At 40.3% G+C, this 72,089-nt stretch overlaps 1 protein-coding gene across 1 annotated transcript; it reads right to left on the bottom strand.

The window, feature by feature from the left end:
• Positions 1–31,828: 31,828 nt before the first annotated feature.
• LOC137260761 (uncharacterized) lies at positions 31,829–71,876 on the bottom strand. Its single transcript, XM_067798337.1, has 4 exons — positions 71,699–71,876; positions 43,465–43,550; positions 35,840–35,969; positions 31,829–33,617 (listed from the first exon to the last, which is right to left on the bottom strand). Exons 1-4 carry the CDS (start codon positions 71,874–71,876, stop codon positions 33,412–33,414), a joined length of 600 nt encoding a protein of 199 aa, XP_067654438.1. The 3' UTR covers positions 31,829–33,411.
• Positions 71,877–72,089: the final 213 nt, after the last annotated feature.

Here is a 72,089-nt window from a genome sequence, read left to right as displayed (position 1 = left end):
ACGCTTATATTTATGATATTTTTTCTCGGAAATTGCCTTTCTTTTGCTGTTCAGTACTTTTCACATACTATTGCAAATCTATGCTAATGCATACGAGTATTGATAACAACTGCCTGTTGTATGCTTTATTACTGACACCAGAACTTCTAGAATGTCTATCCAACAATCATTATTAGCCTACCGGTTGAAAGAATTATGTTTATGTTTCACTCACACAACGTGATCGTGTTCCTCAATAATCGATGGCAGTCTGTTCTCTCCCATGACAAACGTTGATTTCTTGGAACTCCGTATTAAAATCGGCAGTGACTGATTATTAGGACAGACGAAGGCACTGGACTTCACTGCTCGACGTTGTAAAGGTTTACCATTTTGTATAGATAGAAAATGATAACAAAATTTTAAATACACCTAGTCAATTACCCGGAGTCACTTTCGATAATCTTTCACTTCTCTATGAGCGGCAAGTACTTTCTACATTTGAAAAAAATCATTAATAACCCAACACATTTCTTATATCAAGAGTATAGGCTTTACCATCTGGCCACCGCTACACAGTGCCAATGACCAAGACTAAACAAACTCGAACACCTTATGTACCTCAAAGCATTGCAAATTTAAATATATCTTGAATGTCCGGTTATATTTTATTCTTTTAATTATTTTAAACTCACATTTAGCTCTTATTATGTTTTTATTATTTCATGTTTACGTACGTACATACATACATACATACATGCATACATACATACATACATACATACATACATACATACATACATACATACATACATACATACGTACGTACGTACATATATACATACGTACATACATACGTACGTACATATATACATACGTACATACATACATAAACTCACATTTAGCCCCTTTTATGTTTTTATTATTTCATGTTTACATACATACATACATACATACATACACACACACACACATACACACACACATACACACACATACATACATACATACAAACAGACATACATACAGACATACATACATACATACACACACATACACACACAAACACACACACACACACACACATACACACATACATACATACATACATACATACATACATACATACATACATACATACATACATACATACATACATACATACATACATACATACATACATACATACATACATACATACATACATGTGTGTGTGTCTCTATCCATCTATGTATCTATTTACAACGATTGCCAAGCGTCAGACAGGGGCAGATCTAGAGCTTGAAAATGTGGGGTTCGGTCAACTGTATCCTTAACGTGGGGAACAGGGCGTGGGTTTTTGGAGACAAAGTCGACCCTAAAACCCACCCATAACATTCTCCAAACACCATGCAAACCGTTATAAACGTTACTTTTAAAACACAATCAACTTACCACCACGGTAGGCAATATAAGCAAAAAAATGTCATTAGATGTCAAAAAGGGGCATTCAGTAGCTCCCCCAAGCTCCCCCCGCCCCATCTAGGGTCCACCCGGCGCCTACTGTCAGTTATCTTTTTACGAACGCGTTCACCTATTTAGACAACAGTTACACATTCAGCGTGCGTTCGCTAGATGCATAATTCAAGATGTCTTATCAAAAAAAACGATGTGATTTACATGCTCTCTCCATCATTTTCTCAAATATGAATATCCAGAGACTGTCTGTGTACATGTCTCCATGGTAACGGGAAAAGATCAAAGTATTGCCATCCACCATGATGAAACGTGTGATTGACAGTTTTGTACAATGTTCGATTATCAAACATAATCAATTTCGCTTTCAAGTTGCGACAATGGTACAAACATGCTCATGTATCGATCATGTTTTTCCTTTTCAAGTGTACACACAGTACAAGGCCAGTCTGACTCGAAATACATTGGTGTAAATATTGTAAACTTTCTACGATGGTTGACCCGCATAGATTATTTATCCAAAATGTACATTACTCGTCCCGAGTGCCCCTGAGCTTCAATAACTCACTGTGAACTCCCCCAACGCTTTCACGAAAATTGGCGCTTTCCAATTTAGTGACCAAAACGCTTATAAGGCTGCTTTGAATAATAGATGAGATTGACAATTTCCAGGCGGTACGGCACAGCACTGGCTTGTTTAAATATGCCGAGGCATGAATAATTTACCCTCCCTCCTGGCATAGCGCTGAATAATTGAAGCTAGCATGAGCGGAGGGCTTATTGTTTCGCAATATTCGTTTAATTCTGAGAGAATTCTTGTTGGCAGAATCTAAACAAGCGACAAGGCTCAGTGTGGACTGAACGGTGTAGCGGGAGAGACAGAGTACTGAGGAAGAGGTGTTTGGAGGAATTGTCATCCCCGCGACTTTGGAACTTTGGGAGCACGGTGTTGTGCTGCTGGATATGTTTACCTGAAGAAGGAGAAGAGGTAGACACAACGTCTAGACATGATATGTTTTCATGTGAGTGTGTAAACTTCTTCAGAGAAGATAGTTCAATTCATTATGTGCAAGAACGTCATGCATTTTTAACCTGTGATATTTGTGAGGTGAGTTAGGCCTATCACACTACAGATAGCGATCGAGGAAATGTTCACAGCGATAGCCAGAAGCTACGAGATGGTTCGTCTACTACCCCGGTTTCACGCCAAAGGGACACCGACAACAGATTCTGACACAATGCAGTAATATTTCCCATCATACTGGAGATTCACGTTCACAAAAATCCTCGTAATGGACGTTTGCTGTGATCCCCCGTATTTAGGTACGCTTGGATGAACAGTGAGTTAACCAAAAGCATTGCTTGCCAAGGTTCAGTGATCGTAATGGATGGTTGCTGTAAATGAACTGGGATGAGTAGTAACCCCCCTGCTCAGGTGAGAAGGAACTTTTGCTGACTCCTCTGTCTCTAATGCTATCCTGAACGTTAGCTGTGACCAGTTGAAGAGAAACTTTGTTTTTAAAAAAGTTGCTATGACTACTATTCTGTGTTGGATATCAGTGAAGACTGAAGTTCTGAATTAGGAAAAAGGTTTACACGTTTAAACGGGTGAGCGAGATCACCACCAGCTATCACCAGTTAATGACCGCATGGGCATACTGACACGGATCTAAATATTGAATATGACCAAATACCTTACTGAAAGGGTATGTTTCATCACAGACAAATCCCAACCGTTGATTTTGTCTCTGGACAGATACTGCGACAGTGTCAGTATCTGAGTTCAATTAATAATACAACACAACGAAAAGTGTACAGGACGCTGCAAACATCAAACGACGGGGGTTGTTTCAGTAAGTCGTAAGGCCACAAGACGAGGAAGTATCAACAGCTATTTAATATATGATGAGAGACAGCCGTATTTAGGCAGGGGCTTGTTGTGACATAATATAAGCGGAATAGTTTTGTGTAGGTCAATATCATCACAAGTTATGAAGGAATCAGCTCTACCGGTGCCCGTTACTAACATTAAACAGGAACCATGTGACGACTTCCTCGTCACCCAGTCCAAGACCAAACTACAGCCCGGTCCGTTGGGACAGGAGTGCGGGGGGTCTCGTGACAACACGCCACCTAGCGGAGAGGTTGCTTGTCAACCAGGCGGGTTAGCAAGTACCTCGTCATTAGAGAGGGTGAACAATGATCGATCAGAACAGCTGTCGAACAGCTCCGATAGCGGGATTGTCATTATAAGAGAAGGGGAGACAGACGTGGGAGGTAAATCCGACCTAAAATATGAGTGCCCAATTTGTCAAGCGAGGTTCAAATCTGCACGTGCATTCCGCGGGCATGGTATAGTCCATCGGTTTGGGGCAGCGCCAGAATTGAGGACCCGTCTACCCCCTATGGACGTGGGACAGTGTACGCTTCAATATAGTCCTAAGAGGCTCGGGTTTGAGTCTTCTTCCTTCAAATGTGATGGGTGTCAAACCATATTTAATAGTCGGGACACTTATGCAATGCATATGTTGATGAGAGCTAAGGATGAGAACTGTGGTGCTTTGACAGCTGACACAAAGCCCCGCCATCTGTTGATGGGGGATGAGGGACTGGACAGAGATGATCTTGGCGATTCCCATTTGAAGAATCCAGACGCTCTCAGACAAGGTCTTTGGAATCTTCAGATGCTCCAGAAGAGTCGAGCCGAGGGCAAGGTGTTTGACTATCAACCTGTAATTCCAGATCTTATCCCGAGTCCAGGGGGATCACGTGACCTGATCGTATGCCGAATATGTGGGGAAATATTTCAAAGTAAAGACTCCCTTGCCATGCATATGATGTTTCATACGCGAACTGAAGCGGAAAACAGTCGCCGAGGTTGGACCGTTATATATGCTTCGGCAATGTCCGACCTGACGGAAAACCCCGAGGATCTCATCTCAAATCATGAGCTGATTCCAATTGAAGATACTCTGCCGGAATCTTTGGACGGTGTTGCGCATGTTTCAAATGACACGGAAATGCCTTATAGCGAGGGAGTGTCCGATGACCCTTGTTATAGCGACGAAGCTAACGAAGGCCTTGACCTTTCAATAAGTTCGAGAACCAAAGACGAAAAGGATGGAAATATGGTAGGGGAAGGGGAAAGGTCAATTTCAAAAACCCCGAACATATTTAGTGGGCAGGGTAACAAGGCTTCAACGACGCCCATGAGCATGAACTGTTCAGAGGACATCACAGATTTGACGACTGTCCCAACAGAAGTGAGAGACAGGCTTTTCTGTTTTAGATACGATCCTCCCAAAACCCCACCCACACTCCTGCGTTCACAATCTGCCGATGTCAACGCCTCACGTAAAACGAACAGCAACGTCAACGGTGAGGAGACCGACATCAACATTATCAAGTGTCTGACAGAAAACCCTGCACGTGTTCCACGCACACAGAACGAGACAGTTCAGTACAACACAATTCACAATCATGTCCGATCGAAATCCGCAGATGTTGTCATGCACAGACATGACCGCCAACTAACATCGTCCATTCTAGGGAAGATACGGAAACTGCGCAAAGCAAGAGTTCCCACGAGGAAGTATCCATTCCGGACGCCTCATCGATTCACGAGGCCACCGGAAGTCAGGAAACAACCGGAAGTGACCAAGAGCCCGGAAGTTACGGACACTTCGTGTATGGAAGGTGATAAGAGTATCGCAGAACTGTTATCAACTAAAGGCAAAGATTTATCGTATTGTAAGTATTGTGAAATCATTTATCTTGACCGCACGCTTTTCCAGCTGCACATGGGATTACATAACGTCAACAATCCCTGGCAATGTAACGCATGTGGCCGGATATGTTCTAACAGGCTCGAGTTCTCCTCGCATGTCCTGCACTACTGACTATAGACATCCTTCAGATTGAGGGCGAGTAACGGAACGTTGAGTACAATGTTACGTCATGTTACGGTGGAAGGACTTGTTTGTTACTTTGTTACCTGACAATTCGACGTATTTCATACTGAACCCCATGTGCGGCCGTGATACACTTATACACAGTGTCTACGAGTACATTGTCTATCAGCTACTGGCAATAGGGAGCACTGTTTCCTTTCTTTAGATTACTGTGATGTCCACGACAGTTCCAAATCGTATCTGAACATGTACTGCCACATTCTTTCTGAACTTCTCCATTTTGTATTCATATTGTGTAAGTAGTGTTCTTGGTACAGTCAGATGCCCAGATATGTTTCTGGTGTTTAATGTCTGATATCTGATGTCTATTACGAAGTACACGTTGTGAGACAGACACAAAGCTACCTGTGAACTATAGCAACAGCGCTGAATTATGTGATCGATACAACAACGGTTTCATACAATTACTTTGCCTGTTCAGCCTAACCAACCATGAAAGCAAAGATTATGTTCCATAAGTGTAAAACAACTTTGGACAAGTGAATTCATTGATCAGACAATGATTAGGCGCACAACAACTGTTTGTGAATACTTGCGAATAGTGAAACCTGACATAACGGACAAGTGCGATACCTCGGAATGGAAACCGGACTCTGCTTTAACCTTTGTTGGAACATACTTCCCACTAGATGCTGGTCCTACGTCCTGGTTTGTCTCATTTCCCAAATTAAGATCCACAGCGATCCAAACTCTAAACTGCTTTTGTGTTCACCCTGTTTCCACACCATTCAAAAAGATTCAACAAAAATGTATCTTTTCACGAAAGCTTCATACTCTGTGTAACCACACCAGAGTAAACGATCACCGTTGCCCCATAACTAGACATTTGTGTTCAATAGAAAGTTTACTGCTAAAGTGAAATGAACAGCACTTGGTATTATGTCTCTTATGGCTCATCAGCTAAAAGGGACAGTTTTGTATTACCCATCTCTATTACATAGGAATATATTTCATAATACTTTATGTACCGTGTTAGCACTATGGAACGTGACTCTCTTGTAAGGAGTGTGAATACTGATGGTTCAACAACGTTGCCTTAAGAAATGCCTTCAGTGATGGAAGGAGAGATGGGAGTTGGACAGGGTTCCATACATGATCAGATCTCTGTGATATTATATGCACTTGATAAAAAGCTAAGCATCTTTCGCTCTATTTATCCACAAAATCTTACCTTGAACAATTTTCCTAAGTAAATATGTTTTTTAGAACAAAGTATACAACAGTCATGTTTTGAACTCAGATATTGCGTGTACTTTTAGACGTAAAATAAAAATATTAAAATTACTTTCTCGACTTCAAAGGCGTTTCCGACGTTCCCAGCCATCATATTGCTGGAATGTTCCTAAAGCGACTTAAAACCATATTCGTTCTCCCTTAGCAATGTATATTCCTCCGAACATGTTTCTTGTTTTAAATTATTCTTGTGGTCAGACGTCAGTCTCCCGAAGGGAAGGGTAGTATCTTGGATGTTTTTTCAGATTTTATTCGATGTCTGATGCATGATGTATAATTCCAAAATACACTTACATGTTCTGGTTGAATGGAAAAATAGAGAGGAATGGTCCTTTACCTTTTACCAGTGTATGTATCAGCTTTTGTACTTTCTGATCTCACTGAATGTCCCCCAGCTTTAATATAACTTTTTCCTTACGGCTTGTGATATTGTACCTGCTTATTTATACTCGCAAAAGATGTGAAATGAACGAGATACTCTGAAACAAATTGACTTGTGTTTGTTTTTCCTCTTTCCTCTATGTTGGCAATATACCCTGACATTCTTTAATACACCTTTTTTAAACCATCTTGAATGAAATATTATCATGTAAGGGATAAGAGTGATGTTTCGGTTTTGGTACAGATGCATCAACCTTTATATCTTGGATAATAAAAGGACCTGTAGCTGTATCCAAACAATGCCACATGTGCTCATTCGGGCATACATTTTGTGCATTAAACTTTTTAAATGAAGAAGAACACTTTTTACTTTTAAAATCTGGTAAGTTTAAATTTCATTTGAGGATTTGGGACTTACGTATCCTCTCAGGGGGAGGACAATAATAAGAGATAATCGACGCACACGCACTATCTCCCAGGTACCATCATAATTTTATCCCATTTCACTTTACCCTAACAACCGATTTACGAAGCAGAGCTAAGCATGGAAGAAAAGCGTAATCAGTCGCTAGTTGTAGATGCTTAAACGGAAAATACATGCAGTGTTTAATCTGACATGAGAGTCCCACCGACGAATGACAAGTGATTTTCACCAATGAAGCAAATAGTACTACTATTGGACTATTCATACTCGCATCAATACAGCTAACGCGGACACTTCAAGGCGAGTGATATTTACACACGTCAGAAATGCGTGTTGCTTGTTTTGTCATGTATGTACCGCTCGTCGCTGCTATTACCTGTTAAGGGCGATGGGCTAGCCCAATAGTTAAAGCGTCTCCTCGCCACGCAGAAGACCCCGGTTCGATTCCCCACATGGCTACAAATTGTGAAGCCCATATTTTGTGTTCTCCGCCGTGATATTGCTGCAATATTGCAATAATGAGGCGTAAAACCACACTCACTCTTACCTCTTTAAGATCTGGCTAACCAGCATTACTGAGTTTGGTTTTACGCCGCTTTTAGCAATATTCCAGCAGCATCACGGTGGCTGACCAACATTAACATCTGACCAGGTGATAGAATAATGAGTAAATATTAAAACAGAAGCGACAAACCCCTTTCCACATCCATAATAAATCTCTGCTGAAAGTACCATCTGCTCGATTGTACAATTGTGAGCATATATTTGAGTATATATTTTGTTTCAGCAATGTTACAGCTATAAAGAAACATGATAGGTGTCCGTGTATGGTGCTGTTTTACATGTGCTTTATTTCAGAAGCAACATGCCACACAGTGCAGTCAATATTTTGTCCCTTTTAGCACGTGTTGGAGAGGTGAAGATGTGAATTATCTCCCCTGGTCGATGTTCGTAAAACATGGGTCTGCCCACCAAACACGAGCCTTGCTCGAATTCAAGAATCCCCACCAGCCTTAGAGTATTAATTTTAGGTTTGAAATAATTCGTGAGTAATTTTTGTTATCATCATGTTAAATATTAATGATTTTGTGTATTTTGTCGCGTCAGTGAGGGCCAAAAGATACAAGTCCCTGAAGTTTGCCAGTAAGTCAGTTAAATTTTATGCCGCATCGAGCAATATTCCAGCTATATGGCGGCGGTCTTTAAATAATGGAATCTGGACCAGACAATCCAGTGATCAACAGCATGAACATCTATCAATCCATCTGGGATACGATGATATGTGTCAATCAAGTCAGCGAGTCTGACCACTTGATCCCGTTAGTCGCCTCTTACGCGTAAACAAGCATGGGCTTCTGAAGATCGGTTCTTACCCGGACCTTCACGGGTTTAGGCTTTAGTGAGTTGCTCTGTTCAGCAAATAATATGCGTACTAAAAGTTTTTTCCGTTATCCTACTACCTCTTTACTGAAAGCTGAGCGAATTGTAAGATTCAAATTATTTCAAAAGCTCGTGTTTATATGTTTCTATCAAACAGCAATAACAGCAGGTGCGAATAGGTGATTCGGTGCCAACTATTGCAAACTTTTTATTTCAAAATATCTAATTTCTATAAAAACTTTTTATCTTGATAAACTGTATTGATATCACCTTTTTATGTACAAAACATTCTAGTATATGTTCACACGCACGCACTTTATCATAGTATATTCAAGTGCGTATCTCCTGATTAAAATAATTAATGTTCAGTTTAAAACTTGAAGGTTTATGTTCAATATTTATGAGGTGTGGATGAAAATCTATGTTAAAAGTGGTTAATTTCTCAGAATGTTAGTCCAAAACAATTCGAATAATTTCATCTTGATCAAAATTTTATGTGTATTTTATCCAAATGTTACACAAATGTAACAGAAAAGATATTGGTTTGATGATATCAAGCGTACAAAAAGCACTACAAAAACTTATATTTTATTAATGCATCATTTTACCATCTAAAAAGACATTTTGCGAGTGCTAGATAACGTCCATGAATAATGCATGTCTCCCCATTACTAAATATTTTCACAAAGTTCAAAATAGAAAGCTCTCTCAGATACGCATCATGGGATAAAAACATTTGAACTAGCTTCTCAGATGATACCGGTAAGTGAGTGGTAATGCTAACGGGGTCTGCAGACAAACGATGCCTCTGTTAAACCGTCACTACGACGATTCGGCAATATGAACAACTCATAAAAAAAATCAATAATGATGAATAAAAAATACATTCGTTGATAACATTTCGAGACACATGTCTTTAAACCACTGTCAGATGAATCCATGAAGATCTGTTCAACAATTGGTGATGTTCATCTTTAGTCAGGAAATGTTAAACCGCGTGTTAGGATGTTATAGATATCTTATAGGAACGCTGAATGATCTCACCAAAACAGTTTTTATCGGGTAGTGGAATTTGCAAATGTTGTGGTAAGCCATTATTATTGCAAGTCATTTTCTCTCTTTTTATTAAAAATCCAGTAAAACATCCAATAACTATGTCAAATGAGCCGTCTGTTGCTCCAGTGAACGTCCTACATCGTATCGTGAGTTTACAAGCAATTATAAGGAGCTTTCCAGTTTGAGACTTACTGTAAATAAGTAGGGATGCAAATTGTTTGGCACTAAATACAACCTGGGTCAATTTACTGTGCTTTTGTGTGAACTGCATTACTGAAAGAATTCTTAAACATGTAATGTAAGAACGAAGTAAATATCTAACCATGTTTGTTTCATGGCATCTTGAATAACATACCAAAGTTTTAATCCTACTATCCTTTTGTTAATCATGACATTGTACACATGCCATATACATGCTACATGCATGCCTACGAGTAGACAGGTGACGACCCAGGTTCATGTAAATTATTTAATTCTTTTTAGTTACAAACACAGGATTAGATTTTCGAAACTCTCTTAGCACAATGATTGTCCTAAGTTCATGTTAATATATGGAACTTACGACTATCTTACTGCTAAGAAACCTTCGAAAATCTGAGAACTGATCTTCGGCAACCATTGAATGTTGAATGGCAACTTGTCGAATGAGGCTACTAAGAGGAGAGGGTGGTCAGGCTCCCTGGCTTGGTTGACATGGGTGTCATTGTATCATAGTTGCATAGATCGATACTCCTCACTCGATGACATTCTGCTGGCAAACTACTGATTTCGACGTTATGCAACAAACAAACAAAACAAACATAGCCTGAGGTAATGACATCTGATACACGTGACACGTATATACCAGACACATGATACATGTGACACATACATCTGATACACATAACTCGTTCATAGCAGATACATGATACACTTGATACATGCATCTGATACACATGACACGTATATACCAGACACATGATACATGTGACACATACATCTGATACACATAACTCGTTCATAGCAGATACATGATACACTTGATACATGCATCTGATACACATGACACGTATATACCAGACACATGATACATGTGACACATACATCTGATACACATAACTCGTTCATAGCAGATACATGATACACTTGATACATGCATCTGATACACATGACACGTATATACCAGACACATGATACATGTGACACATACATCTGATACACATAACTCGTTCATAGCAGATACATGATACACTTGATACATGCATCTGATACACATGACACGTATATACCAGACACATGACACATGTGACACATACATCTGATACACATAACTCGTTCATAGCAGATACATGATACACTTGATACATGCATCTGATACACATGACACGTATACACCAGACACATGATACATGTGACACATACATCTGATACACATAACTCGTTCATAGCAGATACATGATACACTTGATACATGCATCTGATACACATGACACGTATATACCAGACACATGATACATGTGACACATACATCTGATACACATAACTCGTTCATAGCAGATACATGATACACTTGATACATGCATCTGATACACATGACACGTATGTACCACACACATGATACATGTGACACATACATCTGATACACATAACTCGTTCATAGCAGATACATGATACACTTGATACATGCATCTGATACACATGACACGTATGTACCACACACATGATACATGTGACACATACATCTGATACACATAACTCGTTCATAGCAGATACATGATACACTTGATACATGCATCTGATACACGTGACACGTATATACCAGACACATGATACATGTGACACATACATCTGATACACATAACTCGTTCATAGCAGATACATGATACACTTGATACATGCATCTGATACACATGACACGTACATACCAGACACATAATACATGTGACACATACATCTGATACACATAACTCGTTCATAGCAGATACATGATACACTTGATACATGCATCTGATACACATGACACGTATATACCAGACACATGATACATGTGACACATACATCTGATACACATAACTCGTTCATAGCAGATACATGATACACTTGATACATGCATCTGATACACATGACACGTACATACCAGACACATGATACATGTGACACATACATCTGATACACATAACTCGTTCATAGCAGATACATGCTACACTTGATACATGCATCTGATACACATGACACGTATATACCAGACACATGATACATGTGACACATACATCTGATACACATAACTCGTTCATAGCAGATACATGATACACTTGCTACATGCATCTGATACACGTGACACGTATATACCAGACACATGATACATGTGACACATACATCTGATACACATAACTCGTTCATAGCAGATACATGATACACTTGATACATGCATCTGATACACATGACACGTATATACCAGACACATGATACATGTGACACATACATCTGACACACATAACTCGTTCATAGCAGATACATGATACACTTGATACATGCATCTGATACACGTGACACGTATATACCAGACACATGATACATGTGACACATACATCTCACACACATAACTCGTTCATAGCAGATACATGATACACTTGATACATGCATCTGATACACGTGACACGTACATACCAGACACATGATACATGTGACACATACATCTGATACACATAACTCGTTCATAGCAGATACATGATACACTTGATACATGCATCTGATATACGTGACACGTATATTCCAGACACATGATACATGTGACACATACATCTGATACACATAACTCGTTCATAGCAGATACATGATACACTTGATACATGCATGTGATACACATGACACGTACATACCAGACACATGATACATGTGACACATACATCTGATACACATAACTCGTTCATAGCAGATACATGATACACTTGATACATGCATCTGATACACGTGACACGTATATACCAGACACATGATACATGTGACACATACATCTGATACACATAACTCGTTCATAGCAGATACATGATACACTTGATACATGCATCTGATACACATGACACGTATATACCAGACACATGATACATGTGACACATACATCTGATACACATAACTCGTTCATAGCAGATACATGATACACTTGATACATGCATCTGATACACATGACACGTACATACCAGACACATGATACATGTGACACATACATCTGATACACATAACTCGTTCATAGCAGATACATGATACACTTGATACATGCATCTGATACACATGACACGTATATACCAGACACATGATACATGTGACACATACATCTGATACACATAACTCGTTCATAGCAGATACATGATACACTTGCTACACGCATCTGATACACGTGACACGTATATACCAGACACATGATACATGTGACACATACATCTGATACACATAACTCGTTCATAGCAGATACATGATACACTTGATACATGCATCTGATACACATGACACGTATATACCAGACACATGATACATGTGACACATACATCTGACACACATAACTCGTTCATAGCAGATACATGATACACTTGATACATGCATCTGATACACGTGACACGTACATACCAGACACATGATACATGTGACACATACATCTGATACACATAACTCGTTCATAGCAGATACATGATACACTTGATACATGCATCAGATACACATGACACGTATATGCCAGACACATGATACATGTGACACATACATCTGATACACATAACTCGTTCATAGCAGATACATGATACACTTGATACATGCATCTGATACACATGACACGTACATACCAGACACATGATACATGTGACACATACATCTGATACACATAACTCGTTCATAGCAGATACATGATACACTTGATACATGCATCTGATACACGTGACACGTATATACCAGACACATGATACATGTGACACATACATCTGACACACATAACTCGTTCATAGCAGATACATGATACACTTGATACATGCATCTGATACACGTGACACGTACATACCAGACACATGATACATGTGACACATACATCTGATACACATAACTCGTTCATAGCAGATACATGATACACTTGATACATGCATCTGATACACGTGACACGTATATACCAGACACATGATACATGTGACACATACATCTGATACACATAACTCGTTCATAGCAGATACATGATACACTTGATACATGCATCTGATACACGTGACACGTATATACCAGACACATGATACATGTGACACATACATCTGATACACATAACTCGTTCATAGCAGATACATGATACACTTGATACATGCATCTGATACACATGACACGTATATACCAGACACATGATACATGTGACACATACATCTGATACACATAACTCGTTCATAGCAGATACATGATACACTTGATACATGCATCTGATACACGTGACACGTATATACCAGACACATGATACATGTGACACATACATCTGATACACATAACTCGTTCATAGCAGATACATGATACACTTGATACATGCATCTGATGCACATGACACGTATATACCAGACACATGATACATGTGACACATACATCTGATACACATAACTCGTTCATAGCAGATACATGATACACTTGATACATGCATGTGATACACATGACACGTATATACCAGACACATGATACATGTGACACATACATCTGATACACATAACTCGTTCATAGCAGATACATGATACACTTGATACATGCATCTGATACACATGACACGTATATACCAGACACATGATACATGTGACACATACATCTGATACACATAACTCGTTCATAGCAGATACATGATACACTTGATACATGCATCTGATACACATGACACGTATATACCAGACACATGATACATGTGACACATACATCTGAGAAACATGACTGGTCCATAGCAGATACATGATACACGTGATACATACACGTGACACAAGATACGTACACACCAGACACATGACACGCGTGACACATACATCTGATACACGTGACTCGTTCATAGCAGACAGGTTGTTGACTTCATGCGATCACAACACACGAGAAAGACCACAATACATCATAATACACACCATACCCAGCTAAGATATGTCAGTGGGTGATGGAGCTTGATCGTGAACATCTGAAAATGCGATGAACGATGACATCACGGACCGAGGAGTCTTTGTGTTTCTTCTTGCTGTGAAAGTTGAGTTAATATGACAGAAGGCAACCATAGACTCAAGAGTTTTTAACATAATACAATCATCAACCATATCTGAGGGCAATTATGCTTTATTGATAAGACAAACTGTTAAATGCTTCTTCCGTGTAGACATTTACTATTTCAGAGATATATTTCAGAGACTTTGGGTATATTCTGATAGCATAGTAATGTTTTATTTATTCTAATCTTTGACATTATATTATTACTGGTGCTTAAATTTATAGTATGGACTGTTAAATGCGACATTCAAGATTTAAGACTGTCATGAAGACTCTTCTGTCACGTCAGTTAAGAAGATGTATTTGCATTATATATATAAATATAGTATATATGCTTTGAAATAATTAATATTGAAAAACATTTGTGATGAAAATTTGATTGATCTGAATATGCACTACTTTCAGGACCAGAGTGATTTGGTGATTGAGTGACTTGAGTCATATAGTCAGTCAATCAGCCATAGAGTCAGTCAGTCAATCAGTCGGTCATACAGTCAGTCAATCAGTCAATCAGTCAATCAGTCAATCAGTCAATCAGTCAGTCAGTCAGTCAGTCAGTCAGTCCGTCATACAGTCAGTCGGTCGGTTAGTCAGTCAGTCAGTCAGTCATAGAGTCAATCAGTCAGTAGGTCAATCGGTCGGTTAGTCAGTCAGTCATACAGTCAATCAGTCAGTCATACAGTCAGTCTGTCAGCCAGTCAGTCAGTCAGTTATACAGTCAGACATACAGTCAGTGAATCGTACAGTCAATCGGTCAGTCCACAGGCAGTCCAATCATCCACTACACAGTTTGACAGTCACATCAACCGATAAAAAGATAGCCACACCCATCAGGACACAATGAAGCAATCACATTACCTATTACCCATACACATACCCATTACCCAAAGATGCACGGACAGTCACAATGCACAGAGACAGTCAAATACCCATTAAACAGAGAGTCACAAACAGTACACCACCGGTTACAGTCAGATTGTCACATCACCCATTCAGTCACCCATCACCACCAATTATCCCCTTACGTACACTATTTGATATATAAGGGGCGGTGGGGTAGCCTAGTGGTTAAAGCGTTCGCTCGTCACGCCGAAGACCTGGGTTCGATTCCCCACATGGGTTCAATGTGTGAGGCCCATTTTCTGGTGTCCCCCGCCGTGATATTGCTGGAATAGTGCTAAAAGCGGCGTAAAACCAAACTCACTCACTCACTATTTGATATAAACGTATGATACAGCACAGCTCAATGTTAAGAATCAAGTGAATGTTTTCGTCATGTTCTGAAACAGTAAGAAAACTCGAATCCACGCAGTAAGATAATTCTAATGACTAAAATTCACCTTTCGTTGAAACTTGTTCCGGGAAGGATAGAAAACAATAAGCCATAAGCATAAATACGAATCGACAAAAGAGAAAAATTCATCATGGCATGGAGCTTTGTTCTTTAATCAACGTGCAGTGTAACTCTTGCAAATGCGTTCATGCATATCTAATACAAGAACATGCCGCAACACAGGCGCTTTCGTCCATGAAGGCAACATACAATAGCGCCCAGTGTTAGCTGTTGTGATACATATTGGCAATTCTCAACGAACAGCTTTTTCCAATGATGCCAATGCTGTTTCCGTGGATGACATGTATATCGACTAAAAGCATCATTTATTCATGCCACAAGTGAGTGTTTTCACAATGCACACATTTGTAGTGAGAGAGTGCTGTTGAATATTGTATATGCTTATTCCCATAGATATATATCTGTCAATATGTAGTTTGGTGCACGTCGTGTTTGTGTTCAGTGAAATGCTTTCAAGTCCCATGAAACATCGAAGGTGGTTGTGGAAATGAATACAATTGTTTGATTAGAATACGCTCAACGATACAATGTGAGATATACGTGTCTTTCCATGTAAGGTGAAGAAATCTTATTTTTTTTAATATGGAGTTACCATATTGTTATATTGGTACTATAAGAAATGAGCCTGGTACCTAACACATTTTCCTGATATCTGATTGAATACACTTACCCATTATTTCATTATATTGGTCGAACACAGCACATATTTGCTAATTATTTGATTTTACTCTGTAAACACAGTGTTGCCTTCAACATATACTGATGACACTGAGCAAACACTTTAACCCAGTGACCAAATATTTGGTTCCATGCCTCTGGTGATGCATTGGTGATCCAGTGGTGTAAAATGTTTGTCCATCACTATAAGAACACAATCCGTTTACTCACGTACCATGTGTGACAAGTAACTTGCAAAAATAGGCACGAAAAAATATATTGACTCATTCTTTAAGGAGTGGCTCTGTCATCTGGGAGTGAGTGAAAGGATATTGCTAAACGCCGCATTGGTAATTCTGCAGCTATTTGCGATGGCCTGTGTCCACTGGGAGTGTGTAAGTCAAGGGCTGCTAGTTTCGTCATGGTCATAAATATGGTCTGTATTTCTTAACACGCATGTGAATGCCCATTGGTCTTTATAGACTGTCTCACAGTCCTCGAACAGCTTTATTTCCAGCCCTTTCTCCAATGCTAAATCCCTAAATGAAGCAAACCTAAATGTCCTCAGTTTCAGGTTCTCCTTTCTCACTGTGACTTTTTGGGAAAGTGATTGTTTTATTATTGCTTGACAACGACATAAGAATCAGTGTCGAAACGTCGCCTTTTACAGCATAAAAAAGTTGTGCAACTATAATAAGCATCATCATTCTATATACACACACAGCCATGGTGACTGTGAAATTATGAAAACGTTTAGTAAGTGCTTTCTAAGATTCATATAAAAGTGTCTTTCATCTTCCATAGTATTTAACGTCTTCGGCCTCCTCTTTGAAGTGCTCTCCGGTCTATGGGTACTCTGATATTGACACAGCATCATCTGGTACCAACACATCACCTGGCACTCACACAACATCACCTGGCACTCACACAACATCACCTGGCACTCAAACAACATCACCTGGCACTCACACAACATCACCTGGCACTCACACAACATCACCTGGCACTCACACAACATCACCTGGCACTCACACAACATCACCTGGCACTCACACAACATCATCTGGTACCAACACATCATCTGGCACTCACACATCACATGGCACTCAAACAACATCATATGGTACTGACACATCACTTGGCATTTGTACTGACACAACAATACTTGACACACATCAATTGGCACTCAAACAACATCAATTGGCACTCAAACAACATCACATGGCACTGACACATCATTCTACATTGGCACTGACACAACATCATCTCTCACTGATACAACATCACATGACATTGACACAGCATCTGGAACTGACAAAACATCACTCGATATTGGCACTGAGACAACATTACTTGAGACTGAGACAACATCACTCGACATTGACTCATCAACTGGATCTGAAACAAAATCACCTGGCACTGACTCATCATTTGACATTGACACAAGATCTGGCACTGACACAACACCATCTGGCACTGACACAAAATCACTTGACACTGGTACTGGCAAAACCCACTTGACACCGACACTGACACAACATCACTTGACACCGACACATTATTTGGAACTGACACATCGTAACCTGGCACTGACACAGCACCACCTGACACTGACACAATATCACCTTGTACCGACACAAAATCACTTGACATTGGCACAGCTTCACCTGGCACTGACACAATATCGCCTGGCACTAACACAACATTACATGGCACTATGAGATCATCTTGCATTCATACTACACAATATATCTGGACAATATCATCTTGCACTACAAGCCGGTAGAGAGGTATGAATCAGGGTGCCTTTGTTAAAAAACAATCTTTACCTTAAGTCTGTGTTAATGTATGGGAAATACGGCCACCTTTCCGCTAAGGTCGCTTTGTACAACGCAACCGGGACAAAATGCCTCACACAAATAGTGCGTCTCATGCACATAAAGCAGGTACAGCCAGACAGTGGAAAACAATACGTATGGTCCTACCGTGACCAGACCGTCCCCGTGATGTAGCAGTAGCAGGTAGAGCGTCTGACGGAACAACCGAAGGTTTGTGGCTCAGTCCTGTCATCTAAAACATAGATGTCAATGGTTGGATAAGGGCATCTTATATGACTACCTTTGATGTTACACTTGAAATTATCCATAAGCGCCTGGGACAACAGCCATGTTATCCACATTAATTCCATGCAAACGCCATCCAGTCCATTTCATGTGCAGTTATAATCAGCCCATAAACACAAACAAAGGTCAACCCATAAACACAGACAAAGGTTGGACGGAACGTGCTTTCTCTTGTGAGTGATTGAGTTTAGTGTCACGCCGCACTCAGCAATATTCCAGTAATATATCTGTACATAATCCCGACAATCACATGATCAACAGTATGAGCATCGACCTACGCAACTGGGATACTATGACATGTGTCAAATAAGTCTGCGAGCCTGGCCACCCCATCCCATTAGTCGCCTCTTTCGAAAAAGAGCATCAATTATCAATAACCCGGATCTTCACGGGTCACTTTCGGTTGTGACGACTGAGTCTAGTTTTACGTCGCTTTCAGAAACATTCTAACTAACCTCGACGCGTCACATCAGAAATTATCTCCACTCAATGTACTTACATCGAGAATCGAGCCCGGCTCTTCGGTGTGACGGGCGAATGCTATAACCACTATGCCCCTGGCTGTGCGTTCAAATGTGGCTAACGGACGTTTATATTGTGAGATACAGGTAAATGAGCTAAGTTTCACCGAAGATGGATGCTGCTGCACTAACCTCACACTTGGCCCATATAGTCTACCAAATTACTGTCTGTGATCGTCAACCTAATTATTGAAAGTAAGCTGCACCCTTTGAGACTAAGATATTTCCAGCTGTGCTCCAAATTCTTTCCCAAACACCAAAGTGGAATTAGAGCGAGCTGAAAATTGTTTAAATTTGCAATTACCAAATGGCAATTGATTTCAGCTTCTGCGTCGAAGTCAGAACGTACTTTGATGATGAAGATGATGAAGACGGAGGAATGTGTATGTTGAAAGTGCTTGAGGCGCATCTGGACGCGGGTCTACCCGAGCACAAGGAAGTCGGGTGTCGTCACTGATTTTCTGTGGTTAATTCATGAAACATTCACTAATATTTCGCTTTTTACACCCACTGGAAACTGTTCTTTATGATAATCTAGACCGTTTATTCCCAATCGTTGTTGGATAATTGTTTGTTTACGGCTACCCAAGGCGGCTCAGCTCTCTGTTGCTGCCAAATGTCCTCCTATACTCTCTACCCATACACGTGACAATCCGGGGTAGAACTGATCTTCAGTAACCCGCCATACAGCTGGAATATTGCTGACTGAGGTACACAACAAACAAACAAATCAAATCAATATAACTCGCTATATACCGGACACAGTTTGTTGATCTTGTCCTGAAATGACGAGGGTTGTATTGACCAGCACAGTAAGATAAACACCTCCTGAGGTAAATGTACTGTAGCTTTCAAAACAATCAAAACTCCATTACACGGTACATTACGACCCAAAACAAAATATATTCCACACATCCTGTGTAAAAGGTATGTTCTTCCCCACATCCCTTGCTAAGATATGCTGTTCCACACAACCCGTACTAAGATATGCTCTTTCACACAGCCCGTACTAAGATATGCTCTTCCACATAACCCATGCTAAGATATGCTCTTTCAGACAGCCCGTACTAAGATATGCAGTTCCACACAACCCGTACTAAGATATGGTCTTTCACTCAACCCGTAGGAAGATATGCACTTCCACACAACCAGTACTAAGATATGCTCTTCCACATAACTCATGCTACGATATACTCTTCCAAACAACCCTTACTAAGATGTGCTCTACCACACAACCCGTACTAAGATATGCTCTGTCACTCAACCCGTCCTAAGATATGCTCTTCCACACAACCCGTACTAATTATAAGATATGCTCTACCACATAACTCATGCTAAGATATACTCTTCCAAACAACCCTTACTAAGATGTGCTCTACCACACAACCCATGCTAAGATATGCTCCTCCACATGACCCATGCTAAGATATGCTCCACCACTGTGATAGGATATGCTCTTCCACACACCCAACATAACATGCTAAGGTAATGTCATCATGTTTTATCAGGGGTAATATTATCCATTATGTTGTATGCGCTTACAGCGGTGTTGAGTTAGAGCTATACAAGCGACCTTATTGCCATATTATTCAACCAACAACCCCAAATCCAAACCTCATAAACAACGCAAACTCCCAAAACCCAAAACCCAACACCCAACACCCAACACCAAACACCAAACACCAAACACCAAACACCAAACACCAAACACCAAACGCCAAATACCCAACACCTGACATCAAACGACCAACGCCAAACACCCAGCATTAAACACCCAACACCCGACACTAAACATCTAAACACCAAACACCAAACACCAAACAACCAACGCCACACGCCCAACACCAAACACCCGACACCAAACACTCAACACCCGTAACCAAACACTCAACAGTAAACACCCAACGCCAAACACCCAATACCCCAAAACCAACGCCAAATACCCATCACCTTCCTCTTCACCGCCCCTTCTTCATCTCTTGTCATGTCTGCATCTCAGTTCTTTTCATCAATTTAATTCAAAACACGGGTTCAACTGTAACAATCTCCCGTCATTGCGTGAATAATTAAACTAATATTAACGATATCCTTTCGCATGTTTCTTTACAGAGGTTGTATGCACTAACAGTCATGTGGAAACAATTTGCATATATAATTAACAAGAGGTTGTGATTTAATTGCTAATTTAGGTCTAATTTATAATTACCGAGACCTCGTAGCCATTGTGAACTTATATTTAAACTGATCCATTAAATACGATGGTGTATAGAAACGAGATCTGCCCTAGAGGGGAAGAATTATTTAAATTGCATATCTCATTTTGCATATAGGTTCTTTATGTTTTATTAAGGCAGTTTAGTCTGCCAGCCACTGACATATATTTGTTGTTTATATCATACACGGAAAGAGCTGCGTCTCTGGATTCACTGACCTTTACATACATTATGCACGAGAGTGAATGAGTGAGTTTAGTTTTACGCCACATACAGCAATATTCCAGCTTTATGGCGGCGGTCTGTAAATAATCGAGGCTGAACCAGACAATCCAGTGATCAACAACATGAGCATCCATCTTCGCAATTTCGAACCAAAGACATGTGCCACCCGATCCCGTTAGTCGCCTCTTGCGACAAGCATAGGAGCCTTTTATGGCAAGCGTAGGTTCCTGAAGGCCTATTCTACCCAGGACCTTCACGGGTCGTATGCATGAGAACTTCACTTTGAGTGAGTGGGCGATTTTAGTTTTACCTCGCTATTAGAAATAATCCAACAATATCACGGCGGGGACACCGGAAATGGCCCTTAAATATTAGACCCATGTGGGGATTCGAACCCGAGTTTCTAGTGTGACGAGTCAAGGCTTTTAACCACTAGGTTACCACACCGCCCCTTAAGGATAGGAAGCTGACTGCCAGAAGATGTTGCAATCAGTCTTTTAGTAATCATTACCTTTGCCACCAAGTGAACCTTTGTCAGGTCAGTGGTACAAATGCATGGGCACGTGTTCTTATATTTGATACAGGTGTTCTAGCACACCTGTACATTTATCTTTCTTAAGTTGGTTGTTGCTTTTGTCACATGTACCAGGTGTACTGACATAACAGTTCATCTACCCGATAAAGGTGTGACTACACAGAGGTATATAACCTCTATACAGGTGTGCTGGGATAGTTCTACACCTACCCGATGCAGATGTGCTGACACAACTGTTCATCTACCCGTGTGGACATAACTGTTTATATACCCGATACAGAAATACTGACATAACTGCTTATTTACCTGATACAGGTGTGCTGTCATAGCTAATCAACTACATGGTTTGTGCTGACATAACGTTTAATCTACCAGATACAGGTATTCATACCTACAGGTCTACTGACATGGTTGTAAATCTACCCGATGCAGGTGTGCTGGCATATCTGTTCATCTACCCAACACATGCAAACTCAAATAGCTGCCTATCTGCACCGATACAGGTATGTTTACATAACTCTTTATTCAACCCGACACAGTGATATCACAGTTGCTAATAAGGGTAATACATATTTTATGCATGATACCGATGTATTACACATACAGAATAGATCCGTATGTGTCTGTTGCAATACAAGCACACTAGATGTATTAAAGCGCAGAGTCCCATTGTTAGGACATGGTCGCTTTTGCAATGTCAACATGCCTGTCACTGATGCAAGCATGGGGTTTTTCGTTGTCACGGATGTCCCGTGGTAGAATCCTTCTCGCTAATGCATATTATAAATAATTAATCCATGTCAGGCCACTTGAGAATGCATGTTGTTCAACGTGTCTTGCAGTAAATTTATATTGAACATCTTCAATGGGTTTATCTATATTTGTCTAATCGATAGTTGCTATCGATATCGATTTTATTCACACTTTTCCTCTTGCCTTCAGCTACGTCGCTTCTTTTAAAAGCGAAAAGGAAAATGTCGTTACAGAAAATAAACACAATATAAATATTTTAACCATTTTCTAAACATTTATGGTATTTTGTTACAATGTCAGACCACTCTTTTTTATTGCTTCATTGCGTCCTGGTTCCATCAGCATGCATTTCGAAGATCAAGAGCGTATCAAATTCCATCTTTGGAATATGTTACAAGAACGGTGTATGTTTAGAAGGATATGATGAATATCACATTTGGATTTGCTCATAAATGAAACATCCGGATTTGTTCACATGGTGGGAAAATGAGCATGCAACAAAACGTTGTCCTAAATTTACGTTCATGCATGGGTAAAAGTTCAAGCATTGACCTTACATATGTATATTGTAACGTCTATTCAGTGTGGGATAATATAGTTTCATATAGTTTAATACGTATCTTGGATTATTCATTATTAAACATCTCCGGTAATCTTTGTTCAAAATAGAGTAGACTTTGTGTTTTACTCGGTTTTTCGGTTGTTTTCTGTTTGTTTGGTGGTTGATTTTTTATGCTGGTCTTTTTGAGTGTTGTTTTGTTTTTGGATTGTTGGGGTTTCTTTCGGCTATTAATGATGGTTGATGTGGTGGTGATGGCGGTGGGTTTGGGGGGATTTTTTTATTTGGGGAAAATGTTTTGTTGATGAAAACTGTTATTGTCCTGTCATTTTGTAATTGAACCTCTATACCAAATAACCACGCACCCCTCAAGTACCCTATTTCTCACCGTCCATAGACACAAATCCTCCAGGACATGAACAAACGTACACCACAACCATGTTTATTCCAGTTCACACAGCTACAAAGGTTTCTGCGTTGCCTTCATGTACATGTACTGTTTCTTGTTTGCTGTGAGTGATTGAGTAGAGCTTTACGCATCCTTTAGCAATATTCCAGATATGGACTCCACACAATGTACCGAAAGGGAGACTCGAACCAAGGTCTTCGCCTTGACGGGCGAACGCTTTAACCACTGGGCTACTCCATCGCCCTTGTTTGTTGTGAGTTAGGTAAAGTGGCTTGTAATTCACGCATAGTGTTATCCGATGGTCATTCTATCAACAACTAGTTTGTCCATGTTCATGTCGGACTGTTGATATGTGTTAATGTCAGCTACATAGACCGACATATTCCTGTAAAGCGAATGTTGTGACAGAAAAAAAAAATTTTCTTGCTAATAACTGATCAGGTTTGAATCAGGATATTAGTCTAAGATCCATTGAGCCTTCGGCTCCATATTACTTGTAAGGGTAACTGTATTGAGTGTGAGTTTAGTTTTACGCCGCTTTTTAAGCAATATTCCAGCAATATGACGGCGGGGGTCACCACAAATGGGCTTCACACAATGTACCCATGTTGGGAATCGAACCCGGGTCTTCGGCGTGACAAGCGAACGCTTTAACCACTAGGCTACCCGACCGCCCCGGTAACTATATTGGATTGTGTGTCATGTGTTGTTGATCACTCTAGATCAACGTAGGGGATTTACTTGGCATAGCGAGTACTTACTCACTCATACATTCACGCAATAAAACTCATACTTTCGTAACCCTTGATGATCCGTGTTAGAAAAGGCTAGCTATTCTCGAAACGTTCGTAGCCCTACGAACTTCTTAAGCCCACCTTTAACACATTGGCTACGATCAAAGTTAAGACTTCTTAGGGCTACGAACGTTTCGAGAATAAGAGCGGGTGACTTGGTTGATGGCAAAACCTACTCACGCACGCACTCACGCACTCGCGCACTCACGCACTCGCGGCATTAACACAAGCCCATTATACAAAACACCATTTAATATCTCCATCAAACACGTTTGTCTTTGTTTCTTCAAGAGGAAAAAAGAAAGAGTAAATGATTTTACGCCACATTGCTAATATTTTAGGAATAACTCAGGGCAACACCCGAAATGGCTCCACACAACTTCGACCCCAGAAAACAAACTGCGTCTATCTGGAGACGTAATGACTGAATAACAGATGTCAAAGATCAACTCACAAATAATGAAAGGGCCGTAATACCAAACTCATGCTTCCGTAACCCTTGAAGATCAGGTTAGAACTGATCTACAACAACCCATACTTGTCATAAGAGGCGACTTGCTAGAGCGGGGGACTTGGTTCGTAAATGCGATGCTCAGTGTGTTAATCACTGGATCGTCTGGTAAAGCAGGCTCGATTTTTAACAGACCGCCGCTATGCGGTTGGAATACTGCGTGAAGCAACAAAACATCCAACCAGGCATTCGTTAGATTTCAGTGCCAAAACAAATGTGAAATCCTTGCTTGATACTGCGCGATGGCCAGTGCTGGTAAGCAAGGCACCAGCGGACAATTTGGCGGTAACACTAAGCACGACTGTTGTACTATAAATCTAAGAGAAGCACATATACATATCAAGTCAAAGCCAAAGTCTTTCTTTTTAGTATCCACACACCACTGGATATTTTAGCTTACATGAAAAATGGATGGTTTTAAGAGAGAGTTTTGTAGTACAATATTCATGAAACATTTTCAACAAATGTCAAGTGTAACTTTTCTACTTGCTGGTGACACAAATACACCTAGATTACGCCGAGCGATTGATTCAAATCAGTCCAACGATACATCTGATCTGGTCTGAGACCTCTTCCGACTTGTCTACATTGTTTCAAGATAAGTAATCATGAAATATTCATAGTGCATAAGTTATTAAAATCGTATCGTGTTCATGAATTATTTGAAACGAAAATGATCGCTTTGCCATTTCATGACGGTTCATTTTTACGAGTTATGAAAATGAAATATACTATCTGCGTAACGACTGAACTTAATATTGATTCTTTGTAAAAAAAAAGTATTGACACGTTTTGCAGTCCATTTATTGCTTTATAAGAACACTTTTTCAACCAGATGTCTGATAAACAAAATACTTACCTACGACGAAAGTTATTATTTGCTATGTAACATAAAGCAGATAAGCATATCTGATGCAATGGATAGACAGTCACCTCGGTTCTGCATTTCTATATCTCGTTACAAACCTTTTCTCACATTTTGTTTTTAAATCATTGAAACAATCATTGAAACAATATTCTATTGGACGAAAACGTCTTATCACTTCATCACTCAAATTCTATAGGGTACCATAGTGGTTTGTTTGTTTGTTTGTTCGTCACGCCGAAGACCCGGGTTCAATTCCAAACATTGGTACAATACGTGAAGCCCATCTCTGTGATATTACTGAAATCGATCTGAATACGGCATAAAACTATACTCACTCACATCCCATATTAAACATGTAAATTCAAAGATTACACTTCCAATGTATTAATAAACTGGAATCACGTGACTTTCACATTTCACAACTAAACCATATCGTAAATTTTGGAGGTGAAATAACTAGGGCTGAAACGATGCATCGAAATATCGATGCAATTATTGAGTCTGGAAGCAATTAATCGATGGAAGAAACGATAGAATGTGTGACTATCTATAACTGACTTTTCTTGATAAATGCGCAGCGCAAAATAAGGATGCATGGGTGCAGGCTTTCAGCTTCATTGTGTTCATGCATTAAATGTTTACTAGATCTGTATTTCACGTTTTTCGTCAGTTGTTACTGACGAATCAAAATACTTCGGTTTGCTTGGGTTATTTTTTTATACACATTCAACTGGGAAATGACTTCAAATGAGACAATTCAAGGAGAGAGAAAAACTAATGCAGTAGCTTTGCAATAGATGGTCTCAATAGCTTGTTGCAAAAGACTATCCCTATCGCAATAGCTTGTTGCAAAAGACTATCCCTATCGCAATAGCTGTTCCCCCTCAATTGCCACCTATAGAAATAGCGTATTTTATTCAGGAATCATTCAAACCATTTACTCAAAATCAGCTGCAATGTGCAAGAAACAACAAATTCATGTTTTTGAGAGTGACTGACTGGCACTGAAAGTTGACAGCGATGAAAGTTGTCCGAATTGTTGTAACGATTTAAAGCAATTCCATATGAATGAGTAGAAATATTTATTGAGATTAATAAAATAAAGAGCTTACATACTTTTGCTAAACACATTTGAACTGTACACACCAGAAACAAACATGAACAAAATGTGTTTGTGACATTTATGCTTTACTTGTTGCATAAATTAATAGAACAAGAACCACAAGACAATGACCTTCGGAAAAAGATACAGTTTTCAAACGATGAATAATACATTGTAGCTTCCTTATAGGAAGATGTATCAATATGTCAGTCGTGCTATACTTGTTGGGTATAATTTGATCAGTTTTCCTGCAATCAAAGAATCCCTACAACTATAACTAAAAAAGAGTTTTTCAAAATGCTCGAACACATACGCAGCTGTCTGAAGTAATATTTACAGTGATACCTTCGACTTTCTGCAACCTATTCATTTTCTTCAACATTCAGAGGATTCCACGACTGTCTGCAACTATGCATAAAACATATGCGGTTTTCAAAACTTGCAAACACATAAACTGCTGTCTGCAGCAATATTTACAGAGATACCTGCAACCGTCTGCAACAATTTGTTCACTTTCTTCGACCATTCATAAGAATTCCGTAACTGTCAGCACCTTTACACCAATTTACCATTTCTTATAAACCCCAGGTTTCACAACACTCTCGTAAGCCGAAGATGTCGTAACTTTTCTCGTAACATTCGTACCTGCTATACTGTAATATTGGAAGTAGGAATGCTACGAGAAAAGTTACGAGACCTTAGGCTTACGAGAGTTTTGTGAAAGGGGATCTCGTAACTTTTCTCATAGCATTCGTATTTCCAGTGTTATAACAATCACTTACCCAAGTCGTAGCGCTACGAGAGTTTTTGTAAAACGGGGTCCTGCCTGGTATTTTAAAGATATGTGTGTCTGGCTGTTTACAACAATGCTTACAGGCTTAACCGTCACTTTGTACGGCAATATTTACAGATATGCCCTCGACACTGTACCACAATGTTTACAGAACTATCCGCGACACTGTATAACGATATGTAAAGAACTATCCGCGACAGTGAATGGCAATATTTACGCGAAAGTGTAACACAATATTTACAGAAACATCAGCGAGGGTATATGACAATATATACAGAAATACCCGTGAGAGTGCACGGCAATATTTACATACACACCTGCGGTTGCCTTAAATAGATATACATCGACGTATGTATCGATCAATATCTCATCACTTGGCTACGTTCACATATATTAGTAAAGGACCTCATATATATTTGTAAAGGGCCTTATGATATAAACATATATGTTCGCGACTGTCTTCTATATTTATATAAGTAAATCAGTGAATACGCGACCTCGGATAGAACAGGCCTTCAGTAACCCACGGTTGCCATAAAAGGCGACTATGCTTGTCGTAAGAAGCGACTTAGGGGATCAAGTGGTCAGGATCGCTGACTTGGTTGACACATGTCATCGGTTCCCAATTGCGTAGATGGATCTTCATGCTTTTGATCACTGGATTGTCTTGTTCAATCTCGATTATTTACAGACCGCCGCCATATAGTTGGTATGTTGCTGAGTGCGGCGGAAAACTACACTAAACTCACTCACTCACTATTAATATTCATAGATATCCACGACTGCCTGTTCTTGAATGAGCTATATTTAGACCCCGCCACAGACTAATAAAGATACGCAACCAATATCCGACCCCGACTGCTGTGGTGAATGAGAAAATGAAGACCAACGGCTATTGAAAATCGGCGCACCCCCGATCTTTGATGCGGTACGTAGGTATTACGCATTTCGCAACGTAAGATTAATTGACAGTGATACAATACATACACACATACACACACACACACACACTCACACACACACTCACACACACACACACACACACACACAGAGACATACACACACACACACATACATACATACATACATACATACATACATACATACATACATACATACATACATACATACATACATACATACATACATACATACATACATACATACATACATACATACATACATACATACATACGTGTGTGTGTCATTTTGTGCGTGATTTTTAAGTGTGTGATATTGTATGCGTGTGTGTGGTGTGTGTAAGAGAGAGAGAGAGAAAGAAATGGAGAGGGGGAGAGGGAGAGGGGGTAGGGAGAGAGAGAATAGTACTTGCAACATGTTAAACTTTGATCGGTTTCCACACTTCCGCTGCCGCAGACTCCCGCCGTAAATTCGTTATTTATTCTATTTCCTCCCAATGTAAATTATTCAAAACGAACCCGACGTATAATTGGAGTACCACGTAAATTATTCATAGCACACGTAAATTATTAATACGTTCAGTGGAAGGAATTGTTTTCTTTAATTACAACTGATATATTATTTATTCAGTTATTAATATTTGATATCGCAGTCGGGTGTCAGTAGAAAACAGACGAAATATAGTTTAGCGGTCGTGCTTCGAACGATTCGCTATTGGTAGCCTGTTCATAAGTAAACATGTTCATGTTTGTTTGTGTGTTGTTGGCTTCGGTCAATCTGATCAATTTCCGGTATGTGACAAGTTTACCATGGTTCAAGTCGATCTCTCAACTCAAAGTATTACCGTCGACACTACTAATCGATAAATGTCACGAGTTTTAATGTTAGGCCTAATTGCTATGGTCCCAATCGTGAGTTTGTAGCCATTAGTCAAAAGCTATCAAAGATTGGTATCTATCGTGCCTTTGAAAATACTTTTTAATAATGTACTCCGCAATCGTTAAACGGGGGATATTAATATATGATATAAACTATTCATTATAATGGCCGATACAAATAGCATGTACACAATCATTTCAAGTGCATGTTTCAACTGGGGTGATGTGCAGCTTGGCCTGTGATTAAGTTAAAATCCCCACCATCTTGGGGGCCTATCGTTGAATAAGTTCCACGCTACAGGTAGACGAATAAATCACAAGACAAACGCCAAAAGCTGGCGGCGGTATAGTGATCAAAGGGTGTGGGGTATTGTCATGATGTCAGAAGTCTTTAAGGGTTCTTTTTTCGTTTTTTAAGCCGCAGGCAACAATATTAGAATTCCCAGTTTATCACAGCAGGATAAAAACAAATGTGTCTGGATGAGAGAAAGTAATGTCTCGCATTTACGAACAGCGTTACACACTATCAAACACGGCACCATGCCCGACCATTAAATTTCGTTTAGTAGGATTATGTAACAAAGTTCTGGAGTGTATTCAAAGTAGAGACCGACTCACAAGCTGTGCAGAGAGTCCCCAAGCGGATACACGCAATAAGATCTATCTCTACCTCATTACAACGTTTATCGACAAACCACACATTAACAAACAACAAAGAAAGGCTCACGCAGTCACAAACCACATCGAGAATCCAGGCCACACAACTGTCACTCACAACAGAGACTGCCACATCATTGACAGATCTTCCCAGTGTCACATCACTGACAGATCTTCCCTCTGTCACACTGTCACAATATGGGGAGGCCTTCCCTTGTCAAAATCATCCACTGTCACACAGAACGAAGACAAAACCAACCAACTGTCACACATATCATTGACAGAACTATCCCGCTGTCGCACACATCATAGACAGACCACCCCACTGTCACACAGAACACAGACAAAACAACTTCCCAGTCACACAGAACATAGACAAAAAACACTCCACAGTCTCTCTCTCTCTCTCTCACACACACACACACACACACACACACACACACACACACACACACAACACAGACAAAACCACCCCTCTGTCACATACAACAAAAACAAAACCACCCCTCTCTCACACACAACATAGAAAAAACACCTCAACCCCATAGACAAAACTACCTTCCTGTCACACACAACATTGACAAAACCACCCCACTGTCACACAACATAGACAAATCCACCTTCCTGTCACACATAACATAGACAAATCCTGCACACTGTCACACATAACATAGACAAACCCACCACACTGCCACACACAACAGACAAACCATGCCACACTGCCACACACAACAGACAAACCATGCCACACTGCCACACACAACAGACAAACCATGCCACACTGCCACACACAACAGACAAACCATGCCACACTGCCACACACAACAGACAAACCATGCCACCCGACTGTCATTGGCAATGTACTTTATTTATGTTTATTTCAAGCGGATAAGATTCGAGGATTATTTGTATACGTGTGGATGAGACCTTAGTGTCAGTTTCATCACACAAGCATAGTTAAACAACACTGGACAAATTCACACGGTTACAATCGCATCTAAAAACGTTATTTTGTCTGTGAAGACAGATCTATTAAAATAGATCTTCATACAAAGAAAAACCTGTATCACATATATCTGCAATAGCAAAATAAACTGTCTTGTATATTATGAAGTATGGACAGTGTCTTGGGTCTTATCACTATTATAAAGAATATATCAATATCACAAATACGAGTTCCAGTCAAAAGTAAACAATAATTATGCACCATAGGAGATATGCTTAACATAATACTGAAACGGTTTTCATATGCATGTGCTGATGGTAAAAAGAAATATCCCACTCATTTTGAATTTTGAACACCAGTGAAAGAAAGACATAGACAAACATATTTAGCAAAACCAGTGTATCCAAGTGTTTTAATGTATTGCAACCTAACAAACAAAACCAAACAAACAATGAACCACTAAGAGAAAGGGTTGAACACCGCTAGGCCCCAAAAAGATATTTTCGACCTTTCCCAATGCCTAAAATCATTTCATGGACCTTCATCGTACTAATGACGTCATGTGATTTTCTAGCTGATTTGTGTTTTCTAGTAGGCACTGATGGTTTGTACTCTTGGTTCTTAGATGGATTATTTCGAAAACTCATTCGTGGAATTTTACCAGTTTTTCGCCAAACCAACATGTAGTCAGCAAGAATCTACAATTCGAACCCACGATCCTCAAATCCTGTTATAACTACGGGACGCAACTCGTCACGTATGAGCCACGACTTGACACACCTACAGTCTTTCCGCACGGTAATTTACAAATTCTTTGTTAACGTCACTCGTTTAGTACAAGACATCCCTTTGTATTTCTTTAATGTGAATTTCACCATCGTTTCAAATTTCGTGAATCATATATTAAAAGGAATGTGTGTGTGTGTGAGAGAGAGAGAGTGAGAGAGAGAGAGAGAATTTGGGATCAGCTTTAACAGTAAACAATAAATGTATATTGAATGTGTTTTCATTGTCTACCAATAATATTGTTACAAAACGTACAAACAATTTGTACCATGACGAAGAGAATTTTATGGATGTCAACCTCTTTATCGGGAGAGTACCTACATCCTTCTCCTAATAATGGAGTAAGTACATACTCCGAAACGTTGTGATAAAGAACATAACATCCACATAACGCTCTTACATGCGTGTATCGATTCTAAATGCCGTTCAAAGACCTGGTACATATACAACTGCCATTTTCATGAATACATGTTATTAAGCATATTATCGTTCTGACATGGACAGGGGGTCATAAACATATTCATATACATCTTGCAACTTATCTTGCCAACACACAATGTTTAGTAATGTCACACTGGAGTTATATAAACCATTGTTCTAAATCTGTACATAGGGACCCCTTGAGATTTCGACTGGAAAAAGTGGGGGTGGGGGGGATGGGGGTGGGGAGGGGCAAATGAGTGGGTGTCTCCCAGTTGTTAAATCCCCTTCACAAGACCGAATGTCTCGAATTCCCATCCGATCTCCCCTATCTGTCCATGCTTTGCTCTGGGGAACTGGCTCCCGGGCGGGCTCCGGTTCAGGTACGACACATTGTTCGTCATCTCCATCGACCGGGCGCCAATGCCAACAGACTGGAAGTTGTTATGAACTTTGACCCGCTGATCTCGTAGTCCGCTGGGTCCTGGAAAAGAGTGAGTGAGTGGAGTTTTACGTCACCTTTAGCAATATTTAAGCAATATCACCAGAAATGGGTTTCACATATTGTGCCTATGTGTGGAATGGAACCCGGGTCCTAATAGTGATGAGCGAACGCTTTCACCACTGGACCCCACTAGATTATATGGTTGTAATTTGAAATAATTAAGACTGCACAAGACTGCAAAGGACAAAAGTTCAGGTTTAGAAAAAACTAGTGCAGCTGCCATTTGTGCAGGGTCCCGTAGAAAGGGGATTGGTGAGTATCACCTGAAGTCGCTGCAGATATTCCTCATAATTCATATATAGAGGTTGAGTTTGGGGCAGCCATCCATATCCACGAGTCTTACAACTTTTCCTCTCTTCATTTGGATTGTTTCTTAAATTTACCATCCTCCATCCCGAAACCCACAACCCACAAGCATATCTTCTATCATTTATGCATATTAGATGCTTTAGTCATTTGTATCACTCACTCACTCTCACTCACTCACCAACCCACTCACTAACTTTCTCATTTACCCACTCACTCTCCAACCCACTCATTAACGTGCTCACTCACTCACTCACTCACTCACTCACCAACCCAGTCACTAACTTGCTCACTGCATCACACTCATCCACTCCCTCACTTATTCAATCATTTACTTAGTCAACCACATACCAACTAAATCCCTCCCCCAACACCAACACCCACCCACACCCACCCACCCACACCCACACCCACCCACCACTAATCTTCACAGCATCAGCACCATCAGAACTTTTCAGAACTAACAACCGTATCGACTGATGTAGATCAATCAACAAGGTAAGTGTTATCCTTCCTTGGGGTTATTTCACATAGAAGGCCTTCGACTACTGACGTTTACGATCTAACCAAGGTCAAGAAACATTCGCAAACTCTTAAATTCTTAAACTTTCTTATTCCTCCCTTTACACTTGTGAATCTTGCAGAATACACGGATCAAAGACTAGACGTCTACAAGACATAACACACAACAGTTCACTGAGAGTGAATGTATCGACCGAGGTGCATTAACTATTTAATCTACATCTGCAATAAGCACTGAAATGTTGAACAAAGGCTTCTTGGATGATTGCAGCTCAATATTTACTGCAGTATGCTTACACTAATGACCCATTCAACTTGTCAGAAAGCGTGTATCCTGTTATTGTTAATAATTAAATTCCCCACAGTCGGTGAGATCTAAATAGCATTACTTGCCGCAAATCGTCTCTATTGATATGGGCTTGTCGCTTGTAATTCAGTCAAGTATGGTATTTGAAAAGTACATGGGAGACTATAAAGTCGTCCTTGACAGAACTGTAAATATATATATGACTACGTTTGTTTAATAGAGAAACGAGGCACATGGTGTAAACGAGAAGTTGATTTAACTTCAAACAAATGAAAATCGTGCGAAGATGCAGATGACTCAACCGACGTCCAGACTATCCGATATTCTCGAGCGATTTAAAAAATGATTATTCTTCAACACATAGACATTAATAGGCAAATCCAATGTATTCAATGTATTTGCACCATCGAGGTTTACGGGTGAGTTACATGATTTTGATTGCATGCTGCTAATTTGAGGGGAGTAATCGTCAAGCGATCTACCTGCCGTCATGTTGTGAGGCTGGTAACGCAATAGGTATAAATAGTAATCCTACGTTGTGTGTTTCACATTCTACATCTTGCATTCTTCCTTGCCTGTCTAATCCGTCTCCCATATCTGACGTTCCACCCTGCCCTCCACACCTCACACCCAACGTTCCACGCGACATGGTCTACTCTCTACGCTCCACACCCCACATCCCACTCACCACACCCAACTCTCCGCTCTCCGCTCTCCGCTCTCCACTGTCCACACCCAACGCTCCGCTCTAAAATTTCCACGCTCGACGCCCTACGGTCCGCTCTCCTCATTCCTGTCTCCACACCCCACCCTCCACTCTCAACTCTTCTCTCTCCAAACCTCACACTGTCACTCTTTTCACTCTCCTCTTGCCGAGCTCCAAGGTCCACACACCCCACTCCGCTCTCCACTCTCTTCTCTCCACGCTCCACACGCCACACGCCACGCTCCCCACGACCCACGGAACACGCCACACACTTCACCAAAACAAAAGCTGTGTTTGATCCCACCACCCCATGGACTGGTCACATTTGTAAATTGTTGGTTGTACTGCCAACATACGTACCTGTAAACATGACAGGCCCACTGAATGGGGCCCACGACTGATGAGCAGGGAGGGGCGCTGACGAGTCGCTTGCCGTGCTCTGTGTGCTGACGCTAGACATACGTCGCCCGGACATCTCACGAAGTTCTTTCTGCAGAGCAAAAATATCAATCAGACTGTGTCAAATTGATTCTTTGTTCCTTGTAATTTCTCATTGGCGAAATCCAATTAAGTCCACGTGACTGGTATCTAGTTATTGCTGTTTGAACCACTAAATATGGCTGATCATGTTTAACCGCTCGTAACATTCAATGGCGTTTGTTACGGAAGAAAACGCAAACATACAAGTATATTAACATCGTACTGGCTGCAGAATTGGTTGTTGTTTAATGCTTCACTCAACAACACTCAGCGGTCTATAAACCCAGTGATCATCAGCATGAGCATCGATCAACGCTGCTGGGATACGATGACATGTGACAACCAAGTCAGCGAGCCTGACCCGTTAGTCGCCTTTTGCAACATGCACGGGTTACTGTGGACAAATTCTAACCCGGATTTTCACGGGTTGCCCGTTAGAAATGACTTCCATGTTGTGTACAAGTGTCATACTCCTGTCGGTGTGTTCTAGCAATCAAGGTGGCAGTGGGGTAGGCTAGTGGTTAATGTGTTAGCCTTGACAGAACCCGGGTTCGATTCTCCACAAGGACACAGTATGTGAAGGCCATTCCACCATCGTGATATTGATGGGATATTGTTAGAAGTCAACTCTCTCACTCTCCAGGTATATAGATTTCCTGGTCTGGTAGCAGATTTCTACTTGTCAATAAGTTATTTCTTTTCCGAGCATTGACCGATGCTCCCAAACCGGATCCGGAGTAGTCGTCCAACTGGACCCAAAACGTCCTCACTCACTTGATACTCTATAGGTCAAGACGTGTAGTTAACACAGATTTGTTGTTTGACTAGGTATTGTTTGACACATGTTGGTCGTGTGTGTGTGTGTGCGTACGTGCGTGAGCGTGTTGATCCCACTTTACCCTACACGTTGTCATACAAGTTACTTGTACACACTACATATTGCACGAACTCAATCTCTTTGATAATGTGCCAAAGTAGACCATTTAATAATTGTTATTTATAAAACGATTTTATTCACGCACCTGTGCATGCTCAAGGCGCTAACACACAATATCCTCGATCAAACCAAGCGGCCTGCAAGGCGATAAAAGGTCAACAGTGATGCAATTTATCCCATCGGGTACCCATTCACCGCTAGATGGAAAGAAGCACTTCTGTAAGTCTCACGTTACTAGAGTGAGACCATGGGTCATGTGTTCTTTGTTGTGGAGAATGAGAGAAGTCCTAGAAACCCATGAGTCAAGCTGCCAAACATGGTCACCCATCCGAAGACTCTCCATGACCAGCGTCAAGTGATGTATGGGCTGAGCCCTGTGGACAAGACCGATGCAAGCAACCACGCTTTTATGAACGCTTAAGGTAAAACCGATTTCGCACTTCACAAGTAACTGTATATTCCATGAACTCAGGTAACTCCAATAATAGTACTCCCGAGATATATCTCTGAATATTTTATAACCATTAATTTCCATCATAGCTTCTGCTATAGATAAAAGACTAATGCAGCATAATACATACGATCACTTAAGATATATGTATGACATTCCTCATCGTATGCTAATATATAAAGCTATTATATTCCATTAAAGGTTAGCAGTAATGGAGAAAGGATGTCGTTTAGTATATAAAACATACCAGGTTGTACAATTTCTAAGTAACCCAAGTTTATGTATTTCATTTTCGATTAAGGAAGGCTAGTGCCATATAATTATATTATTAAGATATTACATGACATGGCATGATATGATCACATCTACATACAACATTTACACTGACATTTGATTTTTTTTAAGTTGGAAAATGGGGTTGGACATAAGTATTGGATTTATAAAGGCATTGAATAGTTTGTGGCGCTCGGTTGTCACACCTATTAACAGAAACATACTCGTAGGCATATACTCAATCATTAGAGAACAGAATGTTTATCCTTTATACAGGATAATTTTCATCGAAATGAAATATGAATGAGGTCTAAAACTTCAACAGACAACATAAATATAAAAAATAAACATATGCATTTGAAAAATATGCTGAACAGAAAAGAAACGCAATTTTCGGGAAGATTAAACATCATAAAATTAAGCGGTCATGTTTATGTCTTCTATTTAAACACTTGACAAAAACAGTCGTGTTTCTTTTGCTTTTAGGTATACTATATGTAGCACATTAGATCGTAATGACATAACACACGAATGGTTGTTGCCAACAGCAGTGGCTAACGTAGACAGGAGCAGTCATGTTCGTATGATACATGAACGCGATCGAATTAACAGTCGAGCTGTATCAAGTCTTTGAAGGGCATTTAGAAGTGAAATACATAAGAATGAAGATTTTATGGATATCAACGTCTTTATTATGAGTACACAACGTTTATTATGAGTACACAACGTCTATTATGAGTACACAACGTCTATTATGAGTACACAACGTTTATTATGAGTACACAACGTCTATTATGAGTACACAACGTCTATTATGAGTACACAACGTCTATTATGAGTACACAACGTTTATTATGGGCACACGTTTATTATGAGTACACAACGTCCATTATGAGTACACAACGTTTATTATGAGTACACAACGTCTACTATGAGTACACAACGTCTATTATGAGTACACAACGTCTATTACACAACGTTTATTATGAGTACACAACGTTTATTATGAGTACACAACGTCTATTATGAGTACACAACGTTTAGTATGAGTACACAACGTTTAGTATGAGTACACAACGTTTATTATGAGTACACAACGTCTATTATGAGTACACAACGTTTATTATGAGTACACAACGTCTATTATGAGCACACAACGTCTATTATGAGTACACAACGTCTATTATGAGTACACAACGTTTATTATGGGCACACGTTTATTATGAGTACACAACGTTTATTATGAGTACACAACGTCCATTATGAGTACACAACGTTTATTATGAGTACACAACGTCTACTATGAGTACACAACGTCTATTATGAGTACACAACGTCTATTACACAACGTTTATTATGAGTACACAACGTTTATTATGAGTACACAACGTCTATTATGAGTACACAACGTTTAGTATGAGTACACAACGTTTAGTATGAGTACACAACGTTTAGTATGAGTACACAACGTTTAGTATGAGTACACAACGTTTATTATGAGTACACAACGTCTATTATGAGCACACAACGTCTATTATGAGTACACAACGTCTATTATGAGTACACAACGTTTATTATGAGTACACAACGTCTATTATGAGTACACAACGTTTATTATGAGTACACAACGTCTATTATGAGTACACAACGTCTATTATGAGTACACAACGTGTATTATGAGTACACAACGTCTATTATGAGTACACAACGTCTATTATGAGTACACAACGTCTATTATGAGTACACAACGTCTGTTATGAGTACACAACGTCTGTTATGAGTACACAACGTCTATTATGAGTACACAACGTTTATTATGAGTACACAACGTCTATTATGAGTACACAACGTCTATTATGAGTACACAACGTTTATTATGAGTACACAACGTTTATTATGAGTACACAACGTCTATTATGAGTACACAACGTTTATTATGAGTACACAACGTCTATTATGAGTACACAACGTCTATTATGAGTACACAACGTGTATTATGAGTACACAACGTTTATTATGAGTACACAACGTCTATTATGAGTACACAACGTTTATTATGAGTACACAACGTCTATTATGAGTACACAACGTTTATTATGAGTACACAACGTCTATTATGAGTACACAACGTCTATTATGAGTACACAACGTTTATTTTGAGTACACAACGTCTATTATGAATACACAACGTCTATTATGAGTACACAACGTTTATTATGAGTACACAACGTTTATTATGAGTACACAACGTCTATTATGAGTACACAACGTCTATTATGAGTACACAACGTCTACTATGAGTACACAACGTTTATTATGAGTACACAACGTCTATTATGAGTACACAACGCTTATTATGAGTACACAACGTCTATTATGAGTACACAACGTTTATTTTGAGTACACAACGTTTATTATGAGTACACAACGTCTATTATGAGTACACAACGTTTATTATGAGTACACAACGTTTATTATGAGTACACAACGTTTATTATGAGTACACAACGTTGCGGAGTTAATGCTTACTCCTTCATCAGGTGACCTTCATCAGGTGACCTTCATCAGGTGATGAAGGAGTAAGCATTGACTCCGAACGTTGTGTACTCATATTGAAGAAGTTATATCCATAAAATCTTCAGTCTAGCTGTATGTTGAGATCAGAGTACAGATTCTTACAAGCACCCATAAATACGAAAATGAAGCTATTTCTCAACAATACCTCATCAAAGGTAGCGTAATGGGTTAGCGTAGAGGCAGAGAATGACCTTGTGTTAAATGGCAGCTTTGAAAACGTTGTCTCCAGTTTAGTTTGTGTTTGATGTACTTGTTAATGAAGACACATTTGTGCGGAAGCCGCGATAGCTGAGCGGGTTAGGCGGCTGATGTTGTGTGCTCAGGACTCATCTGTGTGCTGGCGACAAGGGCTCACTTGCACAAAGCGATTTAGTGCTACAGCAGTTGTAACTCTCACTCTCCAACACAGGCTTAAGATCGCTTAGTGCAAGTGGGCCCAGGGACCTCACTTTGAGGGCGTCCGTTCGAATCCCGTATCGGTGTCAACCCCCAAAAGTACCGGAATCTTACTTTTATGAGAAAGCGTAACCCCAAACATAGCATATGTAACACAAAGACACATTTCATTAAAAATCTACTCCACGTGACAAAAATACATAATTATATACAAAAACGTTTCACGCTTGCTGCTTCTTCACCACTTAATGCTGTGTATCTAATGACAGCACTTCAGTTTAATATTGAATCACGTCCCATGAATTGTGTGGCGAGTAAATACTAACAACTAGATTATTGGACACAGAGATCGTTATTCTTTCTTTACAAAATGTTAGTCTAAAACTGTACACGACACTAACATTTTGATGAACAAACACAATTAACGTTATGGCGAAGCGACAAACAGAGGCTGCTACAGCTATTGTTTGATCGCGATGGTGGATGCTGTCTGCTCCCATAAATAATGTTAAATATACCCCCGGGTATATCAGGACGTGGGTGTTTGTAAGGGGGAGGCGGAGATCAAAGCAGGGAACCTAGAGAAAAAACGCATCACCAGCAACAGACGAACTCATCCCCCATGATTGCACGGTTAGCATTCAAGGGGAGGCATCTTAAACAGATCCTGTGTTGATCATCGACTCACTCCACTCCACTCCACTCCACTCCACTCCACTCCACTCCACTCCTCTGTCCCCTCTACTGTGTATGCATAGGTTAAATATAAATATCCAAAGTATTGATCATCGACTCAGTCACTCACTGTCTCAATCCACTCCACTCCACTCCGCTCCGCTCCGCTCCACTCCACTCCACTCCGCTCCGCTCCACTCCACTCCACTCCACTCCTCTGTCCCCTCTACTGTGTATGCATAGGTTAAATATAAATATCCAAAGTATTGATCATCGACTCAAGTCACTCACTGTCTCACTCCACTTCACTCCACTTCACTCCACCGCCCCTCTCTTTTGTATCTATAGTTAAATGTACAGTAAATATCCAAAGTATTGATCATCGACTCACTCTTCTAATTCTTCACCCCGCTCCGCTCCCCTCCGCTCCACCCCACTCCTCTCCGCTCTTCTCCACTCTCTCCCCTACCCTCCACTCCACTCCACCCCACCCCACTCCTCTCCGCTCCTCTCCACAGCCCCTCTCTTTTGTATGTATAGCTTAAATGTAAATATTCAAAGTATTGATCATCGACTCACTCCTCTCCGCTCCACTCCTTTCCTCTCCGCTCCACTTCACTACGCTCCGCTCCTCTCGTCTCCACTCCACTCCACTCCACTCCACCACCCCTCTCTTTTGTATGTATAGCTTAAATGTAAATATCTAAAGTATTGATCATCGACTCACTCCGCTCCACCCCTCTCAGCTCCTCTCCATTCCACGCCACTCAACTCTACTCCGCTCCTCTCCGCTCCACTCCACTCCGCTCCACTCCACTCCACTCCACCGCCCCTTTCCTGTGCGTGGTATAGGTTAAATTACATTGTAAATGTCCAAAGCAAGATCAGTTAACATAACACCATTAACCAAAACATGCATCACATAAATTTCAATTTACACATCTGGGCATGAAATAAATGTTAGCGTGTTATGATATACGTACGGTATGTCAAAAGGGTTTAAGTGACGACGATTCGCCAAGGACGATTCGGTTCAATGACAGATGCCTAAGCTGGTCTCGAGTCGAATCCCCTTGCCATTATCTATATTCTCTATCAATAACCCATACCTCCCGGGTAGTGGGACACATATATTTTTAACAGGCAGACGTATGTACAGTTTCCTGTCAAGTGCGTACAGCCACGGCATACACACTGAGAGGAGATTCCCGTTTACACGGCTGCCATTTTCGTCTTTTGATCAACCGGTGCTGCAAGGGATGTGCTCTATTAAAGGACTGGGCGTCCATGACTTCTTTCGTGTACATGTATATATACAACCTAGTATTGACATACCTGGAAATGAATTATTATAGATTTTTTTATTATTGTTCTCAGTCACGATAGTGGGAGGACAAGTTCGCACGCAGGCTGCAAGTGTTTTAATATCTGAATATTAATAGACCGATATTGGATGAAAACTTAGCATTTAATGTGCTAGCGTTTAATACCTGCAGATGAAGTACTATTGCTGTTCTAATATTGAATGAGAATGAGTATGTAGGATACAAGCGTTTTAATACCTCGAGGCTGAGCCAGGTCTGCATATTTGCCATGTGTCTCCTGAATTTTAGCAATCACCGAAAGGACAGAAAAACGTAATGATATAATTAATAGGCTGTATGCGGGCCTTTTATATTTAGTGTTATATAGGAAGGACGACAGTATATATATGGATGAACAACCTTTTCATTTTTATGAGAGCGACGTTTCGGTATAGGTTCTAACATCGTTATCAAGCAAGTGATGAACAGTAAAATTATGGGGAATATATATACAAGTTAGAGAATATGTTTGTACAGTTTGATTCTCTAACTAGCATATACGCTCCCCTTCCTCATACTGTTCATCACTTGCATGATAACGTGTTAGAACCTACACCGAAACGTCTCTCTCAACGCAATAAAAAAGTTGTTCATCCATAATTCTATATTGTCATCCTTCCTTACGATTCCAGTTTCTATATGGCTCCCAAAGAAGTTACTGACATTAAGCTCCTTCCCTCTCTCTCTGTTTCTCTCTCTCTCTCTCTCTCTCTCTGTCTGTCTTTCACTCTCTCCCTCACGCTCTGATGAAATCCCCAAAGAACAATAACAAAGTTCCCATTAAACCCTCATTTAAATTTACGACCCTCATTTAATTAAACTATCCACTCACCTGCGCAAAGACGCCAAACACGGTCTTAAGGATACAGGTATTCTTTGCAACGCTGTCTTTACCCGTTTGTTGGCCATACAGTCTACCTGCTTTATACATATGAAAGATCTCGATAAGGGTTATTGAATTACAAACACGTTTAACAACTATTGTCACGTATGGACCAATATGTACCCTCTGCACTGTGTATATCGATACATGCTTGTACTAGGGTATGACTATTGGCGTGTGATATTTTGTTTCACAGTAGCACTGATTGAGACCAATGCCCTTCAATCTCCCGCTCAGAGTTACTGATAATAACGGATATCTACCGTACATACCTCAATATAGGCCGCTACCAACGTGTTGCGCTGGTCTTTGAGTGAGTGCGTGAGTCCTACGATCATGAGTGAGTAATGCGATCGTGAGTGACTGTTGAGTCTTACGATCACGAGTGAGTAATACGATCATGAGTGAGTAATACGATCATGAGTGGAGTGAGTAATACGATCATGAGTGAGGAATGCGACCATGAGTGAGTCCTACGATTATGAGTGAGTGAGTGAGTTCTGCGATCATGAGTGAGTAATACGATCATGAGTAATACGATCATGAGTGGGTAAGTCCTACGATCATGAGTGAGTAATACGATAATGAGAGAGTGAGTGAGTGAGTCCCTACGATTATGAGTGAGGAAGGGAGTTGTACGACTATGAGTGAGTGAGTAATGCGATCGTGAGTGACTAATACGATCATAAGTGAGTTCTACGGTCATGAAGGAGTGAATAATACGATCATGGGTGACTAATACGATCATGAGTGAGTCCTACGATTATGAGTGAGTAATACGATCATGAGTAATACGATCATGAATGAGTGAGTAATACGATCATGAGTGAGTAACACGATCATGAGTGGGGGAGTGCTGGTGAGTCTTACGATCATGGATTCGAACATAATACAGAAAAACATAACCCAGGGTCCGGCGTTAAACTAAGAAAGCGTGAGCGTTTATGGTTTTGTGCCACTTGTAGCAATATCAAAGTGGAGAAAACAGGAAATGGACTTGCTCTCATGTGGGGAATCAAACATGGGTCTTTGACGTGACAAGCGAATGCTTCAATCTCGTTCCTACCGCACCGTCCATGTTAAACCACGAACAAGTCTCAAACGTTACCGCTATCTATATACCGACTACAGTATGCCGTTTGAGTTCGCCAGCAGCACGACTAACGTAAAGATGATAGAAGGGCTTAGCTCCCTTAGCGTGAATTAAACCCTGTCCTGCCTTGTTACCGTCAGACAAAGCATACTTACAATTGGTTTCAAGCAGTGTTTGTACAATGTCTTAAGGATTGAAAAAGCTGTTGAAATATTCAACGTGTGTGTACACAATGTGACTTGGTCATTCCCGTTGCAGTGACTATTATACAAGTTCATTAAACCTGCAGTGAATGATGTTGATATGCACTAAAGAGAGTTAAACAGGGCAACAGATCGATACAGGATAGTGTACATGTATAGAAGACACAATGGTGTCGCATTCTGCTCTTTTGTTTGTAAGCATGGAAGCAATCACCCTGAATGTCTTCTTTCACTCGTTACCGATTCCACAGTCTCCTGAAACCAAAAAGACATGATCATATCAGCGGTGTGTTCTGGATGGTTCCTGTGTCCAAAGCTGGAGCTGCTTGGCATCAGTAGTGAGGGTCGCAAGATCTGGGCTGGAACCAGTCTTAACCGTCGCTAACAACAATTACTTGTCTCTGAAATGAACATATTTCACAGAAAACAGTTCATAGCGAAAAAATAAAATGTAATGAAAATGAGCCTTGAGACTTTCTTCAAGCTGTGGAAATCTACACTTGCCATATTTTCAAGACAATCGTGGGCTTCTTGGATATATTTACTTCAGGGTCTGTATGACAGACTAGTATCGTATATTGGTCGTAAGAGACGAGTAACGGAGTCGGGTTGCCAGGCTTGATAACTCGCTTTACACATGTCGCAATGTCCTAATCGCCTAAATCTATGTTCATGATATCAGTCACTGGATGTTCTCACCCAGAATGGATTATTTGCATACCGCGGTCATAGATATGAATATTGATGGGTGGGAAGTTAAGCAACTTACAAAAATTGGGATCACATATATGTTTTTTGTTTGGTTTGGTCGCCCGACAACGTGGATCTGTGAAATGATCCCCTTTACCCAGTGCTTTTATTTGTTAAACGCTACACATGCATTAATCCACCTATACAGCTGCGGTCGGCAAATAAACGAATGTGGACCAGACAATCAGGTGATGGATATTACCCACAACGATCTCAGTCGGGGTGTTTTAACACCGTAAGGTTTACTCTTCTGATTCGCTGCTTCCAATAACCAGCTTCTCAACAAATACTGGTAAGAGTTCCCCCATCCCAGATATTACTAATAAAATACACTAAAATTATTAACAAAACCTAATATAACAGCTATCAGAGAATTCGTGAGAAATAACTAAAACGCCCAAAATTAATTGGAATATCTAGGCTCGAACAACATTGTGTTGCCTCTGTTAATCTGCGGAAGAAAGAAGTGGGGCGCGGAAGAAAGAAGTGGAGCTCGGAAGGCACTTTTTCCGAAATAGTGTAACCCAGATTGTCCACTAGGTCTACTTGATACCCGAGTCGACACGAGTTGACAGTCAGGCAAAAAACAATAAAAATATATAAACAAATCGACTGTTTTTTGTTTCATCTGAAACGTCAATGGCACCAACAATCGATTTATATACATATATATATTGTTTTTAATATTTAAGTTTCACATACGTTTCATTCAAAATTGCACCACACAGCTTCCCCGCAAGGCAGTACATTTCCAAACAAACACATAAAAAAATCATTAAGAGATACTCCAATATTTCATTATGAAAACAGGATCTCCGAGGGTTATAAATAAAATATGACACCATTTATGGACTTAATAATATTGGCTTAATGGTGTTATCACGTCATTACTTATTAATGGACGACCTGAAACATTTTATGATGAAGAGACACATTATGAATAATGCAGGCTAATTACTCCAGTAATCACGAAGCTTGGCAATAAACCAAGAGCCTAACTTCAAAACAAACATCTAAAAGACCTCAGTTAAAAGCAAATAAAACATTTGTAAAACTGTATCGAGTTTTTTTCCGGGTTATTAAAATATAATATCTTCAATTTGCTCCATACAATGAAAGCAATTGCTTTCTCAAAATTTAATATGCGGTAGTATATCACAACGGATGCTGACAACTATACATTTTTCGAAGTAGGGTGTGGTCTTTGTACATTTCGAGTTCCAAATGCATTATGGGAAATATAATGATAACTGATGATTTTTTTCTCTCTGTCAGTAAATATTTCACAGCCCAAACTGAAATGACAATATATAAATCACACCTCATGTAACATATACCATCTTTGGGATTACACGTTCTTAGGAAAGTACCGATTGTAGAAATTGTCGAACCCACACTCTTAGAGCCGTGCACCTAATCGTCGGACGCCTAACCCGCTAAGCCACCGCGACTTCCATCCCAAAAGTACTGGAATCTTCACTTTACTAAGAAAGTGTAATACCCAAATAACATGTCACATTTGCCCACTTTCAAAATGACATTGTGTAATCAAAACTAGACCTCTTTCTACAGGACTGTTGTCTTGAACTGTTTGATTCTGATTAAAGACACTAGTTTGATATTAGTCATTAAAATATATACATAAACGTATTTTAAAAGTTAACTGGGGTTGACTTGACAGAATCTATGGGGAAGATACAATGTCTTTAAAATACACTTTATTATCTCTGTGGCAGAAGATAGACCTAATGTGTAGCAATGTTATTACCGGTATTAATGATCATATTATGTTACATGCATGGGGTTATTTTCTTAATTCAAATATAATTGTTGATGTAACTATCTCTGTCGTCAGAATAGTAGAGACGACATACACTAGTTGTTGACATTTTACAAGGAACTTTAACATTATATATTTCCCTCAGTACGAATACTAAGGGAGTTAATAGGTGTAACCTTATCCCGAGCTTGTCTATTATTCCCCATTAAAAATTGTAAGAATAATGTAGTCAGTTCCCTCTCGCAAACGCCAATATGTGATTCTTAAAGAAAATATCAATATGTAATGTCGAGTTGACAATGAAGTTACAGATTCTGTCCAACATCTTGACGGTGGATGCCCTCCCTTAGCACAAACAGCATACCTAAACCACACTATGACGTGACTCGTTGCTTCCCTATGCCAATGACTCCGGAGTCCATCCATGGCACAACCCTGAACATGTTCAGGGCGTCATAAAGAATATTAACATCTTTAAACTACTCTAGAATTCCAGTCAACAAACCTGATCGTGTCCTTTTTGATAAAGCCAGTGAGTTTATGGACAGTATCAAACGTATTCTTCACTTGACATCATTGCCATTGATTTACGTGTTACTTTAGTCTAGCCTAAACATTTTTCTTACGTTTGAATTTCGTAAGATCCGAGTCATATTTTGCACACTTGTGTGGAATCAACTTAACTACAATGATATGATTTCTGTTTAATTTTTCGCTGCTTATTTATCGAGTAGCAACCATTTATCAACATGAACGCCCTTAACATGGCTGGCTATGGGTGTCGTGCATTGTGGAAAACATTGTAAGATGATAAATGTGATATCATGAGTTAAATATTGGTCTGAGCATTGCGCTGAAGTTGTGTCCTGTCCCTTTTTTTGGCAGCAAACGTTATTGGTAAGATTCAAGAGACGCTTTCTAAATATGCGGACCTCGTTTTTGAAATGTCTGGCTTGTATCCCAAGTACACGTCATCAGTCTCCCCGTTGTTGTCGGTGCCCCTTGGTTTGGTACCTCCTGATCTCTTGGCAGTGTTCAGGAGAGTGTGGGGAGCACTCCACGGAGAGCACAGCCCTTCTGACACGCTGGGTAATGCAGAAGGCTGTAATGTTGAGTCCAAATATTGTAGATGGGGCCATTGGCTGGTGATGAGCCTTGCCGGCCTGACTGTGCCAGAATCAGAATTCTCTCTGATGAATTTTCATGACGATTATTACCCCGGATAACCCAAACTGTCTGTGATGGTTATCCCACCGCGATGAGATAATATGTCAAGCCTTTTTCTTATGTCCCCCGCCGGGAAATTGCCGGAATATTGCTAAAGCGGTGTGAAATCATGCTGGTTCACTGCATCACTACATAAAGTTATAGCTACACTATACTTTACAACCCTTCTGTTACATTGTCACACCCGACGCCGATACTATCACACCCGACACCGTTTCATGTCTTATCCGTAACCGTGACTGTCACAGGTAAAACCGTAGCTGCTTGGTTTTGTTAACGCTGCACTCACCAATATTCCACGTATATGTTGGCGGTCTGTAAATAATCGAATGTAAATCACACAATCCAGTGATCAACAGCATGAGCACTGATCTACGCAAGTTGGATACGATGACACGTGTCAACCAAGTCAACGAACCTGACCACCCGATCCTGTTAGTTGCCTTTAACGACAAGCGTGGGATACTGAAGACCAACTCTAACTTGGATCTTCACATGTCTACCATCGATCAAAATAAAGAGACAAGAAAAAGTCGAAGCATCGTTAATAATTAAAATCAAGTCAGTTTATTATGATCACTAACGATGACGTTGTCTGTTTGCCTCCCAAGTTTAATTATTTTCATTTCTGTTGTCCGCGTTTAGTGCAGTTTGTAGCAATGTTTTCTGACGAACATTCCACTGTAATCACGATCGATTTCGATCACTAAAGGAGACGTGTGTGAATTCGGCGGCTCACGAGTATTTTATGTAAGCTTCATTTAGTCTCAGCCCTCGACACCAGTAAAATGCCTTGACGCTGTTACTGTCACACCCGTTTACAAGATGACGTGAGTCGGTATGGTTTCACGACGCTTCTAGCAATATCACCCCGGGAGACATCCGAAATTGTCTTCACACATTGTATCCATGTAGGGAATCGAACCCAGGATGAAGTGAATACACAAGGCCATGCAGGAAGTGGTCAGATGCAACACGTTTTATTTGGGATTATTCTGTCTCAATTAAATACAGATTCTTGTACATTTGTTTGGATACGAATCCACATTGTCAGAGTCAACACAAAGTCGACCGTCGAACCCACTCAGCCACCGTGTTTTTCAAAAGTGTTGAGGGCTTACTTTGTATGACTGAGAATGTAGTTGTGTCTGTTATTATGTCATATAACTAAAAATGAATTATGTGTCTTTGACGTTAGAATATTTTGTTATGGCATGTTTAGCCATAAAGACGTATTTTTAAAATTTTGAATGAGGTCACACAAAATTTAAGATTTGTAAACTTAGCTACGTTAATGGTGCTGATATTGGCCAACGTTTAAGCTCGAATTGTATTATGAGTGTTTTCGAAGACGATAGTCAGTTTGTATTATAGTCCGTTTGGCTCAAAAGATGACCGATGAATTGCAGTCTAGCTCGAAAACTAATAAACATAACATACTCCATAAAATGCTGATCATAATCAGAACATCACACCAACTCTGTGAGGTTTTTGCAGAATATTTTTCCTTAAAATAAAAATAATTGTTTAACAAACTATCATTAAAATATTGACACAGTTCACTAATTGTTACGAGGGAAGGGTGCGGAGAAAGGGACAACCAGGTGTGAGAGAGCATGGAGACGGCACAGCACAGGTTAATGAATAAATAACTTTCTCGGCACTTGTGCACGTGCTTCGCGAACACCTGGCTGTGCCTTTCTCTGCACTCCTCCCTTGTAATCAACAGTTAGCCGTGTCAGTATTAAAAACCTTCAGAGTTGGTATGATGGTTTTATTATGATCAGCGTCTTATTGAGTATGTTATGTTTATTAGCTCACGAGTTACATTGCAATTCGTCGGTCCGCGTTTGAGCCATACGGACTACAGTTTTCCCCCAGAAGCGTGAGTTGTGAACAGCTTGCACACCTGGCTCTTCTACCAGCAAGCAGTACCCCCTCGGAAAAACAGCGATATCTGACAACAAATTACTAATGATCGTTTACTAAACAACTTTTATGTTCAGGTGTCCAAAATAATTAAACATCAGGGTTGATCTGTCAGTTTTCATATCACTGTGCAATATTTGGTTTTGTTGCAGTTATTAGAGTTGATGTCAGTAATCCATCGGTCTCAAATGAAGTCAAATGGACTGATGATAAGACTCAGGTTATGAATGGGTTAGGGAGACAACTCTAACATAGTATTGAGAAGAGCTCAGCAATCGAGTGAGTGAGTGAATTACGTTTTACGCCGCTTTTAGCAATATTCCAGCAATATCACGGCGGGGGACACCAGAAAATGGGCTTCACACATTGTACCCATGTGGGGAATCGAACCCGGGTCTTCGGCGTGACGAGCGAACGCCTTAACCACTACGTTACCCCACCGCCCCCTCAGCAATCGAATAATAATAATAATCGAATAATAATAATAATGCAATAATAATACTCCCCAAAGCGTCAATACACTCTGCAGTATTCCAGATATGTGGCGGTGGTCTGTAAATAATGATCCAGTGATCAACATCATGAGCACCGATCTAAGCAGTTGAGATACGATGACATATGTCAATCCATCTGCGAGCCTGACCACCCGATCCCGTTAGTCGTCTTTCAGGACAAGCATGGATTGTGAAGACAAATTATAAGCTGAATCTTCACGGGTTTACATACATTTCAGGCATAATAGTCCATTTCTTCTTTTGCGGTCCTTAACAGCGACGTCGCCATATTTTGGAAAAATCTCTGAGTGCGGCGTAAAACTTAAACTCTCTCACTCACCTCAATCGCGACCACTAGACAACTACAGACCACTAGACATCTGTCAGTTGCTATTACCGTTCTAATAACGATTTTACTGACCCTTAATGTGTTTGCTTTCTTTTTACAGCATAATGTTCAGTGTGACCCGTGAAAGTCCGGTGTAGAATATGCCTTCAGCAACCTATGCTTGCCATAAAAGGCGACGATGCCTCTCGTAAGAGGCGACTAACGGGATCGTGTGGTCAGGCTCGCTGACTTGGTTTGCACATGTATCAGTACTGTGATATTTTCCGATCAGTGATAGCAAGACAAATTTGTGTCAATCATGAATAATATCATTGGTTTAGAAATGAGCAGTGCAAAGCCACAGCAGATTAACAGCACTCAATTAGCCTAGCAAAGCACGCACTGACATTGCCAACGGCAAATACAGGTGAACTTTTACCAAATGTTACCACTTGCGCAGATCGATGCCCATGCTGGGTATCACTGGATTGTCTGGTCCAGACTCGAATATTTACTGCCCGCCGCTATATAGCTGGAATATTGCTGAGTGCGGCGTAAAACTAAACTCACTCACTCATAATAATCAGTGTCGTCATCAGTAACGAAACGATACATTAAAACATGCAAACGAATGGTTGTGGTTCGTCACAAGCTATGGTTTCTCCTGTTGGAGATCCCTCAAGGTGTTTTGTCAACTCGTCATGCATTACGTGTAGGAGAAACCACTTCTTCTAGGGTTTACTCGAGATTGTGAACCCTGCGAGGGGAGAAGTGAGGACTATCAAGGCTTACAGTCTCTAGAAAACACCAGCAGGGGTGGTTTCTCCGACTTATCAACCGTTTTTTCTTCAAAATATTTTTAAATAATGTGTAACGATCGACATCGACGCCCCCCGTGCAAGTTTCATATCGACAAACATTCTCATTCTTCAAAGACATCCTTACAAAACTGTTGAGTTTGAGGGAAAACTAGTTATCGTCATTATATAGTATGACTACAAATTATCTGAAGAATTTAAAGGTTCCAATTTTTTTTCTCACTCATTATACTCACGTATTAAATGTGAATATTAGCAGGACGCAACTCCTGTTTCAAAGACAGGTGAACAGTTAGCATTTCATCAAATCACCATGGACAGCAATGCAGGCTTCAATGAGGCGGGGCATACTACGGATCTAAGAAGTTAGAAAGTCGTGGTCCATGTTGTCCCAGTGTCGGATCACAATTTGTCAGATTTTCCCGGTTGACACGTTCCTTCATAAGTCCCCAAATATTTTCTATTGGATTTAGGTCAACGCTATAGCTTGACCAATCTAATAATGTCATATTTGGGGTCCGAAACCGGGCCTGTTAATGCTTTGAAGGATGTTTCGGGTCGTTATCCTGCAGGAAACTCCAAACATTCCCATAGAGCAAGTGAGATGATGGAAGTGAAAATCCCTCGAAAATATCTGTGTACCGCTTACTGTTCACATTTCCTTCCAATACACAGAGAGGCGTTGCCCCTAAAACAGATACGCCACCCCACACGTTAAATTTCGGGCTGTACTTAGGGCGCATATACAAAGTTTATTTCAGTTTGTTTGATTCAGAATTTCAGTGTATTAACAGCCACACAGAACTTTCATCTGAGAAAGTCACATTGCCATTGTCCCAGTTAAAATTCCAGTGCTGTAAGCACCAGTTCAACCTTCGCTCCATTTGTTTAGGTTTCATGGCTAGTGATGGAATTCCTCATCTTTTCTGCCAACCCATTGCATGCAGCTCAGTCCTAGTTTTCTCCTAACAGACAGTCACGGTTCCTCTATCAATCATATCCAGTCTTAAGTTTTCTAAACTACTTCGTTTGGAATTAGAACAAGAATACCAAGCCGCCTCCTGTCACCTACCTGAGCCCCGCTGGTGCTCAATGCCATAGTCATTTGCAATATTTTTCAAAACACGATAAACAGTGGACAAAGGGATGCCTGTTCTACTTGAAATCACTTTAGCTGATCTGATGTCCGCGTTAAAATACTCTCAAATGAACTCTTCTCTTGAACCACAGGCAAACTGCAGTGCAAATGAAATATACTTTATTATACATTTTAAGCGCCACTCATGGTATTCAGATCGTTCTTCGCCTCCATTACTATCATATTCTCTATGCTGCGTAACCCCATTTGCACTACATTTTGCCTGTGCTTGAACCCAAGCTGGTCAAGGTCGTTCATACTAGAAATCCAATTAAACATCTTCCTAAAATTCTTAATAATTTCTGTCCATACTACATATTTGATTTTTTTCAGTACTTTGATATATTACGATCAGTGATAGCAAGACAAATTTGTAGCAATCATGAATAATATCCTTGATTTAGAAATGAGCAGTGCAAAGTCACAGCAGATCAGCTGCACTCAGTTAGCCTTGCAAAGCACGCACTGACATTGCCAACGGACAAAAACAGGTGAACCTTTACCAAATGTTACCAGTCTCTAGTGACTTTGAATTAATTTTGCAATGATCACGATTCTGCCGCGTGGATCTGTATGTTTTGACTGTTGTTTCTTAACGTCAACACGACCACTGATGTAGTGGTTAGAGCGTCCGTCCGGAGAGCGATAGGTAGCGGGTTCGATGAACGGCCGCGTCATACCAAAGGACGTTAAAATATGGTTCTTGTTTGTCATTGCCTGACGCGAGGAAAATAAGAGCTGGTCGGCCGGGAGTCAGTATAATGTGTCAGAGTAGGGTATTCATGCTTAACTGGTAACTCAGTGAGCTAACTTTATAAACCTATATTAAGTCTGGGCTAGTACAAAGTCACACATACACACGTACGCGAGCGAAATGTTCTTAAAGAACGAATAAACCCAATTTTTTGCTACTCTTTTTACCACTGCATATGAAAGACTTCTGGTTAGTCATAAACGGAACACCATTTTTAAAAAGAAAAACTAGTGGTTAATTAATACCAATCGCTTAAAAGGTGCTAAAAAGCCGTCTGCTTATCTCTCGCCCGCAAAGGAAACCACAGACAGGTTACATAACTCTGTCGCCAGAGCCCTGCAGGGACGTCTTACGAGGGACGTTACGACTTTCAGTTAGTTGTGTAGGAAATGTGTAGGAAGTCCGTCATTTTGCTGATTTCTCGACGTCAACAAAGCCATGCCGAATTGTTTTGTTGCCGTCAATTGCTCCTTGGGGACGGGTGATGGTGTCACTATGCACAGATTTCCATCGGACCCCGTAGTTTGTGCTTAAATTGGTTGTTTGTGTGTGCGAAGCGAACACTATGGAAGTCTGTGGTAAATACTAAATCGGATGGTTCGTCCCCTACCACGTTTCCAGGATAGAAAATGGAGTTCAAGTTTCATCGAGTCTATAAAATCAAGACTGCTTACTACACATTGCTGACCAAAAGGATTTTGCATGAATATAACGCTTTCTTCCACGGAAGCGAGGTTGTGGTCGAAGTGACAATATTATCGTAAGTAATATTATATCGATCCCCGCTTCCAAGAATCAAATTGCTATGTTAGAAGCAATGCCATGTAAAATGCTAATGTCCATCGACAAAATGCATATTTTACTACCAGTGAAAAGTAATTTTGATTTTGTAAGTCGATGAAAACAAACTTAAATAGCATTTATCCTCAGACAGGGTGCCGCCATTTTTGAAAATCTTGAAGTCACGGGCTAAAGTCCGTTAGAATTATTGAAATTATGGTTTGTTTTCATCAACTTAGAAAATCAAAACTACTTTTTACTAGTAGTTAAATATGTTTTTGAATCATGACCAAAAGGATTTTGCATGACACAACCTGTAACATAACGACTTCTTCCACAGAGGCAAGGTGGGGGTCGAAGTGACGTTAATATTGCAAGTAATATTATATTGACCTCCACCTCGCTTCCAACAGTGAAATTGTTATAAGAAGGTCATGCAAAATCCAAATGTCCATCGACAAAATACATATTTTACTACCAGTGAAAAGTAATTTTGATTTTGTTAGTCGATGAAAACAAACTTAAATAGCATCCATCCTCAGACAGGGTGCCGCCATTTTTGAAAATCTTGAAGTCACGGGCTGAAGTCCGTTAGAATTATTGAAATTGTGGTTTGTTTTCATCAAGTTAGAAAATCCAACCTATTTTCTACTAGTAGTTAAATATGTTTTTGAATCATGACCAAAAGGAGTTTGCATGACACACCCTGTAACGTAGCATAAGCGAGGTCGGGGTGGAAATGAAAATACTGCGTGATAAATTTCTTCACTAACTAAATTTACATGGTTTGTAAACGTTCACTCACCAGTATGTAGACACTTGTCACTATACGTCTTTATATTTGGTCTCATAATCCTAATAACCTTATAATCATGTTTGTATGCATTTTGAAACTTAATACAAAGAAGCGATCTGCGAATGTATAGCAGGAATGTAATATCTAGACATTATATATTTTGCCTATATGAATCATAATTTTCAACAAATTAAAATTATAGCAGCAATGTCAGGCCATTACCTTGTTAGAGGAATGTATACATCAATATCCACAAAAACGAGTGAGATATAATTCATCTGCACATTTCCCAAGTGATGTGTCTTTTAACAGTCTAATATACGAAAAAGTGATGTATCCTTTCAGGTGTTTCACATTGCGGTATAGTTTCATTGGTTACCCAAGATAACTCACCTGGCGACTAATTGCATAATGTCAGGTATTCTTTTGAAGAAGTAATTTAGTTAGCCAATAATGAGCAATCAATCAATGTATTGACGGTTAATCCTTTGAAAGAAGGGTGTTGTTTTTGCACAGACACAGTCACGACAGAGTGTATTCAGTATAGATTAGTAAATGTACATACATAAACACTGCCTGTTGACAAATCCCCATTTAAATCCGCATAAAAGTAATTAATCAATTAATCAATCAGCGTGTTATCGGTTAATCCTTTAATCGATCCAAACACAAGAAATGGCAAATGGGGACCTTTGTCGGGTAATCTAAGTGGCGTTACCACTAATTATACCTGTTATAAATTCATTAACTGAGCATCAAGTGAATGATGACAAATAACGTGTAGGTTTATACCACCTAACACGGATTACAACCTTGCGACACCACGTTATTTTGACAGAATCGTCTATGAAAACAAGGGTATTAACTCGGAAACTAGGCAAAGCAGGAGACAAAACTAAACGATAGTAGATTGTGAGGACATATAGCTTTCATTTTTCAAAGCATCTGTCGCGATTTCAGGTTTGTACAAACCTGTAAACGAAATAGTTTACCCTCCTGAAATGTAGAAGAATTCTGCATAGACCCTCGTATCTATACCAACTATTACGTCACGGAGACGCGCATAGAGCGGAGCCACCATACCGCTCTGATTGGTTGAAATTTCGTTTGCGGCTGAGAATTGTACACTAGTACTGTTGTCAGAAAGGTCGATTTAAGGTAATTAAAGATCGAAATGAGCAGTTTTTAAGTGATTTATGCAACTGCACCCCCTAAAGTATATGTGATCTTTAAAGTACTGTCGGAAATAGAAATGTATGTCGAAATAATGAAATAAATGTACTGGCTACGGGTATAAGGGGTCATCTCAAAGATAGTTTATGCCTTCTCGTGTGTATTAAATATGTATCATTCACTGATTAGCATCTTGCATGTCTCTCTTTATGTTAAGTAATGTAGAAGAGCATGATACTCATAGAAAAAGCTTAAATCAGCCATCGTATGTAATGTCTCAATGTCTATTTGTATATTGCTATAACACGCCGTTAACCTCCCCATTTTAATTGCCCTAAAGGACAAACGTCCTGACACACCGTTTGAGACAACCTTTCCTACCTGGTTCTTTTAATAGTGACAGTGAGATTCCTTGGTAGCGACATCCTTAATAGTTCCAGTATTAAAGTTATTATTTTTACGTCAGCTATATTTTCTAATGAAACTAAGTTTAATTTTAAAATGGGCATTTTAAAAGTGTTCTTTGTAATACAATATCACTGCACATCAATTCGCACAATATCATGGTTTGTTCCAAATAAGTAGCATTGTACTTTAAAAATAACCGCATTGCTCATTACTGCTCTAATCGCTCTTCATAAAGTCATTTTTCTACATGTCCTATCTCCTTACCACTGAGATTGTAGTTAGGCCGAACAGTTGAACAGATATTTCACACGTTCATATATATCACATTATTAAATTGTAGATGTAAATGTGAAAAAGGTCTTCATTCTATTTCCCACAGTACTTTAATATTAAGTGTTGATTTTATTCATCAGTTCTTGAGACAACCTTGTGGATTTAATTCCTGCAGAGTGACAGACCAGCATGAAATCGATATAAACCATCAGTGAGAGGTCATGACCTGAGAGCCATCGGAAAGCATGTTGATGTACAAAAGAAAGTAGATATTATATCCCTTTCCCCGCAGTGCAGCAAGGCAGTAGTCAGGGGAATCTAATCAATACTGGTCAACCTTGTCTTTATTACCAAGTTTATCATACGAAAAAACGGCGGGGTTTTTTTTGTTTGTTTGTTTTGTTTCTGATTTGGGTTTGGGGGGCTTTTTTTGTTTGGTTGGGTTTTTTTTCATTGTCTGTTTGTTTTCCTTTTTTCAGTTTTTGAAGTTTTTTCTCCTGTTTCCGACACAACATGTTTAACCAAATTTCACTCCACCTAACGTTTAGGCCAGGCTCAGTGCTATTCCAGCAATGTCGGAAATTACGCCCAACCGTGTTTTCTCCGAGCTTCTTATTAACTGAACAATTTTTTTCAAATTGAGCGTTACATTTAGATCTGACATTAATTGGCAATTGCTATTGAACATTGAATTACAGTATAGCAAGCTCAAAGAACTGCGTTGACATATATAATCACAGCTATTGAACATTGAATTACGGTATAGCAAGCTCAAAGAACTGCGTTGACATATATAATCACAGCTATTGAACATTGAATTACGGTATAGCAAGCTCAAAGCACTGCGTTGACATATATAATCACAGCGATGGGCGGAGTTCTGCAAACTCGAAGCACAGCGCGTACGATACAATGTCACTGGAACTGTACCTTAACTATAATGTTCAGCAAATTACTGATTGTAACTAAACATTTAGTAATTTTCTTTGGTTCGTCCAGTCTAGATACATTCAGTTTGCACTATTAACCCTTCAGCCTTAAGTTACCAGCCTTAATGTCCAGCTATATTATGTGTGCATAGACGAAGGCGAGGCTGAATAAGACAGCCTTGTGACTAACATTATGAGCATCCATTTTCGCAGGTGTGATGTGATGACAACCCGGCTATGTTAATCGCCTCTTAAGTTGGTTGGTTGGGTTGTTGTTTAACCCCGCACTCAGCAGTATCCTAGCTATATGGTGGCGGATTGTAAATAATCGAATCTGGAACAGAAAATCCAGTGATCAACAGCATCGATCTACAAAAAATATTACGTGCCACCTAGTGAGTTCTAACAGAATCTTCAAACGGTTATTTCTCACATTAACACGGAGCGCGTTTGAAAGACACAACTTCTTTTATGAAGATATTTTGACAAAGTATACATGTATGCTGGACGCCGGTGAAGAATGACATAAAATGACCTTTTCATTCTTGCTGCTGTCAGACATAAGCACAAAATCCAGAATGCGAAAGTATTTTATTTTCCATTTTAACGACACTTGACACACTTGACAGCAGGCGGTCTATAATTCCTTTATACGTGATTAACACGTTGAATGATTTTATCATTTCCCCACTGAGTGTATAAATATTTATCATATGCTTATATATGGTCCGTGGCGAAATTAACGCGATATGATGGCGTTGGAAGCACGGAGAAGGGAACGCCTCTCACTTGGGCGTACGCGACTTGTAACAAAACAATCAATATTTGAATTACGTCCCCGGAAAATGTGACCATCGTCGTGAAGAGCTTATCTTATATAAATACAACTAGTGAATATTCGGGTTAGCACTGATCTTCAGTAATCCATGCTTCATGTAAGAGGCGACGAACGGGATCGGGTGGTCATACTTGGAGAATAGTGTGAACAACAATTTAAGTGAAAAACGAACATTACATTGGACAGTAATGTTTTTCAAAGGTTGCAAGAGCCTTCCTTTTCATAAAGAGTACATATCTAATGTGTTCAAGATACAAACAGAAGATATCCACAGTATTTACACGTGTTTTTCAAATTGCTAATATACTAATTGGTAAATCGAAAATATGTGCAAATATTATAGTTTACAAAGAGATAGCTGTGAAATAATATACCATGTATATTCATTGGTGAAATTTAAATTGTAAAGTAGGATAGTATCAATACATGTATAATTAATTTTAGCTGTTTTGTCCTGGAATCGAAAACTTTTCGCATCACTGACCCGTTCCTTGGGCAGAACGTGAGTTCACTGCAGCTGTGGCGATCACGGTAAAAATATAAAGTAGAAGAGGAAAATATCATCCAGAGCTTGTGATACTTTTTAACACTGGGATTGTGACATGCAGATGTTCGTTTACATTTATATTTATGTACATTGATTCCAAAGAATAGCCATGTCAGAATGCCTCTTTATCCTGGCAGTCGTCTATCACGGTGGTCAGGAAATAAGTTAAGAGTGAGTGAGTATGGCAATATTCCAACAATCAAGACAGGGGACACAGGTAATGGATTTCACAATATGTGCCCATGTGGGGAATCGAACCCGAGTCCTCGGAGTGACGAGCGGATGCTTTAACCATTTCACCAACTGAGAGGCGAAGTGAAGGTCGTTGATGTGGTCATCCAGATGATGGTCGTCAGTTTGGTCAATCAGAAGAGTACGCCGTGATGCCGTGGTTCCTCGTTGGTGGGAGCGGTTTGGGTAGTCTAGTGGTTAAGGCGTTCGATCGTCACGCCGAAGACCCGGGTTCGATTCCCCACTTGGGTACATAGTGTGAAGCCCATTTCTGTGACCCCCCGCCGTGGTATCGCTGTAATATTGCAAAAAGCGACGTAAAGCTAAACTCACTTACTCCTTGTGGGTGTCGAGATCAGGAAAGGAATTCCTGTAACGAAGAATACGATTCCATGATTTACTCCTAACAAAGGGAAATGAGAGGAGCTGAAAGAGAAGTCCAATTGCCAAGGGCCCAACTAAAACTGCCACTGTTACAGGCACGAGGTAAAACGTTGTAGGAGAAAATACAAAGATAGATTACAGAGTCAAAATATTCGTTCTTGTCAAAACTCATTTATCTACAGAAGATCTTTACCCGCTCAACGGCTCTTCGTGTGTGATGAACTTAGTCATTGTGTTACGGCTTAGAAATTACTGTGATAAAAGGCTTGTGAGTCCCCTTGTGAGTCTATATTGTCAGTTTTGACTGAACAAGGTTACAATGAATGACAGTACATATTTCTTATACGATACTTTTGGGTCACATATTGAGGCACGGTCTCAAATATGTAGTCACCAAAGCATTGATGTTACCAGTGGAAAACAGATGTACCGACTGATGATTGTTGACAGCTGTTGAAAGTTAAGTGTAGACGAGGCCGCTTGAAACGTGTTAGCAGACAGATGAGCGAAAATCCAAAGTAACCCCCCCCCCCCCCCTCCTGTGAATCTCAACAACCATCCCTTATACACTAAATGTCAAAAGAAATGTTGCCCTCCTATCTTTATGAATTACTTAACATCCATGACAGATATGTTAGAACGTATTACTTCACAAGAAAACTTAACAACACATTTTCATGCAAATTACATGGAGAGAAAAAAATCTCAAATGCATTCATAATTATGTGAAATGCATATTTTTCAGAAGAGTTAAACTGTCCATGGCGAAATAAACCAATAAGTCCAAAAGAAAGGACTCGTGAAAGGGTAAAATAGGCCTTCAACAGCCCATTTTTGCCATAAAAGGAGACTTTGCTTGTCGTAAGCAACGGGATCGGGTGGTCAGGCTCGCTGACTTGGTTGGCACATGTCATCGGTTCCCATTTGCTTAAATCGATGCTCATGTTGTTGATCACTGGACTGTCTGATCCAGACTCGATTATTTACAGACTGCCGCTATATAGCTGGAATATTGCTGAGTGCGGCGTAAAACTAAACTCACTCACCAAACAGAAACTTTGAAATAGGTGACAAAAATAAACCATTTAAATTCACCATTTTACAAAAACAAGAAACAAATGTTGCATAGTGTGTATAATTGTAAAACAATCATTCCTCTGGTTTCCGTCTTTTGAAACATTTCCTGCTGATTTTCATTAGGCAAGTAATACGTGTCTTTGATATTTTGAAGGTGTTTAGGAACATCTAAACTTACGTTAACATTTTTGCTTGCAAAGTAACACCTTTTTCCATTTCAACTGCAGACATAGACATATCAATCTCTATAACGTAGCAACATTCAAGCAGTATTTGCTACCATTTCACGTGCAGAATGATTCCATAGGGACTTGCATGATATGATACACACGTACGAGAAATATGCCACCATTAAGAGAGAATGGAGAGAGAATGAGACGTTGAGATGGTGCAGATGAGGTCGACATACAATGCTGTTGCCTACGCCATCTGTCACCGTATCACGGGTATTAGATTTATTCAGTGCTACGGAGACCCTAGGGTCACAATAGACAGAGCAAGTAGTGGGCGTCCACGCATCACAGCGCCAGTTGAAGATGGGTTCCTTCATCATTAAAACAGGAGCAAGCGTTTCTTTTGGTTCGGTGTATACTTGATAGTGTTCTGTGTTATCTAATAACAGCCATGCCACACTACGACCATCTAGATATTACCGGAATCTCTTCCCCTCATAGCCCATATTGTACCGGAAACAAAACGGGGAGTTAACTCTAACTTACACTTATAAGGTAAAAATACACAACCTATGTTCAAGATGCGAGTTCAAATCCATGCTCTGGATTTTGTACTTTTGCGACCCAAAAAAGTAGAAATTAATAAATATATCTTCATAGCAACTGACGACGCAGAACAGTATTATCTATGTCGTCATCATTCTATGACATTACAGTTTGTACCAGTGATGTACATTATTGAATAGAACATATGTCACCAAGCTTTTAGAACCTAAAGTTAATTCAAAAGTATGATTTTATAACCTTTCCAGTGTAGCTTTGTATGTACTTGTGCACTGAAGCATAAGACATTTACATCTTGCACAAATTCGCACTCATTATGACGTCGAAGCAGTGAAGTAGTCTAGAGGTTAAAGCATTCGCTCGTCACGCAGTTAGATTCCCCACACGGGTGCAATATGCGAAGCCCATTTCTGATATTCCACGTCTTGATATTGTTGGAATATTGCTAAAAGCGGCGTTAAACCATACTCACTCACTCACTATGACGTCACAGACTTTGTGCCTTACAGACAGTTTATATCTGTAGCAGACATGTCATTAATGAACTCAAGGACATTCTAGTTGTGATAACCATGAAGATCAGGTATAGAACCGATCTTCAATAACCTACGTTTGTCGTAAAAGGCGACTAACGGGATCGGGTAGTCAGGCTCGCTGACGTGGTTGACACATGTCATCGTAACCCAACTGCGCAGATCGATGCTCATGCTCTTGAATCCCGGATTGTCTGGTCCAGACTCGATTTATTTACAGACCTCTGCCGCATAGCAGGAATATTGCTGAGCGCGACCTAAAACAACAACCACCAACCAACCTAGAATGCCTCACTCACACACTCACTCCCAGTTATCCCCGAAGGGAACAGATCATATGGTTACCACTGACGTGTAAAACATTGCAACCCTTGCCGTGATGTCAAACATATGTTCAAATAGACATTTAACACGAGCCTTATTGTCCCCTGGAAACCTAGGCTGAACATTGCATACAAAAGAATTGGGAGGTCGAAAAATAGACTCTTCCAGTCATCATTGCTGTCATGTCTGAAGCCTTGTATATCAGTTGTCGTCCGTCAAACCATAATGGGTTAACTTTTCACACTGAATCTTTTTATGTGAAAAATAGATAGCGTCAAACTGACATGGCAAGCGGAAACGAACATACAGCCTAACGCACTGTTGCCGATGGCAGAAATCTTGACAGCAGGACGATGGCTAGTTGCTACAGATATCAGATTAGATTTGGCTAACAAAGCTGCCAGACAGAAATAGTATCATCACAACACAATAAATGCCTCAAACAGTCTTACTCTGTCTCAGTGTTACCACGAAACAAGTTGTAAGGCCTTTTTTAAGACAATTTCAGTGAGCAGTGCTCCTACCCCTCGCGATTATTAATCAGCAAAACAATCGTGCTGGGTAGCATGAACGTCATGAACCTTGATTCCATCTACGCCAGAATATGTTGACCATTTCAAGGAAGTCAAAAGTAAACCTGACTCATTCGAAAACAACCCGTGAGGATCCGGGTGGAATTGATCTCACAAACCAATGCTTGTCATAAGAGGCGACTAACGGGGATGGGGGGTCAGGCTTGCTGACTCCTGTCATCGTATCCCTATTTTGTAGATCAGTGTTCATGCTGTTGATCACTAGACTGCCAGCTCAAGACTCGCTTACCTAACGACCGCTGCAATATAACTGAAATATAGCAGAGTGTGGAGTTAAACAACAAACCAACCAATCATTCGAAAACATACGGATTTCCCGTGCTGCCGCCCTTGACATCAACGACCGACGTCCTACCGTAGCGTCCTTGTCGACTATCGACGGTCAACGTGTGAACGTCGGGCATGAAGTTTCACCAATGGAGTCAATTACCAATCCTCTGTTCAATCACACTACACCTTTATCCACGTAAAGCTCATCTTGAATTTGAAAGGAACTTTGACCATTGTTTAATCACACAGACTTTCTGATATGAATTGGTCGTGCACGGCCTTGTTTGACCAGCATGTGTTACCGGGATTATAATCTGCAAGTATATGATTCTGAGACTTTTACAGTTCGTGCCGCAATGCTCTGTCTTTTTACATCTTTCCAGTTGTACGTAGCCTTTCCTGACTGGATAGATGCTGCGTACAAAAGAAAAACCTGACGAAACATATTTAACTGAGCTTGAGCAATATCAGAAAAGCTGTCAGTTGTTTTTGCCGATGACACATCATTACATCATCATACCAACACATGTTTGCAACTTTGTTCCCAAATAACTTCACCCTAAAATTGAATTTTTATTATTATGTTAAGAGCACAACGTGGAATTTGTATCCATAACACCGCTGGACGAGGTATCGTGTCCCAGTGTTACGGGAATGGAAACAGGCGGTCGCTGTTCCAGTTGCTGTTTAGAGTTAATGTCCCATAAAGGTGACCTCCACGAAGATATTTAAAGCGTTTTCAGGTGCCTTGATAATTTTCGGCTTGAGATTTATGAGAGCACACAGAGCGAGGAGATGGTGAGCTAACTTGATGACAGTGGGACCGTGGACACTGTAGTTTTTGTACACTGGATGTCTTGGTTACCTAGATGAGCGAGAGTCAGCCTCCATAGCTTACAGGTCTTGGTCCCGTAGATGTGACAGTTAATACTATTGTCTGCCTCCATAGCAGTGTATGAAATAATTTTTCAGGATCACTAACCAACCGTGCCAAGTCTTATGTTAAAAGCCCGAATGAAAATTTACTAGCCAAACTAATAAATATACAAAACTCTCATTAGTAGTTGTTTATTATTTCTTTCATAAAGTTCAAAGTTAAACATCAACGTTACACATTGTCAGGATACGTCGGCCTTTTTGACTGGTGTTTATTTCTTAACACTTCTTATCACGACGCGTCTTAGAAACGGATAAGGATTTAACCTACGTAAGCACGGTGTTGTTTCAATAAGCTCAGAATTGACAGCTTGAAAACGAAACATAAAATACTAAGAGAATTAGGAAAGTTTAATGAAAAAAGGCCTCGAAGAGAATGTTTCACAGACTGAAAACTTGCGCTAGCAAACCGGACTGCTGTGATTCTATTTTTTACTATTTTTCTAGCCGGAGGGAGATTTACCTAGCATAGGGCCTCCAGGCTAGTGGTTATTTCGAACACTGTGACAGTTTGGACCACAGTCTGCATCCATATCCAATAGGTCTTCGTCACGTAGATATGACAGTGAAGACTACACTTTGTCTAATTAGCTTACATGTCTTCGTCACGTAGATGTGTCGGTGAAGACTACACTTTGTCTAATTATCCTACATATCTTCGTCACGTAGATGTGTCGATGAAGACAACAATTTGTCTAATTATCCTACATATCTTCGTCACGTAGACGTGTCGATGAAGACAACATGCTGTCTAATTATCCTACATGTCTTCGTCACTAAGAAGTGACAGTGAAGACAACAGTTAGTCTTTGTGTCGCAGGTGCAAAAATGACACCATGTGTCATCAACAACTGCTGCCAGTAATTAGCATCGCTTCATCCCAGCAGGTGTTTCAGCTGATAGGGATCTATCATAGTGTAAGTAATTCCATTTCGCCTCAACAGTTCTGCAGATCCGCTCGTGAGCACCACCAGGCCCATTAACGCACACTGTCACATATGGTCGTATGTCAGACCGTTCAGAACTGACCTCCAGCTACGTGTGCCGTATCAACTTTACATGATATGTGAGTTTTGGGAGTCGTATCATCTCTGTGGTGGGTTGTAATGGCAAATACAATGTCCTAGGTAGAGAAGCACAAAGCAATTTATTCGCGGGTTTTGCAGGCAAATAACGAGATTTTGCTCAGAATCTTTGGCTTAAATGATTACATCAACAAAACATTTTTCATTTTTGCCTCCACAAAATTGCTCTCACCAATATCTCACCAGAATCGACTTCATCAACATCTCACCCAAATCGATTTCAACAATATCTCACAAAAATCACCAAAGTAGCTTTCATTAAAATGTAACCAAAATCGGTTTCAGAATATCCCATTCAAATCGTTTTCACTGAAGTCTCACCATACTCGAATTCGTCATTATCTCCCGACGTCGCACTAAATATATTTTTATAACTCATGAACAATAATCACGATACGCAGGGGTATGGCATTTGTCGCGTTGCCGCGCTGTTGCCCTCTCGACGTACTTTCTGAGATTCCACACAGTAGCGACCAACCACAATAACGGTTTCTACTGTAAGTGCTGATCTTTGTTAAATGTGGAATTAATAGTAATTAGAACAAACGTGAGCTAATAGTTTTGTACTCATCAGAACAATAACACAATGTGAACCTATACTAGGCCTTCTCAATGCACATGCACATGCTTTACATGCTAACAAAGTGGATGGACAATACAGTGGAAGCTGTCTTATCCGGCACACATTGGGACTGAGGAAATAATCAGTTTTAGAGAATATGCCGGATTGCAGAGCTGATGATAAGTGTACAAGCCACGGGAGGGACTTGGGTTTTATGCCGGTGTTGACAACTTGCTGGATTAGTCAGATGCCGGTTTTGACAGCTTCTACTATACTACCGACAAGACATAAGGGAACTATTGAAATAATAGCGAATTTGAAACTGCTTTAAATATTCACTAAATCAATTTTAGGCGTCAAGTCCAATATCTCGTGTGTCCACCATGTTGGGCAACACATTCACGGCACCTTGATGGCATGCTGTTAATCAATTTCCGGATGGTTGCCCGTGGTATTGCCCGCCATTCCTCTTGGAGAGCTGCACCAAGCTGGGCCAGGTTGGCGGGTCCTGGGTCCCTGGCGTACACCCTTCGACCAAGAACGTCCCAGAGATGTTCAATTGGGGACAGGTCTGGAGACTTAGAGGGCCAGTCCAATGTCTGGATACCTTCTTGTCGGAGATAAGCGGAGACAATTCGGGCCCGATGTGGTCTGGCATTATCATCTTGGAATACAAAATTTCGGCCGATAACTCTAGCCAATGGAGCCACAACAGGACGCAATATTTGGTCAACGTATCGCTGACCAGTCATGGCTCCGTTAATGATGACCAAATCTGATCGTCTGTCATGTGTAATCCCACCCCACACCATGACACTACACCTCCACATCGATCATGGTCACCTGTCGTGGTGTCGTTGATTCTGGTCTACCACGCCCAGGTCTCGTTGCAACCCCACCCGTTTGACGGTACTTATCCCACAGGCGTGAAATTACACTTTTTGATTTACCCATCTGCCGGGCAACCCCACAATTCTCCATTTTGTTGATTCACCGAGACACTGCCTCGGAGGCATTTCTGTCAGTAAGTGTCAATCTCTATTGCATTAGTGATTGCGACTTCTCCAGTACATTTACAGGAGTTCTGTATGCACGTGTAGCACGTGCTGGGCATGCATTATGCGAAATTCCATTGTCATTGGATGTTGCGTTTGGGAGATACGCCACGAGAACGGACCCTGTCACAGTCAAAGTCATCTACATTCAATTTCTTGGTTCCCTTACTTTCTGTCGGTAGTAATACATATATACAATAAGGGATTTTGTAACTAGTCATAATGAAAATAGATGAGACTTGACCAGTCGTTTGTAAGAATTGAATTCCTTTGAAAAGTTTGCAGTTTGAAACGAGGCACAGAAAGTAGGTTCAGATTCAGACTTTTCGAATAAGTCCTTTTAAGTATTCCAGACCTTCGCCATTGAGGTATTTGTACAGGAAAACAGCTCAGGTTTTTCATGCCATGTGTTATGCGGGAGCGCTTAGAAGTCGTGAGGCTGAAATTCGGACATTTTGTAATTCTGAAAGGAGCTCCTCAGAAATACCGAAAAGAAGCTATTGCAATAATAAAGTCTTGATTATAAAAAGACCCCTAGAAAACCGTGTACTGCATCACGACTGATGGGATGACTTATTCTGCCAATGCCTCGCAGACAAAAGAAGCATATTCTGTAGAGTTGAGCATTTAAATGCCAAAAGTGCGAGAATGCGAGATCACAAGAAAGCGAGATTTTGGCCAAAGTTCGAGATCGCGAGAATGTCCCTTACTGTAGTCCATAGTACAATATACTATGGTGACCCTTATATCCACGACCGCCGCCGTATAGCTGGAATATTGCTGAGTGGGGCGTAACACTAAACTCACTCACTCTTTGCAATCATGACCTCTGTTCGTATCTAGACAAGTGTCATGTCTCCAACTGAGATAACGTCTATAATCCGAATATTGAAGATCTGGGTTAGAACTGATCTTCAGCAACCCATGATTGTCGTCAGAGGCGACTAACAGGATCGGATGGCCAGGTTTGCTCATTGCGTAGGTCGATGCTCATGCTTTTTATCTCTGGATTGTCTAGCCCGAGCTCGATTCTTTACAGACCGCCTGTAATATTGCTGAGTGCGGCTTTAAACACCAGGTAAACCAAACTATCGTCTATAATCTAAATACTGAATTACTGAACTGAACTGGTCTTCGGCAACCCATGTTTGTTGTAATAGAGGACTAACGGAACCAGGAGGACTTGGTTGACACATATAGTTTTATCCCAATTACATTGATCGATGCTCAAAATGTTGATCACTAGATTACTTAGTTCAATCACAGACCGCCTCTATATAGTTTGAATGATGTTTTGAGCGGCGTCAAACAAAACGCAAACTATAATCAAAGGTCGAAGTGACTATTCACTGTTTGCTGGATGTTTAAGTTCTTACTAGGCTTGACCGTCCAATCCACTTGGTCGCATCAATGATGAATTATTCCTTCCTGTGATCCTCACAACTAAAGAGTGAGTGAATGAGTGGGTGGGTGGGTGAGTGAGTGAGTGGCGTAAAGCCCAACTCTCCCTCACTTACTCACAATGTGTGGGGTGATTTCTATGTCCACTGAGATGGTATTGCTGTAAGTGGCTTAAACCAAACTCACCTTTTTAAGCCTCACTTAGCTATATTCCAGCAGTATCACGACGGGGGACAGAAATCACACATTGTAGCCATGTGAAGAATCGAACCGAGTTTTCGGTATGACGAGCGAACGTTTGAACCATCAGGCTGTCCCGCCCATTCATCGTGGCACTGCAAACGTCAACATGGGTTAAAAATGAACGGGAGAGCTTATTATTTAATATAACAAAAACGATATCACCTCTTAAAGTCATATTGACAAAACATGAATCACCATCACAGTAGATCGCGACACTGATCTCAACAATTTCTTTCACATTCGAATAATCAGTTCGAATCAACCGGGAAAAAATGTTGAGACTGTCGCCTGTTTTATCGGCTATTTTTTTATTATTATCTCAAACTCTATCCTCTGATCCGAGAAAAATAGGCCAGAGATAGGTCACTAACCTGAACCCTGCAACATCCCACACCATCATACAAAAACAGGTCATCTCATTAAATGATGTGTAGATCACGATATGCTTCATTTCACGTATATATACATTGGGTAGACAAGCTGAACAGAAATTATGAATTACATATGCCTCGACTTTTCACTTAGGCCACTAATGTAATGATTTACTGGTTCATAAACTGGCCATTATACTGTTGTGTGTCAGCTAGTATGAAGTTTTCAATCTCGATTGTAATTCTCATGAAATCCCGTCGGGAACATACCTGAGCATATGTACCATCAAACAGATGACTGAGTAAAAGGTTGATGACAACGCAAAAACTATTAGAGCAGGTAAAAAGGAGTGAAAGAAACGCCCATATGGTGTGTATTGTGGGGGGGGGGGATTAGTGGGGTATTTGACGTCATATCTCATATATCTGTTCACACCAGGTATTCTGTGTTAAAAGCTTTCCGTGATCTTTCTAGGCGCTTTAACCCAAGTAATCTTTAACCAATACTAGAGAGGGGGAGAGAGAAAGAGGGAGGATGGGAGAGAGAAGGGAAAGAAGTGGTGGGATAGAGAGAGGAAAACAGACAGGGGGAGAGAAAGAGAGGGAAAAGGAGATGTCAATGTCGACTGTGTAATATACAATTCTTAGGAAAAGGCCCGTCTACCTTCTCATACATAACCAAATCTAATTTTGTTCAATTTCATCATTAATTCATATCATTCAATTGTCTGAGAGAGAAAGACACAGAGTGTGTGTGTGTGTGTGTGTGTGTATGTGTGTGTGTGTGTGTGTGTGTGTGTGTGTGTGTGTGTGTGTGTGTGTGTGTGTATAAGTTGTAAGTGTGTGTGTAAGTGTGTATGTGTGTAGGGGGATGGGGGATGGGGGATAGAGAAGCGTTAAAACCATTCCCGCACAAATACTTCATCACACCAACTTATTACTAGATCATATCTAATAATGTTTGTAAATATCTAATTATACAACACACGTGCAAGTCCGGGGTAGAACAGGCCTTCAGCAACCCATGCTTGACATATAAGGTGACTCTGCTTGTCGCAAAAGGCGACTAACAGGATCGGGTGGTCAGGCTAGGTGACTTGGTTGACACATGTCATCGGTTCCCAATTGCACAGATGTCCATGCTGTTGATCACTGGATTGTCTGGTCCACACTCGATTATTTACAGACCGCCGCCATAAAGCTGGAATATTGCTGAGTGTGGCGTAAAACTAAGCTCACTCGCTCACTACAACAACGAAATCACCATCGCCACCACGGATCAGAAACTGGGTAATAACCCTGACATCAATATCCACCACGTCCCTCCACGTCCCACCACCCACACGTACTAGTGAATCGTCCCGAAAACGGCACTCGTGGTCGACGGCATTCCCGTCGGGGTGTGCCTCATTTGGTTAAAAGTTCTTTACCAGCCATGTACAGCAGGCCGGCCGCACCGATCAAAACCGCTCACAGGTTTTGACTGAGCCACGTGGCCGTTTTCGACAAGAAGCCCAGCATCCAGGACACGATACTGCCCAACATGACAAGCGGGGCGTCCGCGGCTTCTCGTCAAGGCTCCTACGAAATATTTTTTATCCAGCCCCTGAACTCAGTGCCACCAGCACCACCTCATGAGGTTGGTGGTGTTAGTGTTGCCCCTCTGCCTTAAACTGGTGATGCCTTGTTCCCGGAACAACGTTTTAATCCTGTAGACCAACTTGGTGTCCTCGTTTAGAACTCAGTCGATGGTGTCGCCATCTTCCACTTGTTCGAATTCTGTTTTTTGTTTGTTTGTTTGTGGTTTTTTTGGTGGGTAGGGTTTTTTTGGTTTTGCGGGGGGGGGGGGGGGGCGCTTAATTGTTTGTAGTTTCTATTATTTTTTTTGTTTCTTGGTGTTTCTTGTTGTTTTTTTTTGTATGTTTGTTTGTCTGTTTCGTTTTTGTTTTGTCCTTGTTTTTTTGGGTGTTTGTTTTGTTTTGGGGGTTTTTTTTACGCGAGCGATGTGCTCATCGATATGTTGTCCATGACAGATCCACGAATGGTTTGCAGGCTCTAGTCGTCGCAGTTGCCAAAAGGTAAAATCGAACGCTGGGAAGGGTTCATTATGGTAGGAGGCCAACAGATGTCGCTCGAGACGTCTTGGGCATGCTGAGGCACATCTTTCAAATCATCACGACCGGCTGCACTCGCCAAGGCATAAAGTTGGAAACTTGGAAACATAAGAGGAGCTACATTTTCTTCCTGCCCCAGGTCATCGTAATATTCGTTGACGGTCGTTCTTAGCAGGGCGTAGACCATGTTGCCTTACATGCACGAGGCGTCCGCGCGAACATCGTGAAGCAACTGGGCCTCATTGCCATATCATACCACCCAAACCACCTTTGGCCATGGTTATGGCCATTTATTGAACATACATTATATATTTTTAAAGGTCACATGCAACCAAAAAAATCAAACACAGTTAACTTATTCATGACGTGTAAAATGCAAAACAAACAAAATTTTAAGCGC

The sequence above is a fragment of the Haliotis asinina genome, chromosome 14 (assembly GCF_037392515.1).
Source record: "Haliotis asinina isolate JCU_RB_2024 chromosome 14, JCU_Hal_asi_v2, whole genome shotgun sequence".
NCBI lineage: Eukaryota > Metazoa > Mollusca > Gastropoda > Lepetellida > Haliotidae > Haliotis > Haliotis asinina.
This window is presented reverse-complemented; position numbering and strand designations above follow the sequence as displayed.

Coding starts and splice junctions, on each gene's coding strand:
- LOC137260761 (XM_067798337.1), bottom strand. CDS start 71,876: ATGGTCTACGCCCTGCTAAGAACGACCGTCAACGAATATTACGATGAC. Junction 35,970..43,464: donor TGTTTGGCGTCTTTGCGCAG/GTGAGTGGATAG, acceptor TTTGCTCTGCAG/AAAGAACTTCGTGAGATGTC. Junction 33,618..35,839: donor TGGGCCTGTCATGTTTACAG/GTACGTATGTTG, acceptor ACTCTTTTCCAG/GACCCAGCGGACTACGAGAT.